The following is a 72,089-nucleotide window of genomic DNA, read 5'->3' on the forward strand; positions in this document are numbered from 1 at the left end:
CTAACCTGTTATGATGGCGCCTATCGTGGAACTAGGCAAGCTGACTCATTCCAAAACAAACCGATATTTTTATTTCAAAGATAATTTCAAGGCTATTTAACATAAAAACCTTCGTAAAAGTGTTCAAACCAAACCAAAAGTGCGGAAAAGAAAATAAAATCCCGACATCGGGGTGTCACTAAGTCATGAGAATCTAGATAATCAAGCTAAGGCAACTAATGTCTAAATATCAGTACAAGACAGAAAAGAATATAGAAGGATAGTCAAGGTACTGCGTACGTCGACAACTACCTCGTAGTATCCGATACTCGATCGAGCTCGAACTCAACGACTTCCGTGATCAAACACACCGGGATCTGCACATAAAGTGCAGGGTGTAACATGAGTACAACCACCTCAGCAAGTAATAGAAATTAAAAAGGAACTGAGAAAAAAAACCGAGCTACACATAATACAATTAATTTCTGGAATTTCAGCAAAGGAATTTAGGCATGCTTTCAAACTGGTGTTTCAAAATCAAACGTTTTAAACTCATGCGACACAGTGTAAGTCCTCCAAAACATCACAATTGAAATGACTACCAACAAAGTGCAACAATAAATAAAAACAAAATACAGCCTCTCAGGGGCTACTGTCACTCATCTATCTTGACAGCTCAATCGCTCGACTCTTAGCCTCAATACTCACACTCAAGGAACCTGCGCTCATTGGGGCTGTGTACAGACGCCGGAGGGGCTCCTACTGCTGCGGTGTGCAGCCCGATCTATATATTACTATGGCGTGAAGCCCGATCCAAGCACTGCTGCGGTGTGCAACCCGATCCAATATTATGGCCTGAAGGCTTGTTGTAACGTGCAACCTGATCCAACATTTACTTCAGCGCACAGCCCGACCCAACATATCTCACGCAGCTCTCAACCCGGCACTCAGACCCTATATCAGTCACTAGCCTTTCCAGCATCACAATTATCACAACAATAGCCCAAACAAGGACTATAACAAGTACAAATCAAATCATGGGAGAGAACCGGAACAAAATTCATAAGCAAACAAGGACTGAGTACAAGACAACAATTTAACAGTCAATGCAACAAGCTCACGACCACTACGGCCCCTAACAAGTTTCCATATAACCTAAGCACGGTTTCTAACATGTAAGACAATCAATAATTCGAAAGCAAGAGTGAACAGGTAATAACAAAGGTGTATTTCACTTTACAGTCTACCGGGACGGACCAAGTCTCTATCCCACTCGGTGCCCGCTCATACGTCCATCACCTAACGTGTGCGTCACCTCTAAATATTGACATCATATAAATTTCTCGGAGTTTCGTACCCTCAAGACCAGATTTAAAACTGTCACTTACCTTAAACCAATCAAAATACTACTCCGCGATGCCCTTGCCTATCAAATCATCCTCCAAACCTCCCGAATCTAGCCACAAGCAATACAATACGATTAATATAGGCTAAAGGAATCAATTCCACAAGAAAAATAACAAATTAGACTCAAAAATCCGAAATTGGCTCAAACCCGGCCCCGGGGTCCATATCTCGAAATATGACAAAATGTACAAAACTAGATAGCCCATTCACTCACGAGTCCGTACATACAAAAGTTATCCAAATCCGACATCATTTGGTCCCTCAAATCCTTAAATTAAACTCTTCAAAATCCCAAGCCCTTAACCCTCATTTTCACTAGTTACATGATTAAACAACGGGAAATCACCATGTATACGGGTATTAGGGCTCAAGAAACCTACCTCACTGATAGCCCTTCAATCACCATTCACAAATCACTCTAAAAGCTCCAAAACACCGACTTGAAAATGGTGGAAATGAACCAAATTCGCGAAGTGTTCTATTTATGGTTTCTGCCCAAGCTTTTCGCACATGCGGATCATTTCTCGCTGCTGCATAACTGCACCTGCGGGAAAATCCATCGCAGGTGCGGAACTCACTTATGACCCCAGGTTCCACATTTGCGGCCAACCTATCGCACCTGCGCTTGACACTCCGCATCTGCGAAGCCAGCCATCTTCCTCCCTTCCGCATCTGCGCCCCAAGTATCGCACATGCGGGCTCGCAGATACGATAGACTTCTTGCACTTGCACATCCTACCTAGCCCAGCACTATTCGCACCTGCGAACTCCCCATGCGCACCAGCAACCTCGCACCTGTGACTCCCCCTTCCGTAGGTGTGAAAATAACAATAGCTGCAGCTTCAGCTGCATTTTCCCACTTTGACAAATCCGTTAACCACCCGGAATCACCCAGAGGCCCTCGGTACCTCGACCAAAAATACAAACAAGTCATATATCAACATACAAACTTAGCCGAACCTTCGAATCACTCAAAACAACATTGAAACACCAATTTACCCTCGGATTCAAGCGTAAGAACTTTTAGATCTTCCAAATTCGACAACCGATGTCGAAACCAACCAAACCTAGTTCGAATGACATCAAATGTTGCACACACGTCACAAATGACACTAGGAACCTACTCCAACTTCCGAAATTCCATTCTGACCCCGATATCAAATTTTGAACTGCCGACCAAAAATCGTCAAATTTTCTATTTCGCCAATTCAAACCTAATTCTACATAGGTCACCTAATGGAGCTAATGGAACCATAAGAATTCAAATCCGAGGTCGTTTATAGATAGGTCAACATTTGGTTGACCTTTCCAACTTAAGCTTCTACTTTAAAGACTAAGTGTCTCAATCCACTCCGAAACCACTCCGGACTCGAACCAACTAACCCGATACATCATAATATAGTTGAAAAGCAAAAAAGTAGAAGAAATAGTGGAAACTGGGCTATAACTCTCTAAATGACCGGCCGGGTCATTACATCATCTCCCTCTTAAACAACCAGTCCTCCTCGAACGGGTCTAGAAACATACCTGGAGTTTCAAATAGGCGTGGATATCTCTCCGCATCTCCGGCCCGGTCTCCCAGGTGGCCTCCTCAACAGGCTGCCCTCTCCACTGCACCTTCACTGAAGCTATGTCCTTTGACCTCAACCTTCGAATCTGCCGATCCAAAATGGCCACCGGCTCCACATCATAAGTCATATCGCCCTCCAACTGAACCGTGCTAAAATCCAAAACATAGGACAGATCACCGATATACTTCCAGAGCATGGAAACATGAAATACTGGGTGCAGACTCGACAAGCTAGGTGGCAAGGCAAGCTTATACTCCACCTCCCCTATCCTCTAAAGCACCTCAAAAGGCCCAATGAACCGGAGGCTCAACTTGCCCCTCTTTCCAAACATCATAACACCCTTCATGGGTGATACCTTTAGCAAAACCTTTTCCCCGACCATAAAAGACACATCACAGACCTTCCTGTCCGTGTAGCTCTTCTGCCTAGACTGCGCCGTGCGAAGCCGCTCCTGAATCAACTTCACCTAAAATAATGCATCCTGGACCAAGTCTGTACCTAAGAGCCTAGCCTCACCTGGCTCAAACCATCCAACAAAAGATCTACACTTCCCATATAAAGCCTCATACGGAGCCATCTGAATACTCGACTGACAATTGTTGTTATATGCAAACTCCGCGAGTGGCAGAAACTTGTCCCATGAACCCCCAAAGTCAATGACACAACCACGTAACATGTCCTCTAATATCTGAATAGTGTGCTCGGACTGCGCATCCATATAAGGTGAAAAGTTATGCTCAACTCAACCCGAGTACCCAACTCTAGCTGCACGACCCTCCAAAACTGCGATGTGGACTAAGTACCTCTCTCTGAAATGATGGAAATTGGAACACCATGCAGGAGAACAATCTTTCGACTATAAATCTCAGCCAACCGCTCTGAAGTATAAGTAGTACCAACTGGAATGAAGTGCTCGGACTTGGTCAGCCGATCCACAATAACCCAAATAGCATCGAACTTCCTCGAAGTCCGTGGAAGCCCAACTACGAAGGCCATGGTGATCTGCTCCCACTTTCACTCTGGGATGTCTAACTTCTGAAGCAAGCCACCCGGTCTCTGATGCTCATACTTCACCTGCTGACAGCTGAGACACTAAGCTACAAACCCAACTATATTATTTTTCATCCGCCTCCACCAATAGTGCTGACTCAAATCCTGGTACATCTTCGCAACACCCGGATGGATGGAATACCGCGAGCTGTGGGCCTCCTCAAGAATAAACTCCCTGAGCCCATCTACATTAGGCACACATATACGGCCCTGCATCCTCAACACGCCGTCATCACCAATGGTCACATCCCTTGCATCACCTCGCTGAACCCTGTCCTGAAGAACAAGCAGGTGGGGGTCATCATAATGACGCTCCCTGATACGATCATAAAGAGAAGACCTGGAGACCACACAAGCCAATACCCGACTCGACTCCGAAATTTCCAATATGACAAGCTGGCCCGCTAAGGACTGAACATCCAATGCCAAGGGTCTCTCTGCTGCTGGGAGATATGCTAAACTCCCCAAACCCTCCACTCGGCGACTCAAATCATCGGCCACCACATTAGCCTTCCCCGGATGGTACAAGATAGTGATATCGTAGTCCTTAAGTAGCTCTAACCATCTCCGCTGATGCAAGTTAAGATCCTTCTGCTTCAACAGGTATTGCAAACTCCGATGATCAGTATAGATCTCACAATGAACCCCATATAAATAATGATGCCAAATCTTCAAGGCGTGCACAATGGATGCTAACTCAAGATCATGCACAAGATAGTTCTTCTCATGGGTCTTTAATTGGAGCGAGGCATAGGCAATCACCCTACCTTCCTGCATCAGAACACAACCAATACCTACCCTCGAGGCATCACAATACATGGTGTAAGAACCTGAAGCTTATGGCAGAACTAACACTAGAGCTAAGGTCAAAGCAATATTGAGCTTCTGAAATCTCACCTCACACTCATCCGACCACCTGAATGGAGCACCCTTTTGGGTCAATTTGGTCAAGGGCGATGCAATAGACGAGAAACCCTGAACGAACCGATGGTAATAACTAACCTAACCGAGAAAGCTCCATATCTCTGTAGCTTAGGACGGTTTGGGCCAACTCTAAACCGCCTCTATCTTCTTTGAATCAACCTGAATACCCTTACGGACACCACGTGCCCCAAGAATGCTACTGAACCGAGCTAGAACTCACACTTGGAGAATTTTGCATAAAGCTTCTCCTCCCTCAATCTCTGTAATACAATCCTTAAGTGCTGAGCATGCTCCTCCTGGCTACGAGAGTATACCAGGATGTCATCAATGAATACAATAACAAATGAGTCCAAATAGGGCTGGAATACACTGTTCATCAGATTCATGAACACTTATGGGGCATTGGTTAGACCAAAAGACATCACCAAGAACTCATAATGGCCATATTGGGTCCTGAAAGCCGTCTTATGAATATTCGAATACCGAATCTTTAGCTGGTGATAACCGGACCTCAACTCAATCTTGGAGAACACCCTTTCTCCATGAAGCTTGTCAAATAAATCATCAATACGAGGCAAAGGATACTTGTTCTTTACTGTGACTTTGTTCAACTCCCTGTAATCAATGCACATCCTCATGGAACCATCCCTCTTCATTACCAATCGAACCGGTGCACCCCAAGGTGACACACTAGGAAGAATAAACCCCTTATCAAGGAGTTCCTGAAGTTGTTCCTTCAAATCTTTCAACTCTGTCGGTTCCATACGATACGGTGGAATAGAAATGGGCTGAGTGCCTGGCACCAAATCAATACCAAAGTCAATATCCCTATCAGGCGGCATGCCCGGTAGGTCTCCAGGAAACATATCCAAAAAATCATGCACCACGAGAACAGAATCAATGGTAGGAGTCTCTTCACTAACATCCCTCACAAAAGTCAAATAGGATAGACAACCCTTCTCAACCATACGCTGAGCCTTCAAGTATGTAATCACCCTACTAGGTACATAGTCTATAGAACCGCTCCACTCAACTCTCAGAAATCCCGGCATAGCCAACGTCACCGTCTTAGCGTGACAATCTAGAATAACATGACATGGAGATAACCAATCCATACCCAATATCACATCAAAGTCAACCATACTGAGAAGCAAAAGATCCACTTGGGTCTCCAGGCCCCCAATAGTCACCACATATGACAAATATACGCGGTTCACAGCAATAGTATCGCCTACAAGAGTAGATACATGAACATATAAAACTAAAGACTCATAGGGCATAACCAAAAAATGGGCAAAATACGAGGAAAAATATGAATAAGTGGAACCAGGGGTCAAATAATACAGAAGCATCTCTGTGGCAAACTGACCTGTAATCGCAGCATCTACTCGGGTCTAGCAGGCAGGGAGAGCATAGAAACGGGCCTGGCCACCCCCTGATCTGCCTCCCCCTCTAGGGCGACCCCTAGTTGACTGACTCCTCTGTGGAGCGGAACCTCCCACTAGATGGGGATACTCTCTCCTCAGGTGACCAAACTCTCTACACTTATAGTAACACCCCGATGCTGGTTCTGGGGGATTGAAGATAGCCCCGAGAATCGGGATGACTAGCAGAAAGACCCGGCATAGACGAAATCTGACCCGATGGAGCACGCGAAGAACTGTGCGCTGATAGTGCACCGGATGATGAATGGCCATGCTGATGACTGTGAGAACCATGGCCAGATGATGCACCACAGTGAAATGCCCGAGCTGGCTAAGCCTGTCTAAAATGACGACCTCTACCGTGTTGGAACTGACCCCCTAAAGGTGCATCGTGGAATCCACCCTGACCACGGGGCCTCTTGGCCTCTCTCACAACCCTCTCCTGCCCGCGAACCATCTCAATCTGCCGAGCAACGTCGACAACCTCGTCAAAGGTAGCACCTGAAACCCTCTCTCTGGTCATGAGCAACTGTAGTTGATTAGTGAGACCATCAATAAACCTCATGATCCTCTCTTTTTCTGTGGGAACTAACCATATAGCATGACGGGCCAACTTAGAGAACCGCATCTCATACTATGTCACAAACATACTTCGAGGCACAAACTTCTCCAAAAAGACCACAGAGAACTGCTGCCAAGTAAGGGGTGTTGCGCCAATAGGCCTACACCTCTCGTAAGTCTCCCACCATCTGAGTGCAGCCCCAGAAAACTGAAAAGTAGTGAATGCGACACCATCAGTCTCCAGAATACCAGCAGTACGGATATGTCCAAAAGGTCCTGAGCATCCTCTCTCTCTATGCCACTGAAAAGTGGTGGCTGGAGTATCCCAAACCTCTCCAACCTATTCTGATCACCCTCAGGCACAATAGGAACCACATAATCCTGAATAGCTGCAACCGGCTGGGCTGGTGGTGCCCCCGGTGTCTGGAGTCCCTGAACAAGCTGCTCGGGTGCGCGAGCGATGCGGATCTGAGTGCCTGTGCCTCCCCCGGCCTGAGAAGTGGCTGCGGCCATCGAGATAGAGACCGCCTGAGCAAGGCCAGTACACGCTATCATAATCTGAGCTAGGGCCTCCTAAAGGCCTAGAATCACAATAGGCAACAAGTAGTTCCTGAGCTGGTGCATCGACAACTGGAATCTGGTCCTTCTATGGGACAACTGGTGCATCTATAGCTACTGCCCCAACTGTGGTACGGGCTGCACCTCTGCCCCTACCACGACATATACCGCGGCCTCAACCTCTCACGGCCTTGGCTGGTGGTACTGGTGGCTGTCCCTCCCGACCAATAATTCGAGTCCTCACCATCTGTGAGAGAATGAAACAATAAATTTTTAGTTACTAGAATCAATAGATTCGCACGACAATAATTGAAGAATATGGAATTTTCCTAAAGGTTCTGTAGCCTCTCAAAGATAAGTACAGACGTCTCCATATCGATAAGCAAGACTCTACTAAACCCGCTCATGACTCGTGAGACCTATGTAACCTAGGCTCTAATACCAATCTGTCAAGACCCAAAATCCTAACCTATCGTGGAACTAGGCAAGCCGACTCATTCCAAAATAAACCGATATTTTTATTTCAAAGATAATTTCAAGGCTATTTAGCATAAAAACCTTTGTAAAACAGTTCAAACCAAAACAAAAGTGCGGAAAAGAAAACAAAAGCCCGACATCGGGGTGTCACTAAGTCATGAGCATCTAGATAATCAAGCTAAGGCAACTAGTGTCTAAATATCAGTACAAGATAGAAAAGAATATGGAAGGAGAGTCAAGGTCCTGCGGACGCCGACATCTACCTCGTAGTCTCCGATACTCGATCGTGCTCTAACACAACGACCTTCATGATCAAACACACCTGGATCTGCACATAAAGCACAGGGTGTAGCATGAGTACAACCACCTCAGCAAGTAACAGAAATAAATAAGGAACTGAGAAAAACAAAACTGAGGTACATATAATACAATTCTTTTCAGGAATTTCAGCAAAGGAATTTAGGCATGCTTTCAAACTAGTGTTTCAAAATCAAACATTTTAAGATCATGCGGCACAGTATAAGTCCTCCAAAACATCACAACAGAAATGACTAGAAACAAAGTGCGTCAATAAATAAAAACAAAATACAGCCTCTCAAGGGCTACTATCACTCATCTATCGCGATAACTCAATCGCTCGACTATCAGTCTCAATACTCACACTCAAGGTACCTGCGCTCACTGGGGGTATGCACAGACTTCGTAGGGGTTCCTACAGCCCAAGCGCTATATTTCTGCGGTGTGCAGCCCGACCCAATACTTCTGCGGTGTGCAGCCTGATCCATATATTATTGCGGCGTGCATCCCGATCGAAGCACTACTGTGGCGTGCAGCCCCATCCAATATCATGGCCCGAAGGCTTGTTGCGGTATGCAATCTGATCCAGCATTAACTGCGATGCGCAACTCGACCCAACATATCTCACACAGCTCTCAACCCGGCACTCAGCCCTGAATCAGTCACTAGCCTTTCCAGCTTCACAATTATCAAAACAATAGCCGAAACAAGGATTATAACAAGTACAAATCAAATCATGGGAGAGAACCGGAACAAAATACATAAGCAAACAAGGACCGAGTACAAGACAACAATTTAACAGTCAATGTAACAAGCACACGACCACTACAGGCCCCAACAGGTTTTCACACAACCTAAGCATGGTTTCTAACATGTAAGACAATCAATAAATTGAAAGCAAGAGTGAACCAGTAATAACAAAGGTGTATTTGACTTTACAGTCTACCGAGACTGACCAAGTCTCTATCCCGCTCGGTGCCCTCTCACACATCCATCACCTAACGTGTGCGTCACCTCTAAATATCGACATCATATAAATTTCTTGGGGTTTCGTACCCTCAAGACCAGATTTAAAACTGTCACTTACCTCAAACCAATCAAAATCCTACTCTGTGATACCCTTGCCTCTCAAATCGGCCTCCAAACATCCCGAATCTATCCACAAGCAATACAATACGATCAATATAGGCTAAATGGATAAATTTCACATGCAAAATACCAAATTAGACTAAAAATCTCGGCCCCTAGGGCCACGTCTCGAAATATGACAACATTTACAAAACTAGATAGCCCATTCAATCATGAGTCTGTACATACAAAATTTATCCAAATCCGACATCGTTTGGTCCCTCAAATCCTTAAATTAAACTCTTCAAAATCCCAAACCCTAACCCCTCCCTTTCACTAATTACATGATTAAACAACGAGAAATCACCATATATATGAGTATTAGGGCTCAAGCAAGTTACCTCACTGATACCTCCAAAAATCACTCAAAAAGCTCAAAAAACCGACTTGAAAATGGTGGAAATGAACCAAATTCGCGATATGTTCTATTTATCGTCTCTGCCCAGGCTTTTCGCACCTGCTGACCATTTCTCGCTTCTGCGCAACCGCACCTAGAAAAATATCCATCGCAGGTGCACTTATGAGCCCAGGTTCCAAATCTGCGACTAACCTGTTGCACCTGCGCTTGCGCACCTCTGCGTGACACTCCACATATGCAAAGCCATCCATCTTCTTCCCTTCCGCATCTGCTCACCAAGTCTCGCATCTGCGGCTTTGCATATGCGATAGACTTCTCACACCTGTGCATCCTACCTAGCCCTGCACTGCCTGCACCTGCGAACTTCACATGTGCACCAGCGACCTCACACCCACGACTCCCCCTTCCGTAGGTGCGGAAATAATAATAGAAGCAGCTTTAGTTGCATTTTCCAAATTTGACAAATCCGTTAACCACCCGGAATCACCCCGAGGCCCTCGGGACCTCAACCAAAAATACCAACAAGTCATATATTAACATACAAACTTAGTCGAACCTTCAAATAACTCAAAACAACATCGAAACACCAATTTACCCTCGGATTCAAGCCTAAGAACTTCTAAAACTTCCAAATTCGACAACCGATGTCGAAACCAACCAAACCACATCCGAATGACCTCAAAGTTTACACACACGTCACAAATGACACTACGAACCGACTCAAACTTACGGAATTCCATTCCAACCCGATATCAAAATTTTCATTGCGGACCAAAAATCGCCAAATTTTCAATTTCGCCAATTCAAGCTTAATTCTACTACGGACCTCCGAATCACATTCAGGACGTGCTACTAAGTCCAAAATCACCTAACAGAGCTAATGGAACCATCAGAATTCAAATCCGAGGTCGTTTACACATATGTAAACATCTGGTTGACCGGTAGTTTCGGGAGTTATAGCCTCGTTTCTCCCATTTCTATTTCCTTTATGCTCTTAAGTTATATTATGATATACCGGGTTAGTTGGTTCGGGTCCGTAGTAGTTTCGGAGTGGAATGAGACACTTAGTTTCTTATTTAGAACCTTAAGTTGGAAAAGTCAACTAGATGTTGACTTATGTGTAAACAATCTCGGAATTTAATTCTGATAGTTCCGTTAGCTCCGTAAGGTGATTTTGGATTTAGGAGCACGTTCGGAATGAAATTTGGAGTTTCGTGGTAGAATTAGGCTTGAATTGGCGATTTTCGATCGACAGTGAAAAATTTGATATCGGGGTCGGAATGGAATTCCAGAAGTTGGAGTAGGTTTGTAGTGTCATTTGTGACGTGTGTCATTAATTTAGAAGTTTTTAGGCTTGAATCCGAGGGTATTTTGGTTTTTGGATGTAGTTTTGAGTGATTCGAAGGTTAGACTAAGTTTGTATGTTGATATATGACTTGTTGGTATTTTTGGTTGTGGTCCCGAGGGCCTCGGGGTGATTCCGAGTGGTTAACAGATTTGTCGAAGTTGGAAAATGCAGCTGAAGCAGCTGCTTCTGCTATTTCTGCACCTGCGGAAGGAAGAGTCGCAAGTGCAAGGCCGCTGGTGCGCATGGGGTTCACAGGTGCGGACAATGCTGGGCTAGGCAGGATGTGCAGGTGTGAGAAGGCTATGGCATCTGCGAGCCCGCATGTGCATGACCTGGGGCGCAGATGCGGAACGAAGGAAGAAGGCTGGCTTCGCAGATGCGGCGCGCCACGCGCAGGTGCGAGTAAAACGATGTCAGATTTTGATAAATTTTTTATGGTTAGACTCGTGAGTGAATGGACTTTCTAGTTTTATAAATTTTATCGGATTTCGAGATGTGGACCCAGGGGAATTCATGTGGATTCCATTAGTGCGTATTGATGGTATTGTACTGATTGTGAAAAGACTCAGAGCATTTGGAGGCCGAGTCCAGAGGCAAGTGCATTGCAGGGTAAAGATTTGACCGGTTTGTGGTAAGTAACAATTGTAAATCTAGTCCTAAGGGTATGAAACCCCGGATTTTTCTGTGATTTTACTATTTTGAGGTGACGCACATCCTAGTCACGGGCGTGTGGGCGTGCACTGTTGGGGAAATTATATGATACGTATATATTTTAAAAAGAGTTTCTGTAAATTGGGCTGAATGCCATATTTGGACCTTGTGCCAGTGCTAGTTTGACCCTTAGGGGCCTTTTCTTACTATCCTCTCACTTTTTTCGATTGAAAATCTATACTTAGTCGTGGTTATACTTGTTTACTGCATAACTCAGTTTTATGAGTCTATTTTGATGTATATAAATGTTGTTTTGGTTGAGTGCCTTATTTATTTTTTTACAGAAATTCCCGAGTGGCTTGAGAGGTTTATGAATGAGTGAGGTTGAGGGCCTGATTTGTAAGGATATTTATGGGATCGGGCTGCATGCCGCAACATGTTTGATATAGGCCAAGGGCCTGAGTGATTTATGCCATGATTTGGCTTGATATAGTGCTTGGACTGAAGGAGCCCCTCCGTAGTCTGTACATACCCGCAGTGAGCGCAGGTACCTACTGAGTGCGAGTGCCGAGTACCGAGTGCTCAGTGACTATGAGGCATGCGTGATTGTGAGGTATGCTCGAGTGGCAAGAGTGATGGTGAGGTATGCCCGAGTGGTAAGAGTGATTGTCAATTATGCCCGAGTGGCATAAGTGACTGTGAGGTTTTCCCGAGGGGCTGTTTATGATTTCATCATTTGTTCTCACCTTTGCATTGAGCCTTTGTTTGAAAAACTGTTGAAAAATATCTTTAAATGATTTTTACTGGAACCGGGTTTAAACGAGATGATTTGATTCAAACACTAATTTTTAAAGCATGATCTACTTTACTGAATTTTTGTGATATGAACTTGATATTCTTTATTGATCGTCATTACTGCTCAATCTTTATTTATTGTTGTTACTTACTGAGTTGGAGTACTCACGGTACTCCCTACACCTTGTGTGAAGATCTAGGTATAGCTGGTCATGGCAGCGGTTCTTGATTATTCTGGTTGCAGATTTTCTCGGTGATAGCAAGATTGCTGCTTGGCGACCGCAGTCCCTGCTCTTCTCACTCTTATCTTCCTTTAGTTGTATTTAGCTAGTTTCCAGACTATGTTAGTTTTGATATTGTCAGACAAATGGTAGTAGATGCTCATGACTAGTGACACCCCGATGTCGGGCTTTTCTTTTCCATATTTTTATTTTGATTTGAACTCCTTTACGAAGGTTTTTATGTTGAATAACATTTAAACTTATCTTTGAAATAAAAATATCGGTTTGTTTTTGAAATGATTCGTCTTTCCTAGTTCCACGATAGGAGCCATCACGATAGGGGTTAGTTTGAGTCGTGACAGATTGGTATCAGAGCCTAAGTTACATAGGTCTCACGAGTCATGGGCAGGTTTAGTAGAGTCTTGCGGGTCGGTACAAAGACGTATGTACTTATCTTTGAGAGGCTGCAGATCCTTTAAGAAGATTCTGCATTCTTGAATTCTTGTCGTGCGAATCTTTTGATTCTAGTAACTAAACATTTGTTGTTTCATTCTCTCACAGATGGTGAGGACTCGTACTACCGGTCAGGAGGGCCAGCCACCAGTACCACCAGCTAGGGCCGCGGTAGAGGCCATGGTAGTGGCAGAGATGCAGCCCCGTACAACAGCTGGGGTAGTACCTGCAGATCCACCAGTTGTCCCAGGACAGGACCAGGTTCCAGTTGTTGATGCACCAGCTCAAGCATCACCTGTGCCTATTGTGATTCCAGGCCTTCAGGAAGCCTTAGCCCAAATTCTGACAGCGTGTACTGGCCTTGTTCAGGCGGTTTCTATCTTGACGGCCGCAACCACTTCTCAGGCCAGGGGAGGCACTCAGACTCCCGTCGGTCGCACACCCGAGCAGGTTGTTCAGGGACTTTAGACATCGGAGGCACCACTAGCCCAGCCGGTTGTAGTTGCACAGGATTATGTGGTTCCTTCTATGCCTGAGGATGATCAACGTAGGTTGGAGAGGTTTGGGAGACTCTAGCTGCCACCTTTCAGTGGCAAAGAGAGAGAGGATGCTCTGGACCTAAGTTGAGATTCTATGATTCTTCTTCTTGAAGTTAGGACATTTTAATTTCATATGTCCAGATTTACCATATTCGTAGCAGCATACATTCTCTTTTTGTTGAACCTCATTCTTGTGGCTCTTGTGATGATTCTGGATGGATTGAGATTTTTTATTTTGCTTCTTTCTACTCTTCTTTTTTCTTGTCCTGGGTATCAGTGCCAAGTCTTCTCGATCTTCACCGTTTTCAGTTTCTTCAAGAATTGATTTGGATTTGATTTCCTTAACTTTGTTAGTGTCTCCATGGATATTTTTTAATCTGTCCCATATATCTTTAGCAGTCTCACAAGTGGATATATTCTTATATTCTTCTTCACTAATCACACAATAGAGCATGTTGATTTCTCTAGCGTTTGTTTGCATAATATCTAACTGCTCTCTTGTGTAGTCAAATATGTATGCCCCTTTTTCAAGCTTCCTTCCATCACTGTTGTTCGGAATAGGTCTAGGTCCATTCTGAATAACTAGCCAGGCTAGATAATCTATTGATTGAACATAAACCTTCATTCATTCTTTCTAATGGCTATAGTATTGACTACTGAAGTACGGTGGCCTTCTTGTTGTGTATCCCTCTTGAAATATGGTTCCAGTAATTTGATGGGCTGGATTAATTTATCCAGGGAGTGCTTGCATGCTCCATGCTTTACTGGAAAAAGGAGCAGCACTTCAAATTGTCTCCCATGATTCAAGAAAGGTGCCTCTAATTCCTTTATGAGGGATGGGCTGGATTTAATCTTTGAAGTCCTCCATGTCGAGATGCTTTGATGCAAGAAGCAGAACTTTAAATTTGATGGGCTGGATTAATTTATCCAGAGAGTGCTTTCATATTCCATGCTTTATTGGGGAAAGGAGCAGCACTTCAAATTGTCCCTATTATGTTGTGATTTCCACTCAAATTGTCTTACAATATGTTGTGTTTCCCTTCCACTTTGAATCTCCCATTTTACAGAATCTGCATACACACACTTGTATAACATTAGTCAAGACTTCTTTATGGATATTGATCATTATTAAAATTCTTAACTTAACAACAACTACTATGGAGTCATGTTCTGAACAAGAGAAGGTGGATACTGAGGTGATTTCTGATATAAATAATTATGTTGATCAGCCATTGATGGATCAGGACTATTTTGTTGAGAAAGCAACAGTAGAATCTGTTGAACCATTAATGGTGGAAACTGTTGGGATAAATTTGGTTAAGCCTTTGATGGATCAGGAATATACTGAGATGATCACTCCTATCTATTATGTTGAAGAACCAATGGAGGAATCTAAGGTGCAAAGTCACGAGGCTACTGGTGTAGAGAATGGTTCGTCGTTGGGGCTAACTACTTTTTCTCAATTTAAAGAATCTATGATCGTTGACTTTGAGAACGCGATGCAAGAATTTAATATGCCTGAAATAATGGTTAGATCGGATGAAAATATGGGTTGTGACACACTATTGGAGAAGATCCAGACACAAGATCAAGAAGAAGAAGGTTGTTCTTTTGCTGTTAATGAGGAGCATAATATTGCATTTATGGAATCTGAAGTCAAGGCTACAAGTTTTCATGAACTACTAACTGGTTGCAGGGGTTATGGTATGGGGAACAATCAGGTGCAATTGGTACCTGAATCGACTACAATAACAACTATGCCTCAATTCCTAGAAAGTTGGGATCGGTTGTATGAATCTTCAATGTCCATGTCGTTGGTACCTGAATCGACTACTATGCTAAATTCTAATGAAATTGCAACAGGAGAATGTGACACAACACCTTGTTCTATTCAACCAGCAAATTGATATTACCAACAACCACTATTGAAGTACCTGAGGTAAATTTAGAATCTGAAGGGAATGCTATTCTGCAGTTAGAGGGACCAGCCTCTGTTGAACCTGAGCTGCACACACAAGAGGGGTAACGAGGAGGATGTTTTGACGGGGAAACATTTACTGAAAGTGAAACTAGCTTCATTACTGATCTTGTGGATGCCATGTTAGATAATGCGCCTATGACGGAAAGATTGGCTGCAATGAGGATGGATCAGACAGTAATGTTGGACCAACAATCTTGGAACAATCTACCTGACAAGTTTCAGGAAACTTCGTGGGCAGTATTACCTAGGTTCAATTCTTGACTTTGAAAGTGTATTTAATGTTTCTCATGGATATGTCTCTAACAAATTGTAACAAATTCTTGACTTTGAAAGGTCTCTTCCCCTTTCTTCTTTTACACATATTCATATGAGAATTTGGCTTCTTTTGCCACTTACACACCTAAATTACAGGGGTCGAGCTAGTGTACATGTTACATAAATACTGTATTTATGTTAGAAATTTATTAAATATGTACAAATTATTAATATCTATAAACTAATACCGCCCGGGTAAATTTTAGGATCTTCGTATTATCCTTATACTTAACTTTTCCACTAAAATCTTAGTGGCAAGTGATAATAACACCAAACATTAAGTGTGCAATTTTGATACTCACGTCATGGGGAACATCAAAAGTGATGCATGTTTGAGCCATTTGAAATTCACTTGATCTAGAAAAAATCACATGAAACTGATAATGAAAAAAAAGATCATGTTCGGTTCCTTTTAATTCGTTGCGCGCACGCACACAAATTAAATCGTATAAAGACAATTTGTATTTAATATAACTATCGTGCAAGTATTTTACCATTAAGAATCAAACAGTTTCTTGTTACAGATTGTATATTGATTTATTATAATTACAGGATATCCCCTTTCGCGAATGACTATTTATCCGAGTGATTTCTGATGTTTGGCTATAATTTCATATTTTTAGTACATTACTTACCTTACATTTTGGGGCTTTAATGCTAAACTATACTATATTTGTGCTTAATTGAGTTTATTTTATGTGTAGGTACGTTGAAGACGAAATTGGGAGCAAAGTAGAGATTTTATGTGTATTTTATACACTACAAGAATGGAGTTATGATTATTTAATTAGTGGATATATAAGGATTAAAGTTTAACATTACAAAGGAAGACAAAAAGAGACAAATCAAAAGAAGACAAAAAGAACAATTGAAAAAAGAAACAAAAATGTGAATTGGAAATGTTAGGCAACAAAATTGAATCGAAACAGCAGCAGGCGTAGCGAGCTACTTTGCTCGCGTTAGAGCAGGCGAGTCGAGGATTAAAGCGCACGACAGAGCTTGCGTCGCACGGGCTACAGCGAGATGAAGCTCGCGTTTTGCCTCGCGCCGCGAGGCTTGTAGCGAGGGTGTTCCGGATTTTAAAGCCTAATTTATTTCCTTTTTGGTTTTGGACTTGGTTATTTCATCTAGCCTTTTTCCCTACACATATAAATAGTCATTAAACACCATTTTTAGAGGAGTTTTTGCGACCGGAGGCAAGAACATCACGTGGAACAACTTTTGGAGGATAAAATCATCGAGTTCTTCATTCCTTTATCTTTTCTTTGTAATTTGTTTATGCAAACATACTTGGGAAAATTGTTACTATGAACATGAGTGGCTAAGCACTCTAGTTCTAGGGTTGTGGTTGACATGATTATTAACGTTTATTAATTACATCTTCGTTAATTCGGATTATAATCTTGTGGTTGTTTCTTTAATTCTAGTTTTAACTTGTGAATTGTTGTAGCTACCAATTCACCCTACTATCTATGCTATGCTTGGGGAAAGCCTTATTTAGATTAGAGTAGAATTAGAGAGAGCTTGTTTCTGAACCCGTGGCTCAGGGACGATTTCTCGGTTAGGATAGTAATATACCTAACAGTCTTGCTTAATTGAATACCGTATTATATTCGTTCATGATAGACTCAATACCATAGGAATATAGGATTGATATATTGTGGGCAGACGAGTAGTATTGTGGGAATATGCTATTCATATAAACGATCCAGTTAATTAGCAACCATAGATAATCTGGATTAACGAGTGTGATTATTGAACTTAATAGGATTGATAAACCAACCACAACCCTGGAATTTTCACCTCCTACGAATTAAAATCTCAACATACACATTTGCATTCTTGATAAATTAGTTGTTGCTTGTTTAATTTCCGCAATAGTAGATTAATAGAAAAATATCACTCTTAAATATCTTGGACAATTAATTGATTTTAGTTTGCTTAGTTGACAATTGATCCAAGTCTCATTGGGTTCGATATCCGATTTTTGAGTCACTTTATTACTTGACGGCCATGACTTGGGGAACCAACAAGTTTTTGGCGCCATTGCCGAGGACTTAGTTATTGATTATTTATCTAAGTTATGCTTTTATTCGTTATTTGTTCAAGTTTTAAATTTTAGTTTGCTTTATTTGTGATAACGCAAGCTCCTCTCTTGAATGCGGAGGAGTAGAAGCGCAAACAATATCCTTCCTCTTGATCCTGAGATCGAACGAACACTTCATAGAGTGAGGAGGGAAGTTGAAGCTAGAACTAGAATTGAAAGAGAGTTGGACATCGTAGTTCAACCACAGCCAATAGAGATGGCAGGTAAATGAAGGGCGTCCGGTGATAGAAGCTGCAAGGCCCAATCTTGCTAATATGACTCAGGCAATTGTGAAGCCTGAGATCAGGGTCACTTTGAACTCAAATAGTACATGGTACAACTGATTCAGTCCACTGGGCAATATGTGGGTCTATCTCATGAAGACCCGCAGAGGCACATTCAGAACTTCCTGGAAATTACAGACGCTTACAATTATCCGAATATTTCCAAGGACTATGTCAGGCTGACACTGTTTCACTTTTCACTGCTAGGGGAAGCTAAGGAATGGTTACAAAAAGGCCCGCGAACTCAATCCACAATTGGGATGATCTAGCAAGGAAATTCTTAATCAAGTTTTTTCCCACTAAAAAGACAAAGTCGCTGAGGAGCCAGATTTTTGGGTTGCAACAACGAGATGGCGAGACTCTTTGTTAAGCTTGGGAAAGATACAAGAAGCTATTCAGAGACTGCCCACATCATTGTCAGACTGATGAGGTGTTGGGTCACACTTTCGTTGATGGGTTGGACGAGGCATCAAAGATGAATCTTGACTTAGAATGTGGGGGTAGTTGCATGGCAAGACCGTATAATGATATCCAGATCCTGCTAAACAATTTCACTGCTAGTGATAATAATTGGCAAGGAGATAGGGAACCACGAAGAGCACTTAAACAAAAGGCAGCAGGTATGATCGAGCTTGATGATTTCTCAGCCATGAGGGTAGATATAGCAAGATTAGCAAATCAGATGAATAAGATGAGAATGCACCATGCACAACAGATGCAGCATGTGCAACAGATGTCTACTTGTTGCGAGTTATGTGGTGAAGGTCACACAAGTGACATATGCCCCGTGAATCCTGAATCTATCTACTACGTGGGGCAACAAGCTAGAGGGCCAATGAATTAAAATGCTCAATATAGTGACACATACAATTCGAACTGGAGGAATCATCCTAACTTTTCTTGGGGTGGAAATCAGAACATCAGGCCTCAAGGGAATCATAATCATCCACCTCAACCTCCACAGCAATCAGAAGAGAGTTTGATTGACGTGATGAAAAAGCTCTTGCTAGACAATCAGAAAGTTATGGCTGGGAATCAACAATTGCGCACAAAGTTCAGAAATCTAGAGATGCAGTTTGGGCAAATGGCTAACAATCAGAATATTAGACCTGTTGGAGCTCTCCCAAGTGATACAGAGAAAAATCCTCAAGTCAATGCAGTGACGTTGAGAAATGGGAGAGAGTTAGTAGAAGTACCTAAGAAGAAAAAGGAGCAGTCTGGGCTCGAAGAATAAAGAGTGCCAAAACCTGTAGAGGTAGATGAGAGAAACAAAACAGAGTCTGAGCAAATATCAGAGAGGGTGCCACCTTCTTTTCCTCAAAGACTGAGAAAGAAGAATGATGACCATATGATTCACAAATTTTTAGATATGCTGAAGCAGATACACTTGAACATCCATTTGGTGGACATGCTCAGTGAGGTCCCAAAATATGCAAACTATATTAAGGATATAGTGGCAAATAAGATGAGGTTAACTGAATTTGAGATCGGCGCACTTACTGAGGAGTGCACTTCCAGGATTCAACATAAGATTCCACAAAAGCTTAAGGATCCGGGTAGTTTTACCATCCCCGTGAGGATTGGTGAAATTGATGTGGGTAGAGCCTTGTGTGATTTGGGTGCAAGTATCAATCTGATGTCGTTGTCAATGTTCAAACAATTAGGATTAGGAGCTCGGAGACCCACCACGGTGCTGCTACACTTAGCTGACAAATCTTATGTTTATCCTGAGGGGGTAATTGAGGACATCTTGCTGCAGATTTGGAAGTTTATTTTCCCTACAGATTTTATCATCCGGGGCTACAAGGCTGATAAGCTAGTTCCTATCATCTTGGGACGACCTCTTTTGGCCACTAGAGATGCCATTATCAATGTCCGAGAAGGTAAGATGATCCTGAGGGTGGACAATGAAGAAGCGGTCTTCAATGTATATCGAGCCATTAAGTTGCCTCGTCATTACGAGGACCTGGCCATGATTTCCGTGGTGAAGATAAATGAACCAGCTGTAGAGCCAGGTGCATTTAAAGAAGATGCACTAGAAAAGGCAGTGATGTTGTTCAATCACTTGGAACTGGAAGAAGAGGTTGAGGAGATATTGCAAATTTTGGATGCATCTTGTGAATACATAAGAGAAAGATCCCAGTTTAAGCCTTTGGATAGGCCAATCGGCCTGCCCCTAGACCCTCAGTTGAGGAGGCTCCAAAACTGGAACTTAAACCCTTACCATCTTATCTTCATTATGCATATTCGGGTAGTTCTAACACTTTACCTGTGATTGTTTCTTCTCATTTGTCTAAATTGCAGGAAAAAAAGATCTTAAGGGTGCTGAGGGAGCACAAGCATTCCATTGGTTGGACAATATCAGACATAAAGGGTATTAGCCATGTATTCTGCATGCACAAAATACACATGGAGGAGGGACACAAGGCTAGCGTGGAACATCAACGCTGCCTAAATCCAATCATGAAAGAGGTGGTAAGAAAAGAAGTGATTAAATGGCTCGGCACATGTATAGTATTTCCCATCTCCGATAGTAAATGGGTAAGCCCTGTTCAATGTGTACCTAAAAAGGAGGGTATGACTGTTGTAGTGAATGAACAAAATGAATTAATTCTAACTAGGACTATGACTGGTTGGAGAATATGCATAGATTATAGGAAGTTGAATAATGCTACACGAAAAGATCACTTCCCCCCCCCCTAATTCATTGATCAAATGCTTGACAGGTTAGCCGGACAGGAATAATATTGTTTCCTTGACGGCTATTCAGGGTATAATCAGATTGCTATTTCCCTAAAAGATCAAGAAAAGACCACTTTTAAATTCCATTATGGCACCTGCGATTTTTCAAAGGTGTATGATGGCTATTTTCACCGATATGGTGGAACAGTTTGTGAAGGTTTTTATGGATGATTTTTTTATGTTTGGTCCTTATTTTGATGAATGCTTGACCAATCTTGCTAAAGTGCTTGCCAGGTGTGAGGAGACTAATCTGGCACTGCATTGGGAAGTGTGCTATTTTATGGTATGTGAAGGTATAGTGATGGGGCACAAGTGTCCAAAGATGGACTGGAAGTTGACAAATCTAAGGTGGAAGCAATTGAAAAGTTGCCACCACCGATTTCAGTGAAAGGAGTTAGAAGTTTTATGGGACATGCAGGTTTTTATCGTCGATTTATAAAGGATTTCTCAAAAATTTCTTCTCCTTTGTGCAGGTTGTTAGAGAAGGATTTGCCGTTCAAGTTTGACGATGCTTGTCTGAAAGCATTCGAGGAGTTGAAAAAGAAGTTAGTTAGTGCACCAATCATAGTGGCTCCTGACTGGAAAGAGCCATTTGAGCTGATGTATGACGCTAGTGATGTGCAATTGGGGCCGTGTTGGGCCATAGGAGGAGCAAACTTTTTCACTCCAATTACTATACAAGCAAGACTCTTACCCCTGCTCAAATAAATTATACTGTGACAGAAAAGGAGTTGCTTGCTGTAGTGTGGGTGTTCGATAAATTTTAGGCCTATTTGGCTGGCACCAAATTCATCGTCTACACATACCATGCAGCCATCAGGTATTGTTCGAAAATAAAGATGCTAAACCAAGGCTAATCCATTGGGTTTTACTCTTGCAGGAATTTGATTTGGAGATTCGATACCGTAAAGGAATAGAGAATCAAGTGGCTGATCACTTATCCAGGTTAGAAACTCGGAATCATGTACCTGAGGGAGATGTCATCAAGGAAACATTCCTGGATGAGCAATTGTTGGCCATTACTGCTGGGGAGGTTCCATGGTATGCAGATGTCGCCTGATCTAGAACCTTATACTAAAAAGAAGTTCTTGCGAGATGTGAGGTCATATGTGTGAGATGAGCCATTTCTGTTCAAATCTTGTACCGATCAGTTAATGAGAAGATGTGTGCCAGAATCTGAAATAAATGCTATCTTACATGACTGTCATGTGTCACCTTATGATGGTCATTCTGCGGGTGACAAAACGGTAGCTAAGGTTTTGCAATCGGGTTTTTATTGGCCTAGGGTGTTTAAAGATGCCCATGAGTTTGTGAGGAGGTGTGATAGGTGCCAGAGAACAGGAACATTCACGAAAAGGCATGAGAAGCCATTGTACGGTATTATGGAGGTTGAAATTTTTGACGTGTGGGGAATTGATTTTATGGGTCCGTTTTCCTTGTCTAGTGGGTGTAAGCACATTTTGGTGGCCGTTGACTATGTGTCGAAGTGGGTGGAGGCCATTGCTCTTCCTACTAATGATGCCAAGGTTGTGGCACTCCAAGAGTGATGATTAGTGATGTGGGCACCCATTTCTGTAACAAGCTCTTGGACAATGTCTTAGCACAATATAGGGTCAAACATAAGGTTGCAACCGCTTACCATCCTCAGACTAGTGGGAAAGTTGAAGTCTCAAATAGAGAGATAAAGAAGATCGTGGAGAAGACGGTTAGTGCAAGTGGGAAAGATTGGGCTGCAAAGCTTGATGATGCTCTATGGGCATACCGGACTGCCTACAAAACTCCAATCGGACCCTCCACTTACAAGCTAGTTTATGGGAAGGCATGCCATTTACCGGTGGAACTTGAGCACAAGGCCTATTGGGCGATAAAGAAGCTGAACTTTGATGCAGAATTAGTGGGTAGAAAGCGGGTGATGCAATTGAACGAGCTTGATGAGTTTCTCTTGCATGCGTATGAGAATGCCAAGTTATATAAAGAAAAGACCAAGCGCTAGCATGATAAGCATATCCACCATCGCGAGTTCGAATCGGGCCAATTGATTCTCTTGTTCAATTTGAGGTTAAGACTCTTTCCATGGAAGCTCAAATAGAGATAATCGGGCCCGTTTGAGATAGTGAGAGTCACTCCACATGGTGCAATTGAGTTGCGCGTCTTAGGTGGCGAGAGAATGTTCTTAGTGAACGGACAAAGAGTAAAGCACTATTATGAAGGTGACTTTGATCGTCAGAAGTCGAAGGTGTTACTTGCCAATGATTAGACGAGATTTTGTGTCGTGACGCGATGTTAAATCAGGCGCTTATAGGGAGGTAACCCATCTTTACTGCTTTCTTTTATTTTTATTTTTTATCTTATTATTGATGTAGTGTTTGTTTTTATTTTGCAGGATTATAAGCATAGGAGGCAGAGCCATTGAAAGTGTGCAAAAGCAAGTTAGATGGTGAGAACTAAGTGTGGGGTACCCACACAAAGGACCATGCCTGGGGGAAGTCTGAGTACCCCGATCGCCGCTATTGCTTCGGCCTTTGGCCTTTCAGGGAGTTTCTTATCCACCCTCGTTATTGTTTTGCTTTATTTGTGCATTGGGGACACTGCACTCTTTTAAGTGTGGGGTAGGAGAATTCTCTATATAATAAGTAGTTGGATGTTAGAAAAATGTTAACTTCTTATTTTTATTTTCGTAGTTGTGTAATGTTTTAGTATTTTAGTAGCTATGAAAAAAATTGAAAAATAAAAGTAGAAAAATTGGACTTTTCCCGACGATGGATCTCCTAGATAGTTTTCTTGAGGGATTTAAGTCTAAGGAAAAAGGACAAAAAACATTTCTTTGTATGTAGTGTAGTAATTCCCCCTTGATTGTTTCTTTGTGCTGCGGTTTTTTTCCAAGGGTTTTGTTTGAACTGGGTGTAGTAAGTTTTATTTGTTTTAGGAGTAGGAGCCATTGTGAGATGAATTGAAATGAAGCAATATCTCTTAACTTTGTTATGCCTTGAGAATAGTGAGTACTTTGGTTGTGATGCTTAGACTCAGTTGTTGACTGTTGTATAATTACCTTAAATTGTATGATCTTAAATTTGCTTAACTGCTTTGACTAGAATGTCTTGATGAGTCTGATCCTGAGTGAGTTATGTGTCAGGTGTGTGTGAGATTTGTGTGTTATTCTGCGCATTGCATTTGATGTCTAGAACTTGCTCTGTGTGTTTGCAAAGTGAAATAGTAGTTTTGTTCAGTCTTGGAAGTGATATAGGCATTTCTTTGTTGATCCAGATATATATAGTTTACCCGCCTAATTGTTATGTGTCGTAGTTAACCCCTTTGAGGTTGTAATCATGTTTCTTTGGCGACTACATTACAAGCCTTACCCATTTGTTTGAATTAACTATTTATTTGAACCTTTTAACCTCTCATGAGTACTTGAATTGTAATGAACTTTGTAAAAGTTAAAGTGAGGGTCGTTGCTTTGGCTTTTGAGTAGAATTATTGAAATAAGGAGAAAGGTGCACTGTTTTAAAAAAGTAAGAGCCACGTGAATTGAAAAAGAAAGGAAAAAATATATATAGTTGTATTGCTGTAAAATATATTCCTTGATAGTGGTGACACTTGATGTAATTGTGCTTAAAAGAAGTATGGAGTAATATACATTGATGTGAAGATAGAGTTTGGTTTGACATAAGTATGGGGTTTGAATGTTAAAGTATATGTATTAAAGTGCTCAGGGAGGTGTAGTCACTCTTATATCCAAATGTATCTTACCCGACCCGCAGCCTACATTACAACCTATTAAAGTCATACTTGATCCTAGACTGAATGGGCTCGATTAGTAGAATAGTACACTATGGGCAGGCCTATGGTGCATCTCTTGTGGCATATGAATGTTATTTCTGAGAGTGAGTGAATTCTTCCTATCTTGAGTTCCTAATTCTTCTTAAATTTTAATGTGTGTGGAACTACTCTCTTTTGTTGTGTGAGGCACTTGATTCATGAAGCAAAGGTAATAATGTCATTGACTTCTATGTTAGAGTAAGTGAGTGAGTGGTGAATAATGCATGGTACTTGTGAGTTAAATCTTGAGGTGAAGATGTTACACCCCTATGCTTAGTCTATTTTAAAGATTCTTGGTGTGATGAGTTAGTAGAATTGTTTAAAAAGGTCGTGTCTATATAAAATGTAGTTTGATTGCTCGAGAACGAGCAACGTTTAAGTGTGAAGTTGTGACGTTTGACTATAATTCTATATTTTTAGTACATTACTTACCTTACATTTTGGGGCTTTAATGCTAAACTATACTATATTTGTACTTAATTGAGTTTATTTTATGTGTAGGTACGTTGAAGACGAAATTGGAAGCAAATTAGAGATTTTATGTGTATTTTACATATTACAAGAATGAAGTTATGATTATTTAATTAGTGGATATATAAGGACTAAAGTTTAACATTACAAAAGAAGACAAAAGAGACAAATCAAAAGAAGACAAAAAGAACAATTGAAAAAAGAAACAAAAACGTGAATTGGAAATGTTAGGCAACAAAATTGAATCGAAGCAGCAGCAGGCGTAGCAAGCTACTTTGCTCGCGTTAGAGCAGGCGAGTCGAGCATTAAAGCGCGCGACAGATCTTGCGTCGCACGGACTACAGCGAGATGAAGCTCGCGTTTTGCCCCGCACCGCGGGGCCTATAGCGAGGGTGTTCCTGGTTTTAAAGCCTATTTTGTCTCCTTTTTGGTTTTGGACTTGGTTATTTCGTTTAAACCTTTTCCCTACACATATAAATAGTCATTAAATACCATTTTTAGAGGAGTTTTTTGCAACCGGAGGCATGAACATCACGTGGAACAACATTTGGAGGAGAAAATCATCGAGTTCTTCATTCATTTATCTTTTCTTTGTAATTTATTTATGCAAAATACTTGGAAAATTGTTACTCCGAACATGAGTGGCTAAGCACTCTACTTCTAGGGTTGTGGTGGACATGATTATTAACGTTTCTAGGGTTGTGGTGGACATGATTATTAACGTTTATTAATTTACATCTTCGTTAATTCGGATTATCATCTTGTAGTTGTTTCTTTAATTCTAGTTTTAACTTGTGAATTGTTGTAGCTAGCAATTCACCCTACTATCTATGATATGCTTGGGAAAGCCGTGTTTAGATTAGAGTAGAATTAGAGAGATCTTGTTTCTGAACCCGTTGCTCGAGGAAAGCATTCGTTGTTAGGATAAGAATATACCTAACAGTCTTGCTTAGTTGAATACCGTATTATATCCGTTCATGATAGATTCAAGACCATAGAAATATAGGGTTGATATATTATTAATAGACGAATAGTATTGTGGGAACATGCTATTTATATAAACGAGACAGTTAATTAGCAACCATAGATAATCTATATTAACGAGTATGATTATAGAACTTAATAGGATTGATAAACCAGCCACAACCCTGAAATTTTCACCTCCTCTGAATTAAAATCACATCATACACATTTGCATTCTTGATAAATTAGTTGTTACTTGTTTAATTTCCGCAATAGTAGATTAATAAAAAAATATCATTCTTAAATATCTTGGACAATTAATTGATTTTAGTTTGCTTAGTTGACAATTGATCCAAGTCTCTGTGGGTTCGACATTCGACTTTCGAGTCACTTTATTACTTGACGGCCACGTATACTTGTGTGTACTTGGGGAACCAATAATTTCTCATTTGCGAAGGCAAACTTGATCATTAAAGAAAATACTCATCTATTGCGACAACCAGAGATCCTTTATCTAGTTTCTTAATATCCCATTGCATGGGATGTGATAGACAATGATTCAAAAATATCTTGGAGTTGGTTTATTTACAACTTAATATCTTATTCGGAATTAGGAGATGAAGTTGGATTAACAGTTATGTTTGATACGCAAAAGGTATTTTACCAAAACTTTCTGGCTTAAATTTTTACTTCATGTGTTATTATTTTATTTTATTCATCTCTATTTTGTAGGGTTCTGTTTGATTCATTTATGTTTTGTAGGGATTGGTACCAAGCATTCCTGAATTACTACCAAATTTTGAGCATCGAATGTCTGCTAGGCACATTTGGTCTAGCTGGTCAAAAACTTGGAGAGGTGAGGAGATAAGAAAGCAATTTTGGAGGTATTCTAAGGCTAGTTTTGAGGTGATGTTGAAAGAAGAACTGGTTGGGAAAACTTGCAAAAATATATGTGAAAGCCTATTAAAGTATAACAAAGAGTATTGGTGCCGAGCTTTTTTTCTTGAACACTTCAAATGTGATATTATAGAAAATAATATGTGTGAGACCTTTAATTCTTGGATATTGGCACCTACGCACCAGTCTATTATTAGCATGTTAGAGGACATTAGAAATAAAGTAGTTAAGAGACATGTTGATATGATAAAGTTTGCAGAGATTTAGATTACAGACATTTTTCCAATGGAAAGGGTGATTCTAGAAGAAAATAAGGAGTTTTCTAGGAAATGCAAAGTTTTGTGGTTGGGAACTGATGGGTTTGAGGTTTATGAGAATGATTACATATATATAATGAACTTGAGGAGAAGAACATGCACTTGTAGATCCTGGCAGTTAAGAGGGATCTCTTGTGCACATGCAATATGTGCAATCTATCACCAAGAAGAAGAACCATATAATTATGTGGATAACTGGCATAGAAAGGAGAAATTTCTCAAGGCATATCAATACTTTCTTGAACAAATCCCTAACATGAAGATGTGGCCTGACACTAATAACATGGTAATTGAGCCTCCAGCACCAAAGCCAATGCCACGCAGACCCCCCAGCATTCGTGTTATTTGTTGCTTTTATAACATCAGTTGGCAGCCTCAACAACCTTTGCAATGGTTGTGAATGCAATTCCTGTGCTTTATGTTCAAATGAACATAAGATATGGCTCATAAGTTGGACTATATGTGCTTGGTAAATCTGGAAGATGGTAGGTTGCGATAGATGTTTGTTAAGTACTTATCAGATTAGTTCAATTACAATTTCAACATGTTAGCACTTCGAATTCTATATTTGAACCAGTACATAAAAAATGGCAGAAAATTTCTTCAATTCATCGAAATAAGGCCACAGACCACAATTACATTCACACAAACTACCAGTTAAGACATATCCAAAATATATCAACCGCCATTACAAACGCAAAATACAACAGCTAAGACATAGATGACATAATGGCATCAAAACGCTTCTACTCCAACCACATGTAGAACCACAATAACTTCAACGATCGAAGGCACAATAGCAAACCCAGATAATTAGCATTATTACTATAATAGAAGCCAATTTCTTCCTCCATATTCTTGCTCGAGCCCTTTCTTCTTCAAAAGCTTTGACCCTGTTCAATAAACCCCAAATAACCCTATTCGCTTGGCTAGGAAACTCGTCATTAACCCACCTAAAATACTTACATCCACCTTTGTCCTTAAAAAAAAGAAATTGATTCAAACTAAAATCGGGGATTGCATAGTAAAAATAATTAATTGTAGCTAATTAACACTTACCTTTTTAATTTTGCATCCATAGAACCCCTTTCCAGGATTAGATGGAGACCATGAAGTTTTTAATTGACATTCAAGATCACACCGACATGAATCGATTCTTGGTGTGAGAGACATTATCCACAAAATTGAGAGCTTAAGCCAAAATCCGAACACTTAGGCGAGACTACTTTCAATTTGGAGAGAAGCGTAGAATTTTTAAACCACAAAATCACGAAAAGGGTAAAAATATGGCTGGATTTAAGAGACAAAGTAAAAAGGGACAAGGGTTTATATAATGGGAAGGGGTATATTTTTATCGTTTGTATTTTACCGTTGAAATAGTTTTTATCAGCATATTTTTAATGTTCACGCGCTCAACAACAGTGATGCTCACGTTATTTGCCATGTCAGTCGGACGTGTTAAAATGGTACAGTAAAGATAGAGTTAAAGTGTTCCGTTCGTAAATGGTTTAGTTGAGGTGTTCAAGTGAAATTTCTGGGATAGTTAAAATGTCTGTCTATGCATTCTGCCAGTATTATTTTAGTATATGCCTTTTAAAATAAATAAAAATATCAAATCCTATTTTTTTAAAAAGCCAAAGATAATGTCATACGTAAAAATAACATATTTTTGGAAGTTTTAACATTGTTTTTTTTTTTAAGAAAAAAGATTACTCATGATAAATGAATAAATAGAGTACATCGTTTCTATTATTTAACTCCTAAGTTTCCACATTCAGACAAATTATTGGAGATTGATTGTGTTTGAAGAATTAATACAATGATTTGTCCTTCCATGGACTAGGCAGAACGTTAATAAAGCGGCTCTCTCTCTTCCTCGTATAGCTTTATCGTATGTAACTCGTGTAACTTGGGATTTCTATCCCTCATGTTTAGCTTTTATTTTTTGTTTTGATGCTTCTCATTTAAAGAACAAGGATTTTCCATAACGTAACTCTGTTTTGACTTGGTTGTTTAATAAATATTTATTGCTTAAAGAAAAAATCTGCTAAGTTCCCACATATTAACACTTTTTTTATTTACTACGAACAATTTCTACATATTAACAATTTTTGTTACGTTTTAAAATGAAATATAAACATTAAATTCTATAAAAATAAAAAAGCTCAAGAATACACAAAAATAACATATATTTCACGGTAAGATTGACAAAAATATATTAATTTGTAAATTCTTTTAACTCTTTTGTTTCTTTGAAAGATTACTACATGCTAAATGAATAAATAGCGTACATTGTTTTTATTATTTAACTCTCATGTTTCCATATATTAACAGTTCCTTTTTTTTAAATTATTTTACAACGAACAATTTCGACCGTTAGAAGAAAGTTTCCTAAATTGTTACACGTCTGGTTTCCTACAAAGGCAGGGATTTCAGGTAAAATTTGTTGAATATACTTGGGCTTCACGTACTTCCCTAAAATCGAACTCATTGCCGTTGATCATAATCAACTTTTTGTTCTATAAATACAAAGTATCTAAACTCCTAAGTCATATATATAGCCCTATTTTATCACTCAAAACTCTCTAGTCTCGGCCGCTGCGTTTTTTTCATCTTCGTATTCAAGAAACAATGAATATGATGGAGTTAGACCGACGGATTCAGAGTTAGTGAAATTTCTTTTGAGGTTTGTTGCTAAGCAAGAATTGCATGACAATGGTTTTATTGCAATGTATGATGTTTACAAACAAGAACCTTGGGTAACTTACAGCCATGGCCATTCTACTGGAGGAGTAGAAGATAATTGGGACACAAGTATTTACCGTTACTTTATTACACCAAGGAAGAAGAACAAGTGTATTAATTCAGATGATTATAATGATGGTAAGTGGCTAATGAAGGAATATGTGTTGTCTGATCCTATTCTTAATAAGTTCAGTAATTCTGGGCGTAAAGATTATGTTATTTGTGCCATAAAAAAGTTGCCCAAAAGAAGTACTACTTGTAATTTTAGTCAGACTAGTAATGTGACAACTACTATGGAGTCATGTTCTGAACAAGAGAAGGTGGATACTGAGGTGACTTCTGATATAAATAATTATGTTGATCAGCCATTGATGGATCAGGACTATTTTGTTGAGAAAGCAATAGTAGAATCTGTTGAACCATTAATGGTGGAAACTGTTGGGATAAATTCGGTTAAGCCTTTGATGGATCAGGAATATACTGAGATGATCACTCCTATCTATTATGTTGAAGAACCAATGGAGGAATCTAAGGTGCAAAGTCACGAGGCTACTGGTGTAGAGAATGGTTCGTCGTTGGGGCTAACTACTTTTTCTCAATTTCAAGAATCTATGATCGCTGACTTTGAGAATGCGATGCAAGAATTTAATGTGCCTGAAATAATGGTTAGATCGGATGAAAATATGGGCTGTGACACACTATTGGAGAAGATCCAGACACAAGATCAAGAAGAAGAAGGTTGTTCTTTTGCTGTTAATGAGGAGCATAATATTGCATTTATGGAATCTGAAGTCAAGGCTACAAGTTTTCTTGAACTACTAACTGGTTGCAGGGGTTATGGTATGGGGAACAATCAGGTGCAATTGGTACCTGATCAATCGACTACAATATTTCCTAGAAAGTTGGGATCGGTTGTATGAATCTTCAATGTCCATGTCGTTGGTACCTGAATCGACTACTATGCTAAATTCTAATGAAATTGCAACAGGAGAATGTGACACAACACCTTGTTCTATTCAACCAGCAAATTGATATTACCAACAACCACTATTGAAGTACCTGAGGTAAATTTAGAATCTGAAGGGAATACTATTCTGCAGTTGGAGGGACCAGCCTCTGTTGAACCTGAGCTGCACACACAAGAGGGGGGTGAGTTAGTACAACTCGATGAGGGTACGGGTAACGAGGAGGATGTTTTGACAGGGGAAACAATTACTGAAACAGAAACTAGCTTCATTACTGATCTTGTGGACGCCATGTTAGATAATGCGCCTATGGCGGAAAGATTTGCTGCAATGAGGATGGATCAGACAGTAATGTTGGACCAACAATCTTGGAACAATCTACCTGACAAGTTTCAGCTAACTTAGTATTAGCTAGGTTCAATTCTTGTCTTTGAAAGTGTATTTAATGCTTCTCATGGATATATTTCTAACAAATTGTAATAATCTTTCCAGCAATTCATTTGAGATTTGAACAATAACTGTACATACTGCACTTTTGAAGTAATATCAGTAGTTTCAAGTTGTTTTCTAATTAGTCCTTTGGTTTGCTGCTTTTGAGATGCTATTAGTCCGAATTTAGTGTTCAACTTTTTATTTAGACAAAGAATCTTCTTCTGATACTGTTAAACTAATAAGCTTGATCATGTGTTACAAACTGTCTAAACTAATTCTACTACTGAAAGAGATGAGCAGGTGCTTAGCTCTACCATGTTTTAGGTCTCTTCCCCTTTCTTCTTTCACACATATTCATATGAGAATTTGGCTTCTTTTGCTGGTGGAGCTAGTGTACATGTTACATAAATACTGTATTTATGTTAGAAATTTATTAAATATGTATAAATTATTAATATCTAGAAACTAATACCGCCCGGGCGAATTTTAGGATCTTCGTATTATCCTTGTACTTAACTTTTCCACTAAAATCTTAGTGGCAAGTGATAATAACGCCAAACATTAAGTGGGCAATTTTGATACTCACGTCACGGGGAACATAAAAAGTGATGCATGTTTGAGCCATTTGAAATTCACTTGGTCTAGAAAAAATTACATGAAACTGATAATGAAAAACAAGATCATGTTTGGTTCCTTTTAATTCGTTGCGCGCACGCGCACAAATGAAATCGTATAAAGACAGTTCGTATTTGATATAACTATCGTGCAAGTATTTTACCATTAAGAATCAAACAGTTTCTTGTTACAGATTGTATATTGATCTATTATAATTATAGGATATCCCTTTTCGCGAATGACTATTTATCTGAGTGATTTCTGATGTTTGGCTATAATTCCATATTTTTAGTACATTACTTACCTTTCATTTTGGGGCTTTAATGTTAAACTATACTATATTTGTGCTTAATTGAGTTTATTTTATGTGTAGGTACGTTGAAGACAAAATTGGGAGCAAAGTAGAGATTTTGTGTGTATTTTATACACTGCATGAATGGAGTTATGATTATTTAATTAGTGAATATATAAGGATTAAAGTTTAACATTACAAAGGAAGACAAAAGAGACAAATCAAAAGAAGACAAAAAGAACAATTGAAAAAAGAAACAAAAATGTGAATTGGAGATGTTAGGCAACAAAATTGAATCGAAGCAGCAGCAGGCGTAGCGAGCTACTTTGCTCGCATTAGAGCAGGCGAGGCGAGGATTAAAGTGCGCGACAGAGCTTGCGTCGCACGGGCTACAGCGAGATGAAGCTCGCGTTTTGCCTCGCGCCGCGAGGCCTATAGCGAGGGTGTTCTGTGTTTTGAAGCTTATTCTGTCTCCTTTTTGGTTTTGGACTTGGTTATTTCGTCAAGGAGTTTTTCCTACACATATAAATAGTCATTAAACACCATTTGTAGAGGAGTTTTTGCGACCGGAGGCGAGAACATCATGTGGAACAACTTTTGGAGGAGAAAATCATCGAGTTCTTCATTCCTTTATCTTTTGTTTGTAATTTGTTTATGCAAAATACTTGGAAAATTGTTGCTACGAACATTAGTGGCTAAGCACTCTAGTTCTAGGGTTGTGGTTGACATGATTATTAACGTTTATTAATAACATCTTTGATAATTCGGATTATCATCTTGTGGTTATTTCTTTAATTCTAGTTTTAACTTGTGAATTGTTGTAGCTACCAATTCACCCTACTATCTATGCTATGCTTGGTGAAAGCCGTGTTTAGATTAGAGTAGAATTAGAGAGAGCTTGTTTCTGAACCCGTGGCTCGGGGGACGATTTTGCGGTTAGGAGAGAAATATACCTAACAATCTTGCTTAATTGAATACCGTATTATATTCGTTCATGAAAGACTCAATACCATATGAATATAGGATTGATATATTGTGGGCAGGCAAGTAGTATTGTGGGAACATGCTATTCATATAAACGATCCGGTTAATTAGCAACCATAGATAATCTGGATTAACGAGTGTGATTATTGAACTTAATAGGATTGATAAACCAATCACAACCCTGGAATTTTCACCTCCTCTAAATTAAAATCTCATCATACACATTTGCATTCTTGATAAATTAGTTGTTACTTGTTTAATTTCCGCAATAGTAGATTTATAGAAAAACATCACTCTTAAATATCTTGGACAATTAATTGATTTTTTTGCTTAGTTGACAATTGATCTAAGTCTATGTGGGTTCGACATCCGACTTTCGAGTCACTTTATTACTTGACGGCCACGCATACTTGCGTGTACTTGGGGAACCAACAAGTTTTTGGCGTCGTTGACGGGGACTTAGTTATTGATTGTTTATCTAAGTTAAGCTTTTATTTGTTATTTGTTCAAGTTTTACTTTTTAGTTTGTTTTATTTGTGATAACGCATGCTTTTCTCTTGAATGCGGAGGAGTAGAAGCGCAAACAACATCCTTCCTCTTGATCCTGAGATCGAACGAACACTTCATAGAGTAAGGAGGGAAGTTGAAGTTAGAACTAGAATTGAAAGAGAGTTGGACATCGTAGTTCAACCACAACCAATAGAGATGGCAGGTAATGAAGGGCGTCCGGTGATAGAAGCTGCAAGGCCCAATATTGCTAATATGACTCAGGCAATTGTGAAGCCTGAGATCATGGGTCACTTTGAACTCAAACAGTACATGGTATAACTGATTCAGTCCACAGGGCAATATGTGGGTCTATCTCATAAAGACCTGCAGAGGCACATTCAGAACTTCCTGGAAATTACAGACACTTACAATTATCCGAACATTTTCAAGGACTATGTTAGGTTGACATTGTTTCCCTTTTCACTGCTAGGGGAAGCTAAGGAATGGTTGCAAAAGGACCCCGTGGACACAATCCACAATTGGGATGATCTAGCAAGGACATTCTTAATCAAGGTTTTTCCCGCTAAGAAGACAAAGTCGCCGAGGAGCCAGATTCTTGGGTTTCAATAATGAGATGGCGAGACTCTTCGTCAAGTTTGGAAAGGATACAAGAAGCTACTTAGAGACTGCCCACATCATTGTCAGACTGATGAGGTGTTAGGTCACACTTTCGTTGATGGGTTGGACGAGGCATCATAGATTAAGCTTGACTCAGCTTGTGGGGGTAGTTACATGGCAAGACCGTATAGTGAGATCTATATCCTGCTAAATAATTTCACTGCTAATGATAATAATTGGCAAGGAGATGGGGTACCACGAAGAGCACTTAAAAAAAAGGCAACAGGTGTGATCGAGCTTGATGATTTCTCAGCCATGAGGCCAGATATAGCGAGATTAGCAAATCAGTTGAATAAGATGACAATGCACCAAGCACAATAGATGCAGTATGTGTAACAGATGTCTACTTGCTGCGATCAAACAATTGGGATTAGGAGCTCCGAGACCCACCACAGTACTGCTACAGTTAGCTGACATATCTTATGTTTATCTTGAGGGGGTAATTGAGGACGTCTTGCTGCAGATTGGGAAGTTTATTTTCCGTGCAGATTTTATCATCCTGGACTACAAGGCTGATGATTTAGTTCGTATCATCTTGGGACGACCTCTTTTGGCCACTGGAGCCATTATCAAATTCCGAGAAGGTAAGATGATCCTGAGGGTGGACAATAAAGAAGCGATCTTCAATGTATATCAAGCCATTCAGTTGCCTCGTCATTACGAGGACCTGGCCATGATTTCTCTGGTGAAGATAAATGAACCAGCCGTAGAGCCAAGTGTATTTAAAGAAGATGCACTAGAAAAGGCATTGATGTTGTTCAATCACTTGGAACTGGATGAAGAGGTTGAGGAGATGTTGCAAATTTTGGATGCATCTTGTGAATACATAAGAGAAAGATCCTAGTTTGAGCCTTTGGATAGGCCAATCGGCCTGCCCCCTAGACCCTTAGTTGAGGAGGCTCCAAAACCGGAACTTAAACCCTTACCACCTCATCTTCATTATGCATATTTGGGTAGTTCTAACACTTTACCTGTGATTGTTTCTTCTCATTTGTCTAATTTGCAGGAAGAAAAGCTCTTAAGGGTGCTGAGGGAGCACAAGCATGCCATTGGTTGGACAATGTCTGACATAAAAGGTATTAGCCCTGCATTCTTCATGCACAAAATACTCATGGAGGAGGGAAACAAGCCTAGCATGGAACATCAACGCCGCCTAAATCCAATCATGAAAGAGGTGGTAAGAAAAGAAGTGATTAAGTGGCTCAACACAGGTATAGTATTTTCCATCTCCGATAGTAAGTGGGTAAGCCCTGTTCAATGTATACCTAAAAAGGGGGGTATGACTGTTGTAGTGAATGAACAAAATGAATTAATCCCAACTAGGACTGTGACTGGTTGGAAAATATGCATAGATTATAGGTAGTTGAATAATGCTACACGAAAAGATCACTTCCCCCTCCCCTTCATTGATCAAATGCTTGACAGGTTAGCCGGACAGAAATACTATTAGTTTCTTGACGGCTATTCGTGGTATAATCAGATTGCTATTGCCCTGGAGGATCAAGAAAAGAGCACTTTTACATGCCCTTATGGCACTTATGCATTTAAGAGAATGCCATTCGGGTTGTGTAATGCACCTACGACTTTTCAAAGGTGTATGATGGCTATTTTCACCGATATGGTGGAACGGTTTGTGAAGGTTTTTATGGATGATTTTATAGTGTTTGGTCCTTCTTTTGATGAATTCTTGACCAATCTTGCTAAAGTGCTTTCCAGGTGTGAGGAGACTAATCTGGTACTGAATTGGAAAAAGTACAATTTTATGGTACGTGAAGGTATAGTGCTGAGGTACAAGGTGTCCAAAGATGGACTGGAAGTTGACAAAGCTAATGTGGAAGCAATTGAAAAGTTTCCACCACCGATTTCAGTAAAAGGAGTTAGGAGTTTACAGGGACATGCAGGATTTTATCACCGATTTATAAAGGATTTCTCAAAAATTTCTTCTCCTTTGTGCATGTTGTTAGAGAAGGATGTGCCGTTAAAGTTTGACGATGCTTTTCTAAAAGTATTCGAGGAGTTGAAAAAGAAGTTAGTGATTGCACCAATCATAGTAGCTCCTGACTGGAAAGAGCATTTGAGCTGATGTGTGATGCTAGTGATGGTGCAATAGGGGCCGTGTTGGGCCAGAGGAGAACCAAAATTTTTTACTCCAATTACTACGCAAGCAAGACTCTTACTCCTGCTCAAATAAATTATACTGTGACAGAAAAGGAGTTAATTGTTGTAGTGTGGGCGTTCGATAAATTTCGGGCCTATTTGGTTAGCACCAAGTCATCGTCTACATAGACCATGCAGCCATCAGGTATTTGTTCAAAAGAAATATGCTAAACCAAGGCTAATCCGTTGGGTTTTACTCTTGCAGAAATTTGATTTGGAGATTCGAGACTGTAAAGGAATAGAGAATCAAGTGGCTGATCACCTATCCAGGTTAGAAACTCGGAATCATGAACCTGAGGGAAATGTCATCAAGGAAACATTCCCAGATGAGCAATTGTTTCCCATTACCGTTGGGGAGGTGCCATGGTATGTAGATTTTGTGAACTATCTGGCAAGTGGAGAGATGCCTCCTGATCTTGAACCTTATGCTAAAAAGAAGTTCTTGCGAGATGTGAGGTCATATGTGTGAGATGAGCCATTTCTGTTCAAATCTTGTACCGATCCGTTAATGAGAAGATGTGTGCCCGAATCTGAAATAAATGCTATCTTACATGACTGTCATGCGGTGCCTTATGATGCTCATTATGCGAGTGACAAAACGGTAGCTAAGGTGTTGCAATCGTGTTTTTATTGGCCTAGGGTGTTTGAAGATGCCCATGAGTTCATGAGGAGGTGTGATAGGTGCCAGAGAACAGGAACAATCACGAAAAGGCATGAGATGTCATTGCACAGTATTATGGAGGTTTAAATTTTTGATGTGTGGGGAATTGATTTTATGGGTCCGTTTCCCTTGTCCAGTGGGTGTAAGTACATTTTCGTGGCCGTTGACTATGTGTCGAAGTGGGTGGAGGCCATTGCTATTCCTACCAATGATGCCAAGGTTGTGGTCAACTTTGTGAAAAAACATATCCAAGTTGAAGTCTCAAATAAAGAGATAAAGTAGATCCTAGAGAAGACGATTAGTGCATGTAGGAAAGATTGGGCTGCAAAGCTTGATGATGCTCTATGGGCATACCGGACTGCCTACAAAACACCAATCGGACCCTCCCCTTACAAGGTAGTTTATGGGAAGTCATGCCATATACCGGTGGAACTTGAGCACAAGGCCTATTGGGCGATAAAGAAGCTGAACGTTGATGCAGAATTAGAGGGTATAAAACGGGTGATGCAATTGAACGAGCTTGATGAGTTTCGCTTGCATGCGTATGAGAATGCCAAGTTATATAAATAAAAGACCAAGCGCTAGCATGATAAGCATATCCACCATCGCGAGTTCAAACCGGGCCAATTGGTTCTCTTGTTCAATGCGAGGTTAAGACTCTTTATGGGGAAGCTCAAATCGAGATGATCGGGCCCGTTTGAGGTAGTGAGAGTCACTCCACATGGTGCAATTGAGTTGCGCATCTTATATGACGAGAGAACGTTCTTAGTGAACGGACAAAGAGTAAATCACTATTATGGAGGTGACTTTGTTCGTCAGAAGTCGAAGGTGTTACTTGCCAATGATTAGACGAGATTCTGTGTCGTGCCGCGACGTTAAATCAGGCAATCCATCTTTACTGCTTTCTTTTATTTTTATTTTTTATCTTATTATTGATGTAGTGTTTGTTTTTGTTTTGCATGATTATAAGCATAGGAGGCAAAGCCATTGGGAGTGTGCAAAAGCGAGTTAGATGGTGAGAACTAAGTGTGAGGTGCTCACACAAAGGACCATGCCTGGGGGAAGTCTGAGTACCCCGTGAGCCGCTATTGCTTTGGCCTTTGGCCTTTCAGGGAGTTTCTTGTCCACCCTCGTTATTGCTTTGCTTTATTTGTGCATTGGGGACACTGCACTCAATTAAATGTGGGGTGGGAGAATTCTCTAGATAATTTGTAGTAGGATGTTAGAAAAATTTTAACTTCTTATTTTTGTTTTCTTAGTTGTGTAGTGTTTTAGTATTTTAGTAGTTGTAATTTTTTTTTAGAAAAAAGTAGAAAAATTGGACTTTTCCCGACGATGGATCTCCTAGACAGTTTTCTTAAGGGATTTAAGTCTAAGGAAAAAGGACAAAAAGATTTTCTTTGTGTGTAGTGTAGTAATTCCCCCTTGGGTTTTCTTTGTGCCGTGGTTCTTTTCCGAAGGTTTTGTTTGAACTGGGTGTAGTTAGTTTTATTAGCCACTGTGAGATGAATTGAATTGAAACAACTTCTATTGACTTTGTTATGCCTTGAGAATAGTGAGTACTTTGGTTGTGACGCTTAGGCTCAGTTTTTGACTCTTGTATAAGTACCTTAAATTGTATGATCTTAAATTTGCTTAACTTCTTTGACTAGAGTGTCTTGATGAGTCCGATCCTGAGTGAGTTATGTTCCATGTGTGTGTGAGGTTTGTGTGTTATTCTGTGCATTGTATTTGATGTCTAGAACTTGCCCCGTGTGTTTGCAAAGCGAAATAGTAGTTTTGTTCAGTATTGGAAGTGATATAGGCGTTTCTTTGTTGAGCCAGATATATATAGTTTACCCGCCTAATTGTTATGTATCGTAGTTAACCCCTTTGAGCCTGTAATCCTATTTCTTTGGCAACCACATTAAAAGCCTTACCCATTTGTTTGAATTAACCATCTATTTGAACCTTTTAACCTCTCATGAGTACTTGAATTGTAATGAACTTTGTAAAAGTTAAAGTGTGGGGGTGGTTGGTTTGGCTTTTGAGTGGAACTAATGAAATAAGGAGAAAGGTGCACTGTTTTGAAAAAGTAAGAGCCATGTGAATTGAAAAAGAAAAATATATATATATATATATAGTTGTATTGCTGTGAAAAATATTCCTTGATAGTGGTGACTCTTGATGTAATTGTGCTTAAAAGAGTAATATACATTGATGTGAAGGTGGAGTTTGGTTTGACATAAGTATGGGGTTTGAATGTTAAAGTATATGTATTAAAATGCTTAGGGAGGTGTAGTCACTCTTATATCCAAATGTATCCTACCCGACCCGCAGCCTACATTGCAACCAATTAAAGCCATACTTGATCCTAGACTGAATGAGCTCGATTAGTAGAGTAGTACACTACGGGCAAGCCTATGGTACATCTTTATGTGGCATATGAATGTTATTTCCGAGAGTGAGTGAATTCTTCCTATCTTGAGTTCCTAATTGTTCTTAAATTTTAATGTGTGTGGAACTACTCTCTTTTATTGTGTGAGGGCACTCGATTCATGAAGGAAAGGTAATAATGTCATTGACCTCTATGTTTAAGTGAGTGAGTGGTGAATAATGCATGGTACTTGTAAGTCAAATCTTGAGGTGAAGATGTTACACCTTTGTGCTTAGTCTATTTTAAATATTCTTGGTGTGATGAGTTAGGAGAATTGTTTAAAAAGGACGTGTCTATATAAAGTGTAGTTTGATTGCTCGAGGACGAGCAACGTTTAAGTGTGGGGGTAGTGATGTTTGGCTATAATTTCATATTTTTAGTGCATTACTTACCTTACATTTTGGGGCTTTAATGCTAAACTATACTATATTTGTGCTTAATTGAGTTTATTTTATGTGTAGGTACATTGAAGACGAAATTGGGAGCAAAGTAGAGATTTTTTATGTATTTTATACACTAAAAGAATGGAGTTATGATTATTTAATTAGTGGATATATAAGGATTAAAGTTTAACATTACAAAGGAAGACAAAAGAGACAAATCAAAAGAAGACAAAAAGAACAATTGAAAAATGAAACAAAAACGTGAATTGGAAATGTTAGGCAACAAAATTGAATCGAAGCACCAACAGGCATAGCAAGATACTTTGCTCGCGTTAGAGCAGGCGAGGCGAGGATTAAAGCGCGCGACAGAGCTTGCGTCGCACGGGCTACAGCGAGATGAAGCTCGCATTTTGCCTCGCGCCGCGAGGCCTGTAGCGAGGGTGTTCCGGGTTTTAAAGCCTATTTTGTCTCCTTTTTGGTTTCGGACTTGGTTATTTCGTCTCGGCTTTTCTCCTACACATATAAATAGTCATTAAACACTATTTGTAGAGGAGTTTTTGCGACCGGAGGCAAGAACATCACGTGTAACAACTTTTGAAGGAGAAAATCATCGAGTTCTTCATTCCTTTATCTTTTCTTTGTAATTTGTTTATGCAAAATACTTGGAAAATTGTTACTACGAACATTAGTGGCTAAGCACTCTAGTTCTAGGGTTGTGGTGGACATGATTATTAACTTTTATTAATTTACATCTTCGTTAATTCGGATTATCATCTTATGGTTGTTTCTTTAATTCTAGTTTTAACTTGTGAATTGTAGTAGCTACCAATTCACCCTACTATCTATGCTATGCTTGGGGAAAGCCGTTTTTAGATTAGAGTAGAATTAGAGAGAGCTTGTTTCTGAACCCGTGGCTCGGGGGACGATTTCGCGGTTAGGATAGAAATATACCTAACAATTTTGCTTAATTGAATACCGTATTATATTTGTTCATGATAGACTCAATACCATAGGAATATATGATTAATATATTGTGGGAACATGCTGTTTATATAAATGATCATATTAATTAGCAACCATAGATAATCTGGATTAACGAGTATGATTATTGAACTTAATAGTATTGATAAACCAACCACAACCCTAGAATTTTTACCTCCTCTGAATTAAAATCTCATCATACACATTTGCATTCTTGATAAATTAGTTGTTACTTGTTTAATTTTTGCAATAGTTGATTAATAGAAAAACATCATTCTTAAATATCTTGGACAATTAATTGATTATAGTTTGCTTAGTTGACAACTGATCTAAGTCTATGTGGGTTCGACATCCGACTTTCGAGTCACTTTATTACTTAACGGCCATGTATAATTGCGTGTACTTGGGGAATCAACAATTTCTCATTTGCAAAGGCAAACTTGATCATTAAAGAAAATACTGATCTATTGCGACAACTGGAGATCCTTTATCTAGTTTCTTTATATCCCATTGCATGGGATGTGATAGACAATGATCCAAAAGTATCTTGGAGTTGGTTTATATACAACTTAATATATGATTTGGAGTTAGGAGATGAAGCTAGATTAACAGTTATGTTTGATACGCAAAAGGTTTTTTACCAAAACTTTCTGGCTTAAATTTCTATTTCATGTGTAATTATTTTGTTTTATTCATCTCTATTTTGTAGGGTTCTGTTTGATTCATTTATGTTTTGTAGGGATTGGTACCAAGCATTCCTGAATTACTACCAAATTTTGAGCATCGAATGTGTGCTAGGCACATATGGTCTAACTGGTCAAAAACTTGGAAAAGGGAGGAGTTGAGAAAGCAATTTTGGTGGTATTCTAAGGCTAGTTTTGAGGTGAAGTTGAAAGAAGAACTGATTGGTAAAACTTGAAAAAATATATGTGAAAGCCTATTGAAGTATAACAAAGAGTATTGGTGTAAAGCTTTTTTCTTGAACACTTCATATGTGATATTGTAGAAAATAATATATGTGAGACCTTTAGTTCTTGGATATTGGCACCTAGGCACCAGTCTATTATTAACATGTTAGAGGACATTACATATAAAGTAGTTAGGAGACATGTTGATATGATAAAGTTTGCAGAGATTTGGATTACAGACATTTCTCCTATGGCAAGGGTGATTCTAGAAGAAAATAAAGAGTTTTCTAGGAAATGCAAAGTTTTGTGATTTAGAATTGATGGGTTTGAGGTTGATGAATATCAATACATATATATAGTGAACTTGAGGAGAAGAACATGCACTTGTAGATCCTGGCAGTTAAGAGGGATCTCTTGTGCACATGCAATATGTGCAATCTATCACCAAGAAGAAGAACCATATAATTATGTGGATAACTGGCATAGAAAGGAGACATTTCGCAAGGCATATTAATACTTTATTGAACAAATCCCTAACATGAAGATGTGGCATGACACTAATAACATGGTAATTGAGCCTCAGCACCAAGAATGAGCCTTAAAAATAGAAGTATGGCAAGATCTCCAATCAAGGAGTGAAGATGACATGTTCAAAATGTCATCAAGCACGCTATAACAAGTCTTCTTCCAATCAAGGGTAAGTTGTAATGTTTTTCACCTTTCTTTTCACTTCAAATGCTAACTTAAATAAATGTTATAATTGGAATTTTTTTTTAGGGTAGAATTGGAGAGTCTACAAGTAGACAGTCAATTCAAGCAATTCAAGAAAACTGAGGAAATCAAGCAACTCAAGAATCTAGTGCAACTAATACAAGCAGTGGCAGAGGGAGGGGAAACAATACTAGATTTGGCATGGGTGCATTCCAAATGCACCTCCAGCAACTGCTCCTAGAAAACTTATTGTTGGGGTTAAAAGATCAATCAAATGGGACTAAGGTTGTGAAGGATACTAGTGCAGTCAATATTGATCTTGATTTTAAACCTTCTGGGCTGAAGTTTAAAGGAAGAAATGCTATTACTACTTCCCAGCTACAACAACTAAGTGCAAACAGGAGAAACTAAATTGGATCTTCATCAACTACCTTTTCAGTTGCAAGTCCAGCCCCTCCAGCACCATAATGCAAAAGAGCATCCTCAAGAATGTAGTTGTGTTAGGATTATGCTATTTTGAGTTCATGTATTTTGCTAAGTATCCAGACTTGCATTAATTATTCTGTCTTTTTTGGGTCACTAGTTGACATTATTTTAAGAAGTTATATTCAAGCTTTGTTGCAATTCTATTCAACTTTTGGAAATATGACTGGTGTTGTATAACATTTTAGTTGTGAATGCAATTTAAATTCTAAGTGTAGCCTCAACATTCGTGCTATTTGTTGCTTTTATAACATGAGTTGGCAGCCTCAACAACCTTTGCAACAGTTGTGAATGCAACTGCTGTGCTTTTTCTTCAAATGAACATAAGATATGGCTCATAAGGTGGACTGTATGTACTTGGTAAATCTGAAAGATGGTAGGCTGCGATGGATGTTTTGTTGAGTACTTATCAGTTGAGTTCAATTACAACTTCAACATGTTAGCACTTCGAATTCCATATTTGAACTAGTACATAAAAAAATGGCAGAACATTTCTTCAATTCATTGAAATAAGGCCACAGACCACAATTACATTCACACAAACTACAAGTTAAGAAACATCCAAAATATATCAACCACCATTACAAACGCAAAATACAAGAGCTAAGGCTTATATGACATAATGGCATCAAAACGCTTCTACTCCAACCACATGCAGAACCACAACAACTTCAACGATCGAAGGCACAATAGCAAACCCAGATATTTAGCATTATTACTATAACAGAAGCCAATTTCTTCCTTCGTATTCTTGCTCGTGCCCTTTCTTCTTCAAAAGCTTTGACCCTGTTTAATAAACCCCTAATAACCCTATTCGCTTGGCTAGGAAACTCGTCATTAACCCACCTAAAATACTTACATCCACCTTTGTCCTTCAAAAAAAAAAAGAAATTGATTCAAACTAAAGTCGGGGACAACATAGTAAAAATAATTAATTGTAGTTAATTAACACTTACCTTTTCAATTTTGCATCCATAGAACCTCCTTCCAAGATTAGATGGAGACCATGAAGGTTTTAATTGACATTCATGATCACATCAACATGAATCGATTCTTGGTGTGAGAGACATTATCCACAAAATTGAGAGATTAAGCCAAAATCCGAACACTCAGGCAAGACTACTTTCAATTTGGAGAGAAGAGTAGAATTTTTAAACCAGAAAATCAAGAAAAGGGTGAAGAAATAGGGAAGGGGTATATTTTTACCGTTTGTATTTTACTATTGAAATAGTTTTTGTCAGCATATTTTTAATGTTCTTGCGCTCAACAGCAGTGATGCTCACGTTATTTGCCATGCCAGTCGGACGTGTTAAAATGGTACAGTAAAGATAGAGTTAAAGTGTTCCGTTGGTAAATGGCTTAGTTGAGGTGTTCAAGTGAAATTTTTGGGATAGTTAAAATGTCTGTCTATGTATTCTGCCAATATTATTTTAGTATACGCCTTTTAAAATAAATAAAAACATCAAATTCTATTTTTTTAAAAAGCCAAAGATAATGTCATACGTAAAAATAACATATTTTTGGAAGCTTTAACATTGGTTTTATTTTTAAAAGAAAAAAAATTACTCATGATAAATGAATAAATAGAGTACATCGTTTCTATTATTTAACTCCTAAGTTTCCACATTTAGACAAATTATTGGGGATTGTTTGTGTTTGAAGAATTAATTCAATGATTTGTCCTTCCATGGACTAGGCGGAACGTTAGTAAAGCGGCTCTCTCTTGCTCGTATAGCTTTATCCTATGTAACTCGTGTAACTTGGGATTTCTATCCCTCATGTTTAGCTTTTATTTTTTGTTTTGATGCTTCTCATTTAAAGAACAAGGATTTTCCATAACGTAACTCTGTTTTGACTTGGTTGTTTAATAAATATTTATTGCTTAAAGAAAAAATCTGCTAAGTTCCCACATATTAACACTTTTTTTTATTTACTACGAACAATTTCTACATATTAACAATTTCTGTTACATTTAAAATAAAATATAAACATTAAATTCTATAAAAATAAAAAAACTCAAGAATACACAAAAATAACATATATTTCACGGTAAGATTGACAAAAATATATTAATTTGGAAATTCTTTTAACTCTTTTGTTTCTTTGAAAGATTACTACATGCTAAATGAATAAATAGTGTACATTGTTTTTATTATTTAACTCCCATGTTTCCATATATTAACAGTTCCTTTTTTTTAATTATTTTACAACGAACAATTTCGACCGTTAGAAGAAAGTTTCCTAAATTGTTACACGTTTGGTTTCTTACAAAGGCAAGGATTTCAGGTAAAATTTTTTGAATATACTTGGGCTTCACGTACTTCCCTAAAATCGAACTCATTGCCGTTGATCATAATCAACTTTTTGTTCTATAAATACAAAGTATCTAAACTCCTAAGTCATATATATAGCCCTATTTTATCACTCAAAACTCTCTAGTCTCGGCCGCTGCGTTTTTGTCATCTTCATATTCAAGAAACAATAATGAATATGATGGAGTTAGATAATCTTGGAGAAGGGTATCGATTTCGACCGATGGATTCAGAGTTAGTGAAATTTCTTTTGAGGTTTGTTGCTAAGCAAGAATTGCATGACAATGGTTTTATTGCAATGTATGATGTTTACAAACAAGAACCTTGGGTAACTTACAAACAAGAATCTGAAGTCAAGGCTACAAGTTTTCTTGAACTACTAACTGGTTGCAGGGGTTATGGTATGGGGAACAATCAGGTGCAATTGGTACCTGATCAACCGACTACAATAACAACAACTATGCCTCAATTCCTAAAAAGTTGGGATCGGTTGTATGAATCTTCAATGTCCATGTCGTTGGTACCTGAATCGACTACTATGCTAAAATCTAATGACATTGCAACAAGAGAATGTGACACAACACCTTGTTCTATTATAATTATAGGATATCCCCTTTCGCGAATGACTATTTATTCGAGTGATTTCTGATGTTTGGCTATGATTCCATATTTTTAGTGCATTATTACTTACCTTACATTTTGTTGCTTTAATGCAATACTATAATATATTTGTGCTTAATTGAGTTTATTTTATGTGTAGGTACGTTGAGGACGAAATTGGGAGTAAAGTAGAGATTTTATGTGTATTTTATACACTAAAAGAATGGAGTTATGATTATTTAATTAGTGGATATATAAGGATTAAAGTTTAACATTACAAAGGAAGACAAAAGAGACAAATCAAAAGAAGACAAAAACAACAATTGAAAAATGAAACAAAAACGTTAATTGGAAATGTGAGGCAACAAAATTGAATCGAAGCACCAACAGGCGTAGCGAGCTACTTTGCTCGCGTTAGAGCAGGCGAGGTGAGGATTAAAGCGCGCGACAGAGCTTGCGTCGCACAGGCTACTGCGAGATGAAGCTCGCGTTTTGCCTCACGCCGCGAGGCATGTAGCGAGAGTGTTCCGGGTTTTAAAGCCTATATTGTCTCCTTTTTAGTTTTGGACTTGGTTATTTCGTCTAGGCTTTTTTCCTACACATATAAATAGTAATTAAACACCATTTTTAGAGGAGTTTTTGCGACCAGAGGCAAGAACATCACGTGGAACAACTTTTGGAGGAGAAAATCATTGAGTTCTTCATTCCTTTATCTTTTCTTTGTAATTTGTTTATGCAAAATACTTGAAAAATTGTTACTACGAACATGAGTGGCTAAGCACTCTAGTTCTAGGGTTGTGGTTGACATGATTATTAACGTTTATTAATTACATCTTCGTTAATTCGGATTATCATCTTGTGGTTATTTCTTTAATTCTAGTTTTAACTTGTGAATTGTTGTAGCTACCAATTCACCCTACTATCTATGCTATGCTTGGGGAAAGCCGTGTTTAGATTAGAGTAGTATTAGAGAGAGCTTGTTTCTGAACCCGTGGCTCGGGGGATGATTTCACGGTTATGATAGGAATATACCTAACAGTCTTGCTTAATTGAATACCGTATTATATTCGTTCATGATAGACTTAATACCATAGGAATATAGGATTGATATATTATGGGTAGGCGAGTAATATTGTGGGAATATGCTATTCACATAAATGATCCGGTTAATTAGCAAGCATAGATAATCTGGATTAACGAGTGTTATTATTGAACTTAATAGGATTAATAAACCAACCACAACCCTGAAATTTTCACCTCCTATGAATTAAAATCTCATCATACATGTTTGCATTCTTGATAAATTAGTTGTTACTTGTTTAATTTCCGCAATAGAAGATTAATAGGAAAACATCGCTCTTAAATATCTTGGACAATTAATTGATTTTAGTTTGCTTAGTTGACAATTGATCTAAGTCTCTGTGGGTTCGACATCTGTGTTTCGAGTCACTTTATTACTTGACGGCCACGTGTACTTGGGGAACCAACAAGTTTTTGGCGCCGTTGTCGGGGACTTAGTTATTGATTGTTTATCTAAGTTAAGATTTTATTCGTTATTTGTTCAAGTTTTCATTTTTAGTTTGCTTTATTTTTGATAACGCATGCTCTTCTCTTGAATGCGGAGGAGTTGAGGCGCAAACAATATCCTTCCTCTTATCCTGAGATCAAACGAACACTTTATAGAGTGAGGAGGGAAGTTGAAGCTAGAACTAGAATTGAAAGAGAGTTGGACATCGTAGTTGAACCACATCCAATAGAGATGGCAGGTAATGAAGGGTGTCCGGTGATAGAAGCTGCAAGGCCCAATCTTGCTAATATGACTCAGGCAATTTTGTAGCCTGAGATCACGGGTCACTTTGAACTCAAACAATACATGGTAAAACTGATTCAGTCCATAGGGCAATATGTGGGTCTATCTCATGAAGACCCGCAGAGGCACATTCAGAACTTCCTGGAAATTAAAGACACTTACAATTATCTGAACGTTTCCAAGGACTAGGCTGACACTGTTTCCTTTTTCACTCCTAGGGGAAGCTTAGGAATGGTTGCAAAAGGAGCCCGCGAACTCAATCCACAATTGTGATGATCTAGCAAGGAAATTCTTAATTAAGTTTTTTCCCACTAAGAAGACAAAGTCGCTGAGGAGCCAGATTCTTGAGTTTCAACAACGAGATGGCTAGACTCTTTGTCAAGCTTGGGAAAGATACAAGAAGCTACTACTAGACTCCCCACATCATTGTCAGACTGATGAGGTATTGGGTCACACTTTCGTTGATGGGTTGGACGAGGCATCAAAGATGAATCTTGACTCAACATGTGGGGGTAGTTGCATGGCAAGACCATATAGTGAGATCCAGATCCTGCTAAACAATTTCACTGCTAATGATAATAATTGGCAAGGAGATGGGGAACCACGAAGAGCACTTAAACAAAAGGCAGCAGGTGTGATCAAGCTTGATAATTTCTCAGCCATGAGGGTAGGTATAGTGAGATTAGCAAATCAGATGAAAAACATGGCAATGCACCAAGCACAACAGATGCAGCATGTGCAACAAATGTCTACTTGCTGCGAGTTATGTGGTGAAGGTCACACAAGTGACATATGCCCTGTGAATCCTGAATCCAGCTACTACGTGGGGCAACAAGCTAGAGGGCCGATGAATCAAAATGCTCAATATGGTAACACATACCATCCGAACTGGAGGAATCATCCTAACTTCTCTTGGGGTGGAAATCAGAACATCAGGCCTCAAGAAAATTATAATCATCCACCTCAACCTCCACAGCAATCATAAGAGAGTTTGATTGGCATGATGAAAAAGCTCTTTCTAGAAAATCAAAAAGTTATGGCTGAGAATCAACAATTGCGCATAGAGTTCAGAAATCTAGAGAGGCAGTTTGGGCAAATGGCTAACAATCAGAATATTAGACCTGTTGGAGCTCTCCCAAGTGATACAGAGAAAAATCCTCAAGTCAATGCAGTGACGTTGAGAAATGGGAGAGAGTTAGTAGATGTGCCTAAGAAGAAAAAGAAGCAGTCTGGGCTCGAAGAAGAAAGAGTGCCAGAACCTGTAGAGGTAGATAAGAGAAACAAAACAGAGTCTGAGCAAATATCAGAGAGGGTGCCACCTCCTTTTCCTCAAAGACTGAGAAAGAAGAATGATGACCACATATTTCACAAGTATTTAGATATGCTGAAGTAGATACACTTGAACATCTCTTTGGTGGACATGCTCCGTGAGGTCCCAAAATATGCAAAATATATTAAGGATATAGTGGCAAATAAGAGGAGGTTAACTGAATTTGAGACCGGCGCACTTACTGAGGAGTGCACTTCCAGGATTCAACATAAGCTTTTACAAAAGCTTAAGGATCTGGGTAGTTTTACAATCCCCGTGAGGATTGGTGAAATTGATGTGGGTAGAGCCTTGTGTGATTTGGGTGCAAGTATCAATCTGATGCCGTTGTCAGTGTTCAAACAATTGGGATTAGGAGCTCCGAGACCCACCATGGTGCTGCTACAGTTAGCTGACAGATCTTATGTTTATCCTGAGGGGGTAATTGAGGACGTCTTGCTGCAAATTGGGAAGTTTATTTTCCCTGCAGATTTTATCATCCTGGACTACGAGGCTGATGAGTTAGTTCCTATCATCTTGGGACGACCTCTTTTGGCCACTGGAGATGCCATTATCAAAGTCCGAGAAGCTAAGACGATCCTGAGGGTGGACAATGAAGACGCGGTCTTCAATGTATATCGAGCCATTAAGTTGCCTCGTCATTACGAGGACCTGGCCATAATTTCTGTGGTGAAGATAAATGAACCAGTCGGAGAGCCAAGTGCATTTAAAGAAGATGCACTAGAAAAGGCATTGATGTTATTCAATCACTTGGAACTGGAAGAAGAGGTTGAGGAGATGTTGCAAATTTTGGATGCATCTTGTGAATACATTAGAGAAAGATCCCAGTTTGAGCCTCTAGATAGGCCAATCGGCCTGCCCCTTAGACCCTCAGTTGAGGAGGCTCCAAAACTGGTCTTAAACCCTTACCATTTCATCTTCATTATTCATATTTGGGTAGTTCTAACACTTTACCTATGATTGTTTCTTCTCATTTATCTAAATTGCAGGAAGAAAAGCTCTTAAGGGTGCTGAGGGAGCACAAGCATGCCATTGGTTGGACAATGTCTGACATAAAGGGTATTAGCCCTGGATTCTGCATGCACAAAATACTCATGGAGGAGGGACACAAGCCTAGCATGGAACATCAACGTCGCCTAAATCCAATCATGAAAGAGGTGGTAAGAAAAGAAGTAATTAAGTGGCTCGACACAGGTATAGTATTTCCCATCTCCGAGAGTAAGTGGGTAAGCCCTGTTCAATATGTACCTAAAAAGGGGGTATGACTGTTGTAGTGAATGAACAAAATGAATTAATCCCAACTAGGACTGTGACTGGTCGGCGAATATGCATAGATTATAGGAAGTTGAATAATACTACACGAAAAGATCACTTCCCCCTCCCCTTCATTGATCAAATGCTTGACAGGTTAGCCGGACAGGAATACTATTGTTTCCTTGACGGCTATTCGGGGTATAATCAGATTGCTATTGCCCCGAAAGATCAAGAAAAAACCAGTTTTACATGCCCTTATGGTACTTATGCATTTAAGAGAATGCCATTCGGGTTGTGTAATGCAATTGCGACTTTTGAAAGGTGTGTGATGGCTATTCTCACCGATATGGTGGAACGGTTTTGTGGAGGTTTTTATGAATGATTTTTCTGTGTTTGGTCCTTCTTTTGATGAATGCTTGACCAATCTCGCTAAAGTGCATGCCAGGTCTGAGGAGACTAATCTGGTACTGAATTGGGAAAAATGCCATTTTATGGTACGTGAAGGTATAGTGCTGGGGCACAAGGTATCCAAAGATGGACTGGAAGTTGACAAAGCTAAGGTGGAAGCAATTGAAAAGTTGCCACCACCGATTTCAGTGAAAGGAGTTAGGAGTTTTCTGGGACACGCAGGTTTTTATCGCCGATTTATAAAAGATTTCTCAAAAATTTCTTCTCCTTTGTACAGGTTGTTATAGAAGGATGTGCCGTTCAAGTTTGATGATGCTTGTCTAAAAGCATTTTAGGAGCTGAAAAAAAGTTAGTGAGTGCACCAATCATAGTGGCTCCTGACTGGAAAGAGCCATTTGAGCTGATGTTTGACGCTAGTGATGGTGCAATTGGGGCCGTGTTGGGCCAGAGGAGGAGCAAAATATTTTACTCCATTTACTACGCAAGCAAGACTGTTACTCCTACTCAAATAAGTTATACTGTGATAGAAAAGGAGTTGCTTGCTGTAGTGTGGGCGTTCGATAAATTTTGGGCCTATTTGGTTGGCACCAAAGTCATCGTCTACACAGACCATACAACTATGAGGTATTTGTTCGAAAAGAAAGATGCTAAACCAAGGCTAATCCGTTGGGTTTTACTCTTGCGGGAATTTGATTTGGAGATCCTAGACCGTAAAGGAACAGAGAATCAAGTGACTGATCACTTATCCAGGTTAGAAACTTGGAATCAAGTAGCTGAGGGAGATGTCATCAAGGAAACATTCCCGGATGAGCAATTGTTGGCCATTGCTACTGGGGAGGTGCCATGGTATGCAGATTTTGTGAACAATCTGGCCGCCTGATCTTGAAACTTATGCTAAAAATAAGTTCTTGCGAGATGTGAGGTCATATGTGTGGGATGAGGTATTTCTGTTCAAATCTTGTACCGATCAGTTAATGAGAAGATGTGTGCCCGAATCTGAATTAAATGTTATCTTACATGACTGTCATGCGTCGCCTTATGGTGGTCATTATGCGGGTGACAAAATGGCAGCTAAGGTGTTGCAATCAGGTTTTTATTGGCCTAGGGTGTTTAAAGACGCCCATGAGTTCGTGAGGAGGTGTGATAGGTGCTAGAGAACAGGAACAATCATGAAAAGGCATGAGATGCCATTGCACGGTATTATGGAGGTTGAAATTTTTGATGTGTGAGGAATTGATTTTATGGGTCCGTTTCCCTTGTCCAGTGGGTGTAAGCACATTTTGGCGGTCGTTGACTATGTGATAAAGTGGGTGGAGGCCATTGCTCTTCCTACCAATGAAGCCAAGGTTGTGTTCAACTTTGTGAAAAAGCATATCTTTACAAGGTTCGGCACTTCGAGAGTGATGATTAGTGATGGGGGCACCCATTTTTGTAACAAGCTCTTGGGCAATGTCTTAGCACAATATGGGGTCAAACATAAGGTTGCAACCGCTTACTATCCTCAGACTAGTGGGCAAGTTGAAGTCTCAAATTGTCACGACCCAAAATCTCACCTGTCGTGATGGCGCCTATCTCGATACTAGGCAAGCCGACAACCTCAATAAAACAGCATTTCCTTAAAGTTTGAAAAACATAATAATTTGAGTTTAATAAAAGGCCTCACAATTTCAGATACAAGCACTCCCAAAACCTAGTGTCACTGAGTACATGAACATCTAATATGAGTGCAAGTCTGGAAAATACGGTCTATAATAGTCTGAGACCAAATACACTAAACAATGAGGTAGGGAAGAAGAGACAAGGTCTGTGAAAAATGACAGCTACCTCTGAATCTCAGAAAAAATCAACTACGTGAAAGAATCAACACCTGCTATGTCAGGGAACACCTAGATCTGCACACGAAGTGCAGGGTGTAGTATGAGTACAACCAACTCAGTAAGTAACAATAATAAATAAAGAACTGAAGATAGTGACGAGCTACACAGTTATAGTTCACTTTCAATAATTCCAGCAAGAATAGATATGCTTTCAAATCCAGTAGTTTAAGTCAAATCAATTTTATACAGTTCAAGTTCATGTAATCCGGATATAAAATCTTTCATAGAATTTCACAACAATGACAGATAGCAACTAAGTGCAACAACAAATGAAAAGCAAGTACAGCCTCTCAGGGCAACAGTCACTCAACTCGTCACAACAGCTTAACCACTCGGCTCTCAGCCCTCAGCACTCACACTCAATGGGTACTCACACTCACTGGGGGTGTACAGACTCCGGAGGGGCTCCTACAGCCCAAGCGCTATAATCTGTATGGACAACTCACGTGCCATAATATAAATATCTGGATCCGCACGGATAACTCACGTGCTGCACGGACAACTCACGTGCTATAGTATAATATACGGATTCGCACGGACAACTCACGTGCTATAGTATAATATAAGGTTCCGCATGGACAACTCACGTGCTGCACGGACAACTCACGTGCTGCACGGACAACTCACGTGCTATAGTATAATATCTCACAATCAGGCCCTCTGCCTCACTCAGTCATAAATCTCTCCAGTCTCTCGGCTCTCAATAGTCATGATACTCAGCCCAAATAACAATAATATGATGCATCATTAATGAACAATAGAGACTGAGATAAAATAAACAAGTAAACTGTGACTGAGTACAAAACAACAATTTAGCAGATAATTCAACATGTACAAGACCTCTGTGGTCTTTACAGCACCAACGCATAGCCTAATAATGCTTCACTGTCAAATTTGTATAGCACAGAAAGGGCACATAGCTAACGACAAGCTTATTCAACTTTCCAGTTTCACGGAATGGACCAAGTCCTAATTCCCATGGTGCACTCTCACACGCCCGTCACCTAGCATGTGCATCACCTCCAAAATACTCACATAATACAATAATCTGGGGTTTCATACCATCAGGACCAGATTTAAAACTGTTACTTACCTCAAAATGTAAAATTCTTTACTCTGTTATGCCTTTGCCTTGAAAATCGGGCTCTGAATATGTTACAACCCAAATTCGCATATCATAGATCACGCCGTAAGGTAGTCGACGTAAATCCAAGAAGAGATTATCTTTGAGATGATAATAAGTTAATCCTATTGGTCTTAAACGATACAAGGGTGTATAAGAGTGGTTAACAAGTATTTGAAGTTAAGCTAATCAAGGATGTTGTAACCCGTATTTTCGGATAACACTAGAGGTGATTAACTGTCCCAAGAGGTCTTGTTTTAATGTATTTGAATCATATAATATCCGCATCATAAGTCTTGAAGTCAAGCGAGTTATGAAATAAAAGTCGATAAAAGTTGTCGCAACTTAGGTTTATAATTTTACTTAAACTTTAGGTCAAATGTTACTGCATTTTACTCCCAATGTGCTTGGAATTATGGGGTGATCTACCAATCAAATTGAAGATCTATGAGTCTAATTTCCAACGCATTAAACCGTTCGTCGATACGATCTCGGAATAGAGAGATATTCGCGAGAGTGCGCCAAGCTGCTCTCTATGGGGCCCACAAAGGCGGTTTAAGACATTTGGACATATATAAGATAACTCAACCCCGTTTTAAGTCATTATTTTTCAGTATATTCAGACCTTATAACCCTAAAAACATTCTCTCAAGGTTCTCTCATGATCCAAGACCCAAACAAAGGGCAAACAACACAAATCAAATGTCGGGAATCCCGTGGTGCTAGTAAGTTTCTTGTTTTTCTTGTTGTTGCTGATTTTTGTGTTGTTCCAGCTCGTGTGGGAGGTTGTTTTAAGTGCTTTATGTTCTGTAAATACACCTTCAAGTTTTTAATATCAACCCTAGGTGATTTCAAGTCTTCTAAAGTAATTCTAGTGCCGAAAAACCCGAATTAATTGCTAGTTTCGCTTCCTTGTTCTTGTGGCAGAATTGAAGGGATATTTCGAGGAAAATTAAGGTCAAATTGGAGTTGTTCTTTCTGTTTAAAGGTAATGAACCTCTTACTCTATATATATTTAAGATTATCTAAGTTGTGGCTAAGTCGTTGATGCTAGAACTTGTGAAATATATATCGAAAGGCTTGGTAGTAATGTTGTTAGTTGGTGGACTGTTTTGGAGGCTCAATATGATTATTAATGATGTTGTTTGGGCTGTTTGGTGATTGTATTGACTTGTGTGAAGTCATATAAATAGGGGAAGTGCTGTCCGTTTCATCGTAAAATAGGTTGCGGTCGATACATAATAGTTACGACGCTTAAACGATAATGATAGTGTCATTTCTTTTATTGTAGACTAAGGAGTCGTGACATTTGCATAGCTTGAGGTTGGGCAGTATATACAAGGTATGTGAGGCTATCCCCTTCATTCTTTTGCACGACTCTGATTGTACATAATGTAATGAACGAGCTCCCAAAGATACTCTACTCTTAGAAGCTAGCAGTACTTACATTGCTGCCCTTCTTATGAAACGATTGGTATTGATGTTACTTCTCTTATTCTTATATTATCAATGTTGTTGGTAGTTCCTGATTCTTATAAGTTTCTTGATGAAGAGTTAATCCTAATAACGTGTACGAAGGATACCGACCTTACGTCACTCCGAAAGGTTCAAAATGTGATTCCAATGAGTCCAGCATGCATCATATATATGTATCTATTTTACTCTACCGAGCCGCGCTATAGTTGGCCGGGTATGGCACCTATTGTGCAACCACTGATCAGTTGGGTTTTACCGAGCTCCACGTGGCCGGGTACGATTCTACCGAGCCCTATGATGGCCGGGTACGTTTTACCGAGCCTATTATGGCCGGGTACGATATGATGATGATGATGCCCACAAAGGCATATGTTTTAAACGTTTATGTATATATATATGTATGTATCATGTATTTCATGTCAGTAGCCCTCAGAGGTACCCAGATGTCACAGGTTGTATATTCCCTATCACTGTTTACATTATTGTTCTTACTTATGCTATTCTGCCTTACATACTCAGTACTTTATTCGTACTGACGTCCTTTTTATTTGTGGATGCTGCATGTCGTGCTGCAGGTCCTGATAGACGGGTAGACGCAGCTCCCCCATCACAGTAGGCTATCCGGTTCAGCGTTATTGGCAAGATCCTTTCTCCGGACTTGCCGTGGTCTTGGTATGCATTTTTGTTATAGACATTATGGGTATGTCGGGGCCCTGTTCCGACAATGTTGTAGCACTTATGTTCTTTTAGAGGCTCATAGACAGGTGTCGACTCATGTATGGTTTGGAATGCCTTGTCGGCTGATTTTTGTTGTATAGTCTTTCATGGCACCATGGTAGCTCGTACCTTATATATAGTTTCTTGACAGTCTTGTCGTCCCATGTTACGTATGTTCATGACATTATCTTTCATTGTTGGATGTTCATGATCCATGTCTTTCATTTATATTGGTCTTGTCGGCCCTTAAAGATAATAAGGAAGGTTAGATAAAATGTACGTTGGTGCTCGGCAAGTATGGCCCGGGTGCTAGTCATGACCCTCCAGTTGGGTCCTGACAGAATACCTCGAATCTAGTCATAATTAATTTGTTTTAATCAATAAAATTTATTGGAATTAATTCCATATGAAAATATAATTTTTTCATAAAAATTCGAAATTTAACTCAAAAATGCCTGTGGAGCCACGTCTCGGAACCCAACAAAAGTTATAAAATATGAACGCCCATTCAACCACGAGTCCAACCATACAAATTTTACTCAAATCCGACATCAACTCGACCCTCAAATCTCCAAATTAAACCAAGAGGGTTTTCATAATTTTCAAACTTAATTCACCAATTAAATATTAAAAACAACCATGGATTCAAGTAATTTAACCAATATTGAGTTAAGAACACTTACCCCGTTGTTTTCCTTGAAAAACTCCCGAATATCACCTCTTCCCGAGCTCCAATTTGTTAAAAATGGAAAATGGGAAGAAGTCCCATTTTCAGAACTTAAACTCACTGCCCAGGCTTTTACTCTTCGCGATCGTGAAGCACAAAATTTTCCAGCCCCAAAATTGCCCTTTGCGATCGCGGAAAACCAATCGCGATCGCGAAGAACAAACTCCCCAACTCTTCCAGATAACCTCTAGTATAATGGTCATAACCTTTTGTACAAAACTCTAAATTCCAAATGGTTTAGTTTTCTGAAAACTAGACATCAAGGGCTACAACTTTTATTTTTGGATCATCTCCAAATTTCTTATAGATTGCGAGATATATGCTTCCAAAATCGGGTCAGTGCAGTAGAGATTTTGTTCTACGCGATCACAAAAGAGCTTCCGCGATCGCGATTCACAAGGCCCCAAACTACTATTTGCTCTTCGCGAACGCGGCCAAATGTTTGCGATCGTGATGCACACCTCTGTAGGTAGAAACCGACAATTAAAAATGGCCTAGAAATGGTCCGAAACCACCCTGAAACTCACCCGAGCCTCTCGGAACCTCAAACAAATATACCAGCAAGTGCTAAAACATAATACGAACTTAGGCGAAGCCTCAAATGACATCAAACAATGCTAAAACCATGAATCAAGCTCCAATTAGAGCTTAATGAAACAAAAAAATTCCAACTTCTACATTCGATGCCGAAACCTATTGAATCAAGTCCGATTGACCTCAAATTTTGCACACAAGTCATAATTGACATAACGAAGCTATTCCAATTTCCAGAATTGGATTCCGACCCCGATATCAAAAAGTCAACTCCCTGGTCAAACTTTCCAAAACGTCATATTTCACTATTTCAAGCCTAATTCCACTACAAACCTCCAAATAATTTTCCGGACATGCTCCTAAGTCCAAAATCACCATACGGAGCTATTGGAATCATCAAAATTCAAATCCGAGGTCGTTTACACATAAGTCCATATCCGGTCAACTTTTCTAACTTAAAATTTTCAATTATGAAACTAAGTGTCTCATTTCACTCCGAATTCCTTCCGTACCCAAACCAATTAACCCGGTAAGTCTTAAAACGACTGTAAAGTATAAATTGAGTAGTAAATGGGGGAACGGGGGTGTAATACTCAAAACGACCGGCCGGGTTGTTACATTCTCCCCCACTTAAATATACGTTCGTCCTCGAACGTGCCAACAAGCCCTCAAATCATTATTCCATCCACGCATGTTCCCAGGGGTGATCCCACGTCACCCTATTCTATATAGGCCTGACAACATAACACAACTGAAAATCATTAGTTTTACCTTAGCCCAAAACTTGGAGCCCAATTTCTAACACCCAGAATTCTTTCCAAAATCTAAATCTCACATCTACACCGTATAAGTCTGAATAAGTTGTATCAAGCCATAGCCATAACCCCAGATATAATCCTATTACATACTACACAACTCGCATACTCATAGCACCATTTCTGATCACAAAAACTACTCAAAACCAACCAAGTACTAGTATAAAACCTCGCATTCAACAGAACCTCATTCCAAAACCTTCGTACACTTCCAATGATGATAGAAACAATCAAAAACTCATAACCACTCATCAGATCAACTAGCCATGGAGCTCTCTCGTCCCAACAAGAACCATAATCCTCTCGGATATACCATAATCAAGCCTGATAGTACCCATTCTAAGTACAATAACCTTATATTATTAAATACAAATATCCCACAGACACGCCACATTAATATAACTCCAGCCACCATTGCGCAATCCGTGTACCCAAATATGGGAGATGTCTTAAGGAAGAGAACCATATTGCAAGTTCAATAAGCACCGCCACAACCACAATGTTACAACCAACTCCTCAAATTTCGTGAAGAGGATAACTGTAGGCGCATATGCACAATTGTAGAGGAAGGAAATTAATGAATCAGATAAATTATCATAGAAATATAATTCCCGTACACGCACAGACAACTCACGTACCAATAATATGAATCGCTCGGCATGGTCACAGGCCTCTAGCCCCAGCATATCATACAGGAGCAATTAAACAAGTACACTTGTATATGATAGTGAAATAAGATTCTCATGCTCCTGGACTGGTATAAATAGCACGCCATAGTGTAAGCATGTGCAAAGTCTGCTATCACACTTCAAATCGGCAATTTTACGCAGAATTAGTAACTATCCCATTTATTTAGGGAATCATCTTCTTTGTAACCTCAAGTATAACACAGATAGATCTCAACAAAATGTACGAATACGAGAAACGTTATAACTTTACACTTAACAGTCAACTCTAGGCATATTATAGCCTAAGCATTCTTCCAAGTATGAACACTTGCTCTAATGCCCGCACATGGGCTCAAACCTCACATATATGCGCACTCATAGCGCATAGCTATTACAAATAATTAACGCAATTAGTGCCTCCACCGAGTTTTAAATAAAATAGTCACCTCAAATAGGTCGCAACACCGAAACAATATACTTCTGAGAACTCCCAATCTCCAACTTCACCGAACACATGAATCACCGTAACTGATCCCAACTCCAGCACTAAAATGACTAAAACATCTTCCATTCACGATAATCCCATAGCAATAATTTGAATATCAGCAGTCTATCAACCAGGTAAGTACTGTAATACCAATGAACATCTGTAAGTCAAAACACAACGCGCCTTCTGAAATACGCACCCTTCTCAGGAATTACCGAGCAGTTATAACATTCATCGAAATATTTGAACTGATCATGCTATCCAACATTCGTTACCTTCTCTTCAAGACTGAACTGTCACCTTGTACATGTAAATCCTAATCCCGCATAACACACCACATCTATTATGCCATCATGTGACAAGCACAAGAATCCAATTATCAACTCTGAGTCACCAGCAAATTACATACCTTATCAGTTAGAAACCTCTTTCTTGCTTCTTTCCAGGAGGAAATCACAATACACAACACGTTCCATACACCGGTAGAAAATATCTGGTTCAAACCATGGTAGAAACCATCATGAACACTTTGAAATCCATTTGCACATAACCAAGCCATCAGAACTGAATTCCTCTAACTCGACCAAACCACGTAGGTCACCAAAACCCAAGAATATTCCCACCAAAACATTTGTAGAGTCTCACCACATCATAATTACCCATATAAATACCACAACCGAAACACCCACTCTGAAAATACCTTATGTGAATTTAAAATTGTTCCTCTTTCCTTTATTATACTGAAATGTAGAATCCATAGTCAAACAGAATTACCGCATCTCCCGATACCATCCAAATGTAAGTAACTGATTCTAGTGATATACAAATTTGAAAAATTTTCAATTTCCACATATACATTTTGAATCCATTAGAACCCTCTCGATAGTCATCCACTCTGCTCAAATCTAATTTACTCCGCCCCAAACGGGCCGAAAGACATGTGCTCCTCTAGCACAATCAACACTCAAATAAGTAACCCTGCCTTAACACGACCAAGCAAATTCATACTTCGTGTGCACTACATCCTTCAAAATAACAACTTAATCATTCCATAATTTTCATATTTTCATAAAGTGCAATGTAACCCGTATCCAGGAATTTACTTACCCGAGTCATCCTCGATCTCCACCTCTGTAAGTCGTAACTAAACCACAAGTATGCCTCAGACCAAAACTAATATTTAATATATATCCATGAAATTGAATTGTCAATAGCAGACTCCCCCGCTTGGCTCAAAGCCATAGAACAAAACATTCGATAACTCATAATACCCATACTTTATTACTGCCATAATACTGCAGTCAGTCCAACGAAAATTCTTCTCAAGCTTATGCAACAACCACCATAAAATACCTCAATCATCCGCTAAGTTCGCATTTATTCTCGCGACAAGCAAGTCAACTTTCTCAACTAGATTCAAATTCAAATCTCAACACATATGCCCCACTGGTAGAAAAAAAACTCTCCACTCAACATTATAAGGAGGACAACTACGTAGATTACTCCGCAGGAAATAACCCACCTGCTTAGTCTCAAATTGGTATCTTATTATACCCCTTCGCGGCCACAATTACTATGAAATCACTTAATCTTTCCGAGTCCAAACTTAATATCCAGACACGAGAATTTAATTTGCCCCAAAATTTAACAACGTGAAAGATCTTTCAAAACATTCACACTAGAGATTGTACGTCACATCAAAACGGAAATAAAGCACCCAATGGCCTTCCTTTACATTTTAAGGAAACACTTCTCGTCACATTCAAATCGTCTTATCAAATCCCGCAGTTACATCATACTCATCACAAAGCCATTCCACCGCTCATCGAGCCACAAATTCCACTCGTAGGGACATTACCGGACATATGAGTCCAAATGTACAGGTTACAACTGAAGCTATCGAGCCTAAGCTACGGTCTAAACCTGGCCCCAAGTCCTCCAGACTGGCCCATCACCAAAACATAGAATACACATCTTGAACCTTCTTCATAGAATCATAAGCCGGCGATGCACAACTGATACTGAGCGCTCATATGCGCATACAAAATACGTGGAAGGAATTCAAAGAGTTATGTTTCAAGCTGGATCAATTCCGCACGATAGAATACAAGAAAGTGAAATTTTTCTAAGGGTTCGGCAGCCTCTCGAAGATAAGTACAAATGTCTCCATACCGATCCGCAAGACTCTACTAAAGCTGCTCATGACTTGTGAGACTTATGACACCTAAAGCTCTGATACCAACTTGTCACGACCCAAAATCTCACCCGTCGTGATGGCGCCTATCTCGATACTAGGCAAGCCGACAACCTCAATAAAACTGTATTTCCTACAAGTTTGAAAAACATAATAATTTGAGTTTAATAAAAGGCCTCACAATTTCAGATACAAGCACTCCCAAAACCTGGTGTCACTAAGTACATGAGCATCTAATATGAGTGCAAGTCTGAAAAATACGGTCTATAATAGTCTGAGACCAAATACATTAAACAATGAGGGAGGGAAGGAGATATAAGGTTTGCGAAACACGACAGCTACCTCTGAATCTCAGAAAAAATCAACTACGTGAAAGAATCAACACCTGCTATGTCAGGGAACACCTAGATCTGCACACGAAGTGCAGGGTGTAGTATGAGTACAACCAACTCAGTAAGTAACAATAATAAATAAAGAACTGAAGATAGTGACGAGCTACACAGTTATAGTTCACTTTCAATAATTCCAGCAAGAATAGATATGCTTTCAAATCCAGTAGTTTAAGTCAAATCAATTTTATACAGTTCAAGTTCATGTAATCCGGATATAAAATCTTTCATAGAATTTCACAATAATGACAGATAGCAACTAAGTGCAACAACAAATGAAAAGCAAGTACATCCTCTCAGGGCAACAGTCACTCAACTCATCACAACAGCTTAACCACTCGGCTCTCAGCCCTCAGCACTCACACTCAATGGGTACCCGCGCTCACTGGGGTGTACAGACTTTGGAGGGGCCCCTACAGCCCAAACGCTATAATCTGCACGGACAACGCACGTGCTGCACGGACAACTCACGTGTTGCACAGATAACTCACGTGCTGCACGGACAACTCACGTGCCATAGTATAAATATCTGGATCCGCACGGACAACTCACGTGCTACACGGACAACTCACGTGCTATAGTATAATATAAGGATCCGCACGGACAACTTATGTGCTGCACGGACAACTAACGTGCTATAGTATAATATAAGGTTCTGCATGAACAACTCACGTGTTATATTATAATATCTCACAATCAGTCCCTCGGCCTCACTCAGTCATAAGTCTCTCCATTCTCTTGGGCTCTCAATAGTCATGATACTCAACCCAAATAAAAATAATATGATGCATCAATAATGAACAATAGAGACTGAGATAAAATAAACAAGTAAATTGTGACTGAGTACAAAACAATAATTTAGCAGATAATTCAACATGTACAAGACCTCTGTGGTATTTACAGCACCAACGCATAGCCTAAGCATGCTTCACTGTCAAATGTTTATAGCACAGAAAGGGCACATAGCTAACGACAAGCTTATTCAACTTTCCAGTTTCAGGGAATGGACCAAGTCCCAATTCCCACGGTGCACGCCCACATGCCCGTCAACTAGCATGTGCGTCACCTAATACTCACATAATACAATAATCTGGGGTTTCATACCATCAGGACCAGATTTAAAACTGTTACTTACCTTAAAATATGAAATTCTTTACTCTGTTATGCCTTTGCCTCGCAATTCGGGCTCTGAATGCCTCGAATCTAGTCACAATTAATTTGTTTCAGTCAATAAAATTTATTGGAATTAATTCCATATGAAAATATAATTTTTCCATAAAAGTCCGAAATTTAACTCAAAATTCGCCCGTGGGGCCCACGTCTTGGAACCCGATAAAAGTTACAAAATATGAATGCCCATTCAACCACGAGTCCAACCATATAAATTTTACTCAAATCAGACATAAACTCGACCCTCAAATCTCCAAATTAAACCAAGAGGGTTTTCACAATTTTCCAACTTAATTCACCAATTAAATGTTAAAAACAACCATAGATTCGGGTAATTTAACCAATATTGAGTTAAGAATACTTACCCCATTATTTTCCTTGAAAAACTCCCGAAAATCGCCTCTTCCCGAGCTCCAACCCGTTAAAAATGGAAAATGGGATGAATTCCCATTTTTAGAACTTAAACTCTCTGCCCAGGCTTTTACTCTTTGCGATCGCGAAGCACAAAATTTTCCAGCCACAAAATTTCCCTTCACGATCGCGGAAAACCAATCGCGATCGCGAAGAACAAACTCCCCAACTCTTCCAGACAGCTTCTAGTATAATTGTCATAACTTTTTGTACAAAACTCTAAATGAAAAGTTGTTTAGCTTTCTAAAAACTATACATCAAGGTCTACAACTTTCATTTTTGAATCATTCCAAAATCCTTATAGATTGCGAGATATAAGCTTCCAAAATTGGGTTAGTGCAGTAGAGATTTTGTTCTACGCGATCGCAAAAGAGCTTCCGCGATCGCGATTCACAAGGCCCCAAACTGCTGTTTGCTCTTCGCGAACGCGACCAAATGTTCGTGATCGTGATGCACACCTCTGTAGGCCGAAACCGCCAATTAAAAATGGCCTAGAAATGGTCCGAAACCACCCCGAAACTCACCCGAGCCCCTCGGGACCTCAACCAAATATACCAACAAGTCCTAAAACATCATACAAACTTAGTCGAAGCCTCAAATGATATCAAACAACACTAAAACCACGAATCATGCCCCAATTCGAGCTTAATGAAACTAAGAAATTCCAACTTCTACATTCGATGCCAAAACCTATCGAATCAAGTTCGATTGACCTCAAATTTTGCACACAAGTCATAATTGACATAACGAAGCTATTCCAATTTCCAGAATCGGATTCCGACCCCGACCGGGTTGTTACACAAATAGAGAGATAAAAGCAGATCCTGGAGAAGACGGTTAGTGCAAGTAGGAAAGATTGGGCTGCACAGCTTGATGATGCTCTATGGGCATACCGGACTGCCTAAAAAACTCCAATCAGAACCTCCCCTTACAAGCTAGTTTATGGGAAGGCATGCTATTTACCTGTGGAACTTGAGCACAAGGCCTATTAGGCGATAAAGAAGCTGAACTTTGATGCAGAATTAGTGGTTAGAAAGTGGGTGATGCAATTGAACGAGCTTGATGAGTTTCTCTTGCATGCGTATGAGAATGCCAAGTTATATAAAGAAAAGACCAAGCACTGGCATCATAAGCATATCCACCATCGCGAGTTCGAACCGGGCCAATTGGTTCTCTTGTTCAATTCGAGGTTAAGACTATTTCCGGGGAAGCTCAAATCGAGATGGTCGGGCCCGTTTGAGGCAGTGAGAGTCACTCCACATGGTGCAATTGAGCTGCATGTCTTAGGTGGCGAGAGAACATTCTTAGTGAATGGACAAAGAGTAAAGCACTATTATGGAGGTGACTTTGATCGTCAGAAGTCGAAGGTGTTACTTGCCAATGATTAGACGAGATTCTGTGTCGTGCCGCGATGTTAAATCAGGCGCTTGTTCTTGAGAATTTCATTTGAATTGGTGCTACATTCGGAGTTCTAGGTGTTATTTTGGCGATTTGATCGCGCGAGCAAGTCCGTATGATGTTTTTAGACCTGTGGGCATGTTCGGTTTGGAGCCCCGAGGGCTGTGGTGAGTTTCGGATAGGCCACGGGATGTTTTGAACTTAGAAAATTTTGATGGTATAACTGAACCTGTTGTAGGCCTCTGATCTCGCAATTATGAGATTAGGCTTCGCAAATGCAAAATAAGCAGGCTTGGCAATTGCGAGGTATCTATCATAATTGTGAAGAAGGCATGAGCCAGCATGTGCTCGCATTTGCGAGATTTTCTTCGCAATTGCGATGGGGGTCTGGGGAAAGGTATGTTCGCAATTGCGAATTTCTGCCCGCAAATGCCATGGGCCAATTGTTGCAATTGCGATATATTCTTCGTAAATGCGAAGGCAGCAGAAACGTGAAGGATCTCGCATTTGCGATGACCCCTTCGCATTTGCGAGCTTCGCAATTGCGAAGCTCAGGTCGCAAATGTGACATCTACAGCTGATCAAAATGACTTTTGGACGGGAATTTTCATTCATTTCCCAAATTTTCAAGACCTAAAACACAAGAGGCAATTTTTCCAAAGACCATTTCTTCCCCAAATTATAAGTAAGTGATTCTAAACTGGGTTCTTTCAATCTTTCACTACATTTTACAAGAGTTCAACCTAAAATCTAATGTTTTCATGGTAGAATTAGGGGTTTTTGGGTAAAAACTAGGGATTTCGGAAATATGGGGATTTAGACGTCAATTTGAGGTCGGATTCCAAAACTAATTATATATTCGAGCTCGGGGGTGAATTTTGGTCCGAACCTCGGGTTTTGACCAAGCGGGCCATAATTGATTTCTTAGGCAATATTTGATATTATTGAGTCATTTTTGAATAGATAAGAGTGGTTTGGAGGTGAATTCCAAAGGAAAAGCTGTGATTGAGAGTTAAGTGGCATTCAAAGCATGAATTGATTTCTTAGGCAATATTTGATATTATTGAGTCATTTTTGAATAGATAAGAGTGGTTTGGAGGTGAATTCCAAAGGAAAAGCTGTGATTAGGGTAAGTGTTGTATCTAACCCTAACTTGAGGGAGTTAGGAACCTTAGATTACTTGCTAAGTGAAATCCATGTGAGCGGCATATATGTGAGGTGACGAGTACTTATGCGCCGCCAATTTACCTGTTTTTCATGTTTCTCTGTTTTTCTTATGTTGTCTCTTACCTATGCCAAATTTCTACGTGTTATACTAGTGTTGTTCAATTTATCGTTCTTATCATGTTTACGGATTTTCTGGTGATAATTGAGTTTTTATTTCAAAGTTGAGATTGATATTATGGAACCAAATGTTGAAGTAAGGTTTGTACTTGTTATTCTATCTCCCTGTTGTTATTTATGCATTGCATTATGGTAAGGAAGAGTGTTAATGCACGAAGGGTGATGTGGTGCCATATTATGAGTGTTAATGCACGAAGGGTGATGCCGTGCGATATTGTGAGTGTTAATGCACGAAGGGTGATGCCGTGCCATATTATGAGTGTTAGCCATATTATGAGTGTTAATGCACAAAGGGTGATGCCGTGCCAGATTGTGAGTGTTAATGCACGAAGGGTGATGTCGTGCCATGATATGAGAGTTAATGCACGAAGGGTGATGCTGTGCCGTTTCTATTAATTTTATGGTGAGATTGAGAGTAAAAGCACGAAGGGTGATGCCGTGCATTTGTTTCCTTACTGTATTCACTATTCCTATTGATTCACGGTATATTGACTGCTCCGGTGATCATTCTGTTGTAGTTCTTTATCTTGTATTCCCCTCAGTATGTTCCCCTCCCGACAATTCCTGTTTAGTTCTTCATTTATGTTATTTGTATATACACTGTTAAATTGTACAGGTTGATTTGTAGGTGCCTTGCCTTAGCCTCGTCACTACTTCGTCGAGGTTAGGCTCGACACTTACCAGTACATGGGGTCGGTTGTACTAATGCTGCACTCTGCACTTTCTGTTCAGATTTTGATACCGGCTCGGGTTGATCGAGATTTTTCTATTGGTCCACTTTTCGGAGACTCAAGGTAGATCTGTCGGTGTTCACAAATCTTGAAGTCCACGTCTATCTTTTCTGTTCTACTATTTCTTTCATTCAGACAATTGTATTTCTTTCAGACTATTACTTGTAGTAAATTCTAGAATGCTCGTGAATTGTGACTCCAGATCCGGGTGGTAGTAATTAATACAGTTTTATGATATTCCGCACTTATTATATTTCATCTTAGTTAATTATTGTTAATTACTGAATAGAAATAAGCAATTGGTTTAATGATTCTCTAACGTTAGCTTGCCTAGCAAGTGAAATATTAGGCGCTATCACGGTCCCGTCGGTGGGAAATTTTGGGTCGTGACATGAATAATTCATGGTACTTGTCAGTTAAATCTTGAGGTGAAGATGTTACACCCTTGTGCTTAGTCTATTTTAAATATTCTTGGTGTGATGAGTTAGGAGAATTATTTAAAAAGGTTGTATCTATATAAAGTGTAGTTTGATTGCTCGAGGACGAGCAATGTTTAAGTGTGAGGTAGTGATGTTTGGCTATAATTTCATATTTTTAGTTCATTATTTACCTTATATTTTGGGGCTTTAATGCTAAACTATACTATATTTGTGCGTAATTAAGTTTATTTTATGTGTAGGTACATTGAAGACGAAATTGGAAGCAAAGTAGAGATTTTTGTGTATTTTATACACTACAAGAATAGAATTATGATTATTTAATTAGTGGATATATAAGCGCACGACAGAGCTTGCATCGCACGGGCTACAACGAGATGAATCTCGCGATTTGCCTCGCGCCGCGAGGCCTGTAGCGAAGGTGTTCCGAGTTTTAAAGCCTATTTTGTCTCCTTTTTGGTTTTGGACTTGGTTATTTCATTTAGACTTTTTCCCTACACATATAAATAGTCATTAAACACCATTTTTAGAGGATTTTTTGCGACCGGAGGCAAGAACATCACGCGGAACAACTTTTTGAGGAGAAAATCATCTAGTTCTTCATTCATTTATCTTTTCTTTGTAATTTGTTTATGCAAAATATTTTGAAAATTGTTACTACGAACATGAGTGGCTAAGCACTGTAGTTCTAGGGTTGTGGTTGACATGATTATTAACGTTTATTAATTACATCTTCGTTAATTCAGATTATCATCTTGTGGTTGTTTATTTAATTTTAGTTTTAACTTGTGAATTGTTGTAGCTACCAATTCATCCTACTATCTATGTTATGCTTGGGAAAGCCGTGTTTAGATTAGAGTAGAATTAGAGAGAGCTTGTTTCTGAACCCGTGGCTCGGGGGGATGATTTTGCGGTTAGGATAGTAATATACCTAACAGTCTTGCTTAATTGAATACCGTATCATATTCATTCATGATAGAATCAATACCATAGGAATATAGTATTGATATATTATGGGCAGGCGAGTAGTATTGTGGGAACATGCTATTCATATAAACGATCCGGTTAATTAGCAACCATAGATAATCTAGATTAAGGAGTGTGATTATTGAACTTAATAGGATTGATAAACCAACCACAACCCTGAAATTTTCACCTCCTTTGAATTAAAATCTCATCATACACATTTGCATTCTTGATAAATTAGTTGTTACTTGTTTAATTTCTGCAGTAGTAGATTAATAGAAAAATATCATTCTTAAATATCTTGGACAATTAATTGATTTTAGTTTGCTTAGTTGACAATTGATCTAAGTCTCTGTGGGTTCGACATCCAACTTTTGATTCACTTTATTACTTGACGGCCACGTATACTTGCATGTACTTGGGGAACCAACAATTTCTCATTTGCGAAGGCAAACTTGATCATTAAAGAAAATACTGATCTATTGCAACAACTAGAGATCCTTTATCTAGTTTCTTAATACACCATAGCATGGGATGTGATAGACAATGAATCAAAAGCATCTTGGAGTTGGTTTATATTAAACTTAGTATCTGATTTGGGGTTAGGAGATGAAGATGGATTAACAGTTATGTTTGATACGCAAAAGGTATTTTACCAAAACTTTATGGCATAAATTTCTACTTCATGTGTTATTATTTTATTTTATTCATCTCTATTTTGTAGGGTTCTGTTTGATTCATTTATGTTTTGTAGGGATTGGTACCAAGCATTCCAGAATTACTATCGAATGTGTGCTAGGCACATATGGTCTAACTGGTCAAAAACTTGGAGAGGTAAGGAGATGATAAATCAATTTTGGAGGTATTCTAAGGCTAGTTTTGAGGTGAAGTTGAAAGAATAACTGGTTGGGAAAACTTGAAAAAATCTATGTGAAAGCCTATTGAAGTATAAAAAAGAGTATTGGTGCAGAGCTTGTTTTCTTGAACACTTCAAATGTGATATTGTAGAAAATAATATGTGTGAGACCTTTAATTCTTGGATATTGGCACCTAGGCACCAGTCTATTATTAGCATGTTAGAGGACATTAGATATAAAGTAGTTAGGAGACATGTTGATATTATAAAGTTTGCAAATATTTGGATTACAGATATTTCTCCTATGGCAAGGGCGATTCTAGAAGAAAATAAGGAGTTTTATAGGAAATGCAAAGTTTTGTGGTTTGGAACTAATGGGTTTGAGGTTGATGAGAATGAATACATATATATAGTGAACTTGAGGAGAAGAACATTGTCACGACACAATTTAGGATCAAGACCGGCACTTAGGAGCAAGTGCTCCCAAGTAAGCCTCATCGGTATTTTACAGAAAATCGGACAGAGTTTCCCCTGTTTTTGGACTATCCCAAAAACTTTCCTTACTCATAAACAAGTAACAACCAACCAACATTCACCTAAATCAGTCACAATCTTCATCAACTAACCACAAACGGGTTTCCACCAATATTACCAACCTCCTCAACATAATAAAACCAAAACCAATTCAAAAAATACGGAAAGAAAGTATAATACTAGTAACTAGTCCATATTTGTTGCTTTTATAACATCAGTTGGCAGCCTCAACAACCTTTGCAACAGTTGTGAATGCAACTGCTGTGCTTTTTCTTTAAATGAACATAAGATATGGCTCATAAGTTGGACTGTATGTGCTTGGTAAATCTGGAAGATGGTAGGCTGTGATGGATATTTGTTAAGTACTTATCAGTTGAGTTCAATTACAACTTCAACATGTTAGCACTTCGAATTCCATTTTTGAACCAGTACATAAAAAAATGGCAGAAAATTTCTTTAATTCATTGAAATAAGGCCACAGACCACAATTACATTCACACAAACTACCAGTTAAGACACATCCAAAATATATCAACCACCATTACAAATGTAAAATACAAGAGCAAAGACATAGATGACATAATGGCATCATAACGCTTCTACTCCAACCACATGCAGAACCACAACAACTTCAACGAACGAAGGCACAATAGCAAACCCAGATAATTAGCATTATTACTATAACAGAAGCCAATTTCTTCCTCCATATTCTTGCTCGAGCCCTTTCTTCTTCAAAAGATTTGACCATGTTCAATAAACCCCAAATAACCCTATTTGCTTGGCTAGAAAACTCGTCATTAACCCACCTAAAATACTTACATCCACCTTTATCCTTCAAAATTTTTTTTTTGATTCAAACTAAAATCGGGGACAACATAGTAAAAATAATTAATTGTAGTTAATTAACACTTACCTTTTTAATTTTGCATCCATAGAACCTCCTTCCAAGATTAGATATAGACCGTGAAGTTTTTAATTGGCATTCATGACCACACCGGCAATAATCGATTCTTGGTGTGAGAGACATTATCCACAAAATTGAGAGCTTAAGCCAAAATCCTAACACTCAGGCGAGACTACTTTCAATTTGGAGAGAAGAGTAGAATTTTTAAACCAGAAAATCAAGAAAAGGGTGAAAAAATATGGCTGGATTTAAGAGACAAAGTGAAAAGGGACAAAGGTTTATATAATAGGGAATGGGTATATTTTTACCGTTTGTATTTTACTGTTGAAATAGTTTTTGTCAGCATATTTTTAATGTTCACGCACTCAACAACAGTGATGCTCACGTTATTTGCCATGTCAGTCGGACGTGTTAAAATTGTACAGTAAAGATAGAGTAAAAGTGTTCTGTTGGTAAATGAATTAGTTGAGGTGTTCAAGTGGAATTTTTGGGATAGTTAAAATGTCTGTCTATGTATTCTGCCAATATTATTTTAGTATATGCCTTTTAAAATAAATAAAAATATCAAATTCTATTTTTTTAAAAAGCCAAAGATAATGTCATACGTAAAAATAACATATTTTTGGAAGTTTTAATATTGGTTTTTTTAAAAGAAAAAGATTACTTATGATAAATGAATAAATAGAGTACGTCGTTTCTATTATTTAACTCGTAAATTTCCACATTCAGACAAATTATTGGGGATTGTTTGTGTTTGAAGAATTAATTCAATGATTTGTCCTTCCATGGACTAGGCGGAACGTTAATAAAGCGGCTCTCTCTCTTGCTCGTATAGCTTTATCGTATGTAACTCGTGTAACTTGGGATTTCTATCCTTCATGTTGTCACGACCCGAAATTTCCACCTTCGGGACCGTGATTGCACCTAATATTTCACTTGCTAGGCAAGTCAATGTTAGAATAATATAACCCATTTTAAAATAATTTTTAAATTTATTAATAACAAAGAAATAATTGCGGAAGTAAAGTCTGAAATGTAGTGAATAATCCATAAAAATAACGAAATCTAAATACTGTAATGACCTGGCCGGTCGTTTCGAGAGTT

At 39.2% G+C, this 72,089-nt stretch overlaps 2 protein-coding genes and 1 non-coding gene across 3 annotated transcripts; 2 read left to right on the plus strand and 1 right to left on the minus strand.

Moving 5' to 3' along the window:
* Window positions 1-18,720: 18,720 nt before the first annotated feature.
* Window positions 18,721-18,827, minus strand: LOC142176837 (small nucleolar RNA R71). The gene has a single exon (XR_012705644.1). It is a non-coding gene; the product is annotated as a small nucleolar RNA R71 (small nucleolar RNA).
* A 949-nt stretch (window positions 18,828-19,776) lies between these two features.
* On the plus strand, window positions 19,777-22,696 carry LOC142175773 (uncharacterized). The gene is made up of 7 exons (XM_075242764.1): window positions 19,777-20,658; window positions 20,712-20,792; window positions 21,298-21,383; window positions 21,443-21,514; window positions 21,623-21,767; window positions 22,030-22,182; window positions 22,301-22,696. The coding sequence occupies exons 1-7, from the start codon at window positions 19,777-19,779 to the stop codon at window positions 22,694-22,696; spliced, it is 1,815 nt and encodes a 604-aa protein (XP_075098865.1).
* Window positions 22,697-49,658: 26,962 nt separating this feature from the next.
* On the plus strand, window positions 49,659-52,107 carry LOC142175774 (uncharacterized). The gene is made up of 5 exons (XM_075242766.1): window positions 49,659-50,459; window positions 50,555-50,759; window positions 50,840-51,140; window positions 51,265-51,449; window positions 51,563-52,107. The coding sequence occupies exons 1-5, from the start codon at window positions 49,659-49,661 to the stop codon at window positions 52,105-52,107; spliced, it is 2,037 nt and encodes a 678-aa protein (XP_075098867.1).
* The last annotated feature ends 19,982 nt before the right edge of the window (window positions 52,108-72,089 follow it).

The sequence above is a fragment of the Nicotiana tabacum genome, chromosome 22, assembly GCF_000715075.1.
Source record: "Nicotiana tabacum cultivar K326 chromosome 22, ASM71507v2, whole genome shotgun sequence".
NCBI classification, from domain to species: domain Eukaryota; kingdom Viridiplantae; phylum Streptophyta; class Magnoliopsida; order Solanales; family Solanaceae; genus Nicotiana; species Nicotiana tabacum.

Coding starts and splice junctions, on each gene's coding strand:
- LOC142175773 (XM_075242764.1), top strand. CDS start 19,777: ATGCTGAAGCAGATACACTTGAACATCCATTTGGTGGACATGCTCAGT. Junction 21,384..21,442: donor CTTGCTAAAGTGCTTGCCAG/GTGTGAGGAGAC, acceptor TGGTATGTGAAG/GTATAGTGATGGGGCACAAG. Junction 21,768..22,029: donor TGATGTATGACGCTAGTGAT/GTGCAATTGGGG, acceptor TTACTCTTGCAG/GAATTTGATTTGGAGATTCG.
- LOC142175774 (XM_075242766.1), top strand. CDS start 49,659: ATGCTCCGTGAGGTCCCAAAATATGCAAAATATATTAAGGATATAGTG. Junction 50,460..50,554: donor TTGAGGAGGCTCCAAAACTG/GTCTTAAACCCT, acceptor TCTAAATTGCAG/GAAGAAAAGCTCTTAAGGGT. Junction 51,141..51,264: donor GCAATTGCGACTTTTGAAAG/GTGTGTGATGGC, acceptor AGTGCATGCCAG/GTCTGAGGAGACTAATCTGG.